This window comes from Rosa rugosa, chromosome 1 (assembly GCF_958449725.1).
Source record: "Rosa rugosa chromosome 1, drRosRugo1.1, whole genome shotgun sequence".
Lineage (NCBI taxonomy): Eukaryota > Viridiplantae > Streptophyta > Magnoliopsida > Rosales > Rosaceae > Rosa > Rosa rugosa.
In genome coordinates, this window is record NC_084820.1 from 37,671,145 (window position 1) to 37,743,233 (window position 72,089).

The 72,089-nt window shown below is 37.1% G+C and overlaps 2 protein-coding genes and 4 long non-coding RNA genes across 8 annotated transcripts; 5 read left to right on the plus strand and 1 right to left on the minus strand.

The window, feature by feature from the left end:
• Positions 1-10,433: 10,433 nt before the first annotated feature.
• LOC133736544 (uncharacterized) lies at positions 10,434-14,116 on the plus strand. Its single transcript, XR_009859610.1, has 9 exons — positions 10,434-10,448; positions 10,976-11,131; positions 11,405-11,497; positions 11,648-11,814; positions 11,923-12,018; positions 12,135-12,217; positions 12,448-12,521; positions 13,280-13,347; positions 13,871-14,116. It is a non-coding gene; the product is annotated as an uncharacterized LOC133736544 (long non-coding RNA).
• Positions 14,117-14,275: 159 nt separating this feature from the next.
• LOC133725155 (uncharacterized) lies at positions 14,276-14,789 on the plus strand. The gene is made up of 3 exons (XR_009854284.1): positions 14,276-14,399; positions 14,511-14,595; positions 14,687-14,789. It is a non-coding gene; the product is annotated as an uncharacterized LOC133725155 (long non-coding RNA).
• A 166-nt stretch (positions 14,790-14,955) lies between these two features.
• Positions 14,956-15,861, plus strand: LOC133739873 (uncharacterized). Its single transcript, XR_009860870.1, has 3 exons — positions 14,956-15,022; positions 15,101-15,189; positions 15,592-15,861. It is a non-coding gene; the product is annotated as an uncharacterized LOC133739873 (long non-coding RNA).
• Positions 15,862-24,361: 8,500 nt separating this feature from the next.
• LOC133724814 (putative E3 ubiquitin-protein ligase RING1a) lies at positions 24,362-32,518 on the plus strand. Of its 3 annotated transcripts, XR_009854036.1 has the most exons (11): positions 24,362-24,748; positions 24,844-24,886; positions 25,350-25,408; positions 28,747-28,828; positions 29,243-29,363; positions 29,917-29,958; positions 30,198-30,734; positions 30,881-30,988; positions 31,357-31,587; positions 31,998-32,143; positions 32,249-32,518. XR_009854036.1 is itself a non-coding variant. In XM_062151660.1 (10 exons), the coding sequence occupies exons 1-10, from the start codon at positions 24,514-24,516 to the stop codon at positions 32,276-32,278; spliced, it is 1,488 nt and encodes a 495-aa protein (XP_062007644.1). In that variant the 5' UTR covers positions 24,362-24,513; the 3' UTR covers positions 32,279-32,518. The 3 variants fall into 3 exon arrangements, 2 of the variants coding, with proteins under 2 accessions (XP_062007644.1, XP_062007645.1); XM_062151660.1 differs by lacking the exon at positions 31,998-32,143; XM_062151661.1 differs by lacking the exons at positions 31,998-32,143; positions 32,249-32,518 and having other exon boundaries at positions 31,320-31,542.
• A 275-nt stretch (positions 32,519-32,793) lies between these two features.
• On the minus strand, positions 32,794-38,008 carry LOC133736551 (protein TPX2). Its single transcript, XM_062164098.1, has 20 exons — positions 37,714-38,008; positions 36,904-36,986; positions 36,685-36,816; positions 36,559-36,605; positions 36,205-36,456; positions 36,022-36,118; positions 35,799-35,903; positions 35,609-35,716; positions 35,342-35,494; positions 35,185-35,247; positions 35,009-35,089; positions 34,763-34,921; positions 34,530-34,667; positions 34,364-34,441; positions 34,087-34,206; positions 33,835-34,001; positions 33,639-33,747; positions 33,487-33,546; positions 33,301-33,395; positions 32,794-33,219 (listed from the first exon to the last, which is right to left on the minus strand). Exons 1-20 carry the CDS (start codon positions 37,883-37,885, stop codon positions 33,102-33,104), a joined length of 2,337 nt encoding a protein of 778 aa, XP_062020082.1. The 5' UTR covers positions 37,886-38,008; the 3' UTR covers positions 32,794-33,101.
• A 9,410-nt stretch (positions 38,009-47,418) lies between these two features.
• On the plus strand, positions 47,419-67,417 carry LOC133722889 (uncharacterized). Its single transcript, XR_009852905.1, has 3 exons — positions 47,419-47,552; positions 47,664-47,772; positions 67,341-67,417. It is a non-coding gene; the product is annotated as an uncharacterized LOC133722889 (long non-coding RNA).
• The last annotated feature ends 4,672 nt before the right edge of the window (positions 67,418-72,089 follow it).

A 72,089-nucleotide genomic window follows, 5' to 3' on the forward strand; every position in this document is an offset into this window, starting at 1 on the left:
AAAGAAATCCTATTTTGATAGATTGTTATTTATAGTTTTTCAATTTTCAAATGATGAGAGAATGTGTTAAAATAATTGTTTTTCCAATTGTTGAAGGTCTTGTAGTGATAAGTGACTTTGCACAACTATTCATAATTGATTTTCTTGTGTGCTAACTTCGATGATGGTGATAGTTTATGGTGATGCTAATCATTTTTTGTGATGATTTTGCCTTCCCTAATTAATCATGTTCGGTCTTACTTCAAGTACCCTCCTAAAGTGACCAAGACTATTGACAAAGACATGAGGAAGTTTTTCTTGGGTAAAAATTCAAGCACCCTTGTTGTGGTTTGGAACAAGGTATGTCTGCTGAAGGCCATGGGAGGTCTGGGAATAAGACCCGTCTCCTTTTTTAGGGCTAAATATTGGTTATTATCTTGAACTTTAGTGGTAAAATCATTTCAGTCTCTGCTTTTCTAATTTCATCAAAAACATCCCTACATTTTCAATTTTGATCCAATAGGTCCAATCATTTAGACATTTAGTCTTTCGTTAAGTGAGTCTGTTAACTTATTGGTGTGGACATGGTAATGAGGTGGCATACCTAGTCAGCTTAGTAGTGGGTCCCATTATTAAAAATTTATCAAATAAAAAAATTTCTAAAAAATTACTAAGCTATATATAACTCAAACTCACAACTTCTTAAATATAAATCGCACAACAAACCACCACACTATCCTCATAATGTTATATTATTCTCAGTTCTATTTATTTATACTATAATCCTTAGAGTTTCAAACAAAAATATTTATTTATGATATTTATTAATCTTACTTTTTATATAAATACTATATCCCATGAAAAAACTCAAATACTTGGAAAATTTCATCATTAAGTTTTTTATTTTGTTTTAAAAAAGAACACAGTTTTCCTCTCTAGCAAAACCCTAAGCCTAGGGTAATGTGCAAAGTGGCAACCGTTAGATCCGATCGCGTCCAGTGTCGGCCATGGCTTGGTGAGATTGTCCTGGTTCTCGGTTTATAGAAAGCCCTGTGCAGTGTCGGAGGGGTTGTGTGAGGAACGACAGGCGATGGTCGTGTTGGTGGAATCGAGGCGTTACTGAGAGGCTTTGATCAGATTTACTCTAGTTTGGGCTTCTCGGTCGTACCAGAATACAACGGCTTGGGAGGGCAAACTTCCGACGCAGTACTGCAAGGGAGGCGCGGTTTGAATCGTCGGCCTCTGGTGGATTGATTCTGCTGCAGCGTCAGGCTCGATCGGTGTCGCTGGTGGTTGAGGAAGTGACGTAGTTGGTCAAGTCGAGGCAAGGCGGCAGGTCCGGCGTTTTATTGCACGACGACAAAGGAGCAGCAGTGTAGAAAGGTTCCTCCTCTATTTGCTTGGGTTTAGGCCTGGGTCTTTGGGCCTGGGCTCAATCTTGGGCTGATAAGGCAGGGGAGCTTTCCTGCTAGACAAGACTTGTTTTGGATTTGGGCCTACAGGCTTGGGCTCAGGTCAAGGCAATCTGGGCCCTAATATATTAGAGTATTGAGCCTATGTGAGGTTGGATAAACTTCTATGAGTCTTCTATGACGTTTCTAGTATCTTACTTGTACCACAATTGTGTGATTGGCAAATGAGGGCTAGTTGAATGATTTCTTTTCCGAAGGAGGCGATGTTTTTTCATTCTTGTATAGGCTCGCTCAAATGTGAGCGTCCCAGAGATTTTAATGATTTGCTCTAGCTTAGATAGTGAAGGAATGGATGAATTTCAAAAACTTTTTAATTAGTGCGGAATTAGTTTAACAATTAAACTACTAACTAAACATAAAATCCATTCCTTTAACCCATGATCTTGGCTTATTGTGATATGTATATAAACATATATAGCATGCATAGTAAGGAAGAACAAAGAGGGAGTTTATGTTCTACTCACCCTTGGAGCGTGATTTTAATCCGATCCAAGTGAACCACAAAAGTTCCTCTCCTTGATCTCTCCTTGTGTGTGTTTCCTCCACCTTGAATTAAGAACTCCTTGTACTCCTTCTTGTGCTTGTAATCTCCTCCTTGATGTAACAAGTAAAGCCACAAAAATATATGGCCTCTAAGGATCTTCATCAAGTGAATCAAGAGATGAAGAAAGATGAAAGAAAAGAAGAAATTATGCAAGTGTTCTTCTTTCCTTTAATTTCTGAAAAATGGACCAAGAGAGAACACTCTTTCTCTCTCTCTAATCTGAAAATAATGGTGTAGAGATGCTACCATTATTATGTCTATGCTTTCACTTTTATATATATAATAGGAAATAACTCCAATTACTAAAAGAAAATATTGACTTTCATAAAGCCAATATTTTGGCTGGTCCATACATGTTATTGGGCACTAAAAATGTGTCTTGTGCTTTCATTTAAATCTCATTTAGTGAAGCCCAAGTCCGCACCAAAATCCGACAATCGTTTAGGCCCAATAGGTTCGGGTTTTACCCGAAAATTCTAATTATGTCCAAATAATAAATCTAATTAATTATTTGCTCATAACCAACTCTTGTTTAATCTTCTTCATATACAATCTCAAGGATCCACTTATATGGTGTGCGATCTCTTAGGTTCTAATTAACAAGGCAGTGAAGTTTATAGAAACCATTCTATTTTGTTTAAGAATCAAAAACTCCATTTTTGATTCTCCCTTGTTATTAGGATAATAAATGTTTATTAATCCTCGGGGACTTCACAAGTCATGAGTGACGTCTTGCAACATATCATGACTACCTTAGTTAATGTAGAATGACAAAGAACCTATTCAATTGGAATTACAATACAATACGGTCCTTCTCTAACACGATGTTCTAAATCACATCATCGGGGTATGGAATTGATATGTCAATCCCCTAATGTGATTTTCATTCTTATGTGATTCTTAGAATGTGATTAAAAAACTCCTTTTTAAATCTCATTCAATGCTTTGGCCAAAGACTCATTGAATCACATCTTTGAACATACACCTTATTTACTTAAGGATAGAGATTCCTTGTTGTACACTCACATGTCTCCATGACCGAATTGATTATACCAATGAATGCATCTATTATATCCATTAAGGGACACAATATTATTGCATCATCAAGAGATAATCCATTCACTCATAAGACAACTATGGTGTCTCAGGTCAAAGGACTAATTTGTATTATTGCAATTTAGAGTTCAAGTTTGACATGTAAGTAAGATTCCATACAAGAACTCTAATGATCGCGTTCAGTGTACTCTTTAAGTTAAGAGCACCCACATAATTGTATTAGTGTCTCTACACAAATGACAAGAGACATATCATCCTCCATATTGAGCATACATAGTATGTGCTAGTCTTTCCGGATTATCAATGTCCAAGTGATAATCCTATGACTAGGAACCTTTTAGGATAAGAGTGTGAAAGAGTAAAGGTCTCACACATCTAACTCTTTAGATTACTTTCTCTTTAACTCATATTCCTTGGACCTTGTTCAATCAAATATTAAATATAAGCAATGAACAATAAACTTGCCCTTTTGATTAATAATAATTACAATAATAATTATATCAAAATGATTGTTTTAGGACACAATTCCTTCAGATAGTTGAGTTCGGATTTTCTTGCCCAGTTTTGCTTATGTAAGTTATGGTAGACTAGGCTTTTGGCTATTGATCTAATAAATTCAACTTCTATTTCAAAAAAAAAAATATTTTGTTTTGTTTCCAAGTACTTTTGATGAAGATGAATGAATACTTGGGTTTTAATTGAGCTGAAATCAAACTCAAGTAAATGAATATTTTCTATTGCTAAAACAATAAATATTTTAATTGAGCCGAATTTATAAGGGATGCCATTTGAAACAATTGTAATCGTTAATTGATTCAATGAAATTTATTTTTTTTTAAAAAAATATTTTATTTCTCATAAAATAAAAAATAATTAATACATTTTTGTTTGAAATTTCAAGAGATATAGTTTGACCAAGAGAAAATTCAAGGCATATGGTATAAATATAAAAATTGAGGATAATCGAGAACAACATAAGCTTAGCGTGGTGGTTACTTGTGCAACTTGTATGCAAGAGGTCATGGATTCGAGCAATGGTTAGGTCATTTGTCAGACAACTGTATTTTGATAGATTTCTAATATTGAGACCCATTCATTCAATCATAAAGTAACACGTCATAAAAAAAGAGTCCACAACCTAGTCCACATAGGAGGCCAAAAAATTGACCCAGAAACTGACCCATGCAAGTTGGTTGCCAGCCCTTTTTTGTTGCTTAGTGAAATTGATTCCCACAACCAGCCATGCACGTGGAACATAGTTGTTGGCTTGTTTCTCAATTTGAAACCAACAGTCCAGATTTAATGACCGTTGGTTTCAATTAATGCTTAGATCCAACGATTTTGCAATTAATATATATGTGTGTGTGTGTGCAGGGCTTTTCTAGTAAAGATCCCTTTTTATGGTCATTTTAAGGGATCGCTTATTAGACAAACTTTTCAATCACGTATCCACATCTTCAACATTAAGTTTTTAGGTCCACATGAGTAGATCATCTCTGCAAATTTTCAGTCAAATTCATAATCGTTAAGGCATTCATAACTGCGATTTACAATTATAAATACGGTTCAGGTTGGACAGGTTCAGTTCGTCCATTGATTTAATTTAGTTCCATATCTTAATGATCATCAATTTGGTTGAAAATTTGCAGAAGTGATCAATACATTAGGACCTAAAAATGAACGGTCGAGATCCGAAAATGCGAACAAAAAGTGAGTCCCACAAGAGATCCCTTAAAATGACCAAAAAAAGGGTTCCCTTAGTGGAAGGGCGGATCTCTTAGTGGAAGGGCTCTCTATATATAAAACGGTAACAAAAAGAATTGTAAAAAATTCTAAAAATTTCTCTATAAATACCTACCATTTATTTTACCTCTCACCCCCAAAAAATTATCTTTCATATTTATACAAAGTTTTTCTTCCTCCTCCTCCTATATATAGAATTTGTCTTCCAAAATTTCTTTTATTCCAATATGGCCGCACAAGGCATAGAAGGCATATATCAAAGTGTTGAATCCGGGATGAGATGGATGAATGAGGAAGACATTCAATTGTGTAAGTCTTGGAAATATGTCAGCCAAAATCCGATTTTGGGTAAACATCGAAGGAAAAACGATCTATGGGAGGGTGTGAAGCAACACTATGCTGCAAATTAGAGTGGAAGTGTTCGATCAACTTCTGCTTTTTTAGGGAGATGGAAAAATTTGAAGATAGAACTCTATGAGTGACATTGTGTATTAAGGCAAGCTCGTAGTTGATACAAGAGCGGTTTGAATACGGTTGATGAGGCATGAATTTGTTGATAAATAATTTAGTTTCTTGATACATTATAATTAAAATTATTACTTGATAAATAATTAAGTAATTTTAATGTCGTTTATATTTGTACTAATTAATTTTTATTGTAATTAAAATTATTACTTTGTCAATTATAATGCTATTTATATTTGTACTAATTGATTTTTATATTCTTTCTTAAATAACATAGCGTGAAGAAGCACATAAATTGTGACATGTCGGGATAAAGAAAAAATTGAGTATTGGTTATAGCGGCAAAGGTCATGAGAGATGCGGTTAAAGACACTGTGACTCATCCTATAGCGTGTTTAAAATTCCTATTCCTTGAGCCCTGGACGTTAAACAAAGTAATCTTCCATCATGTTTTTGCCTCTTTCTTCACTAAATCTCTCCTCGTTTGGTGCACGACCTATTCTAGAAACCTGCTGTTGAGTTTGGTTAACAGATTCAATAACTGCTGCGATCACAATGGCCTTAGTCGCCATCATCTCTTATCATCTTCATCTCGAGACTATCAAATCTTAGCCCACAACCTCATCATTGAAATGAGGAAAGGAGAGGAAATGTGTAATTCTAGAGATATGAAAAAGAAGAAGATTTGCCAAGATCAAATTGTGTGTGAATGGAGTGCACAAATTTTCTCTATTTATTGACATTTTTCACACCAAACATGATCTATTGATAAGAACACGTGTCAACACTTGGTTCTTCATAATCTTATCCAAAATCTTAGATAAGATTACATTGACAATAACCGTTAGATTGAGTATGCAAATGATCTAGTTCGTTCAAAGTTGTCAGTGGTTGCTTGACTATTTTCAAAAAAAAATATCAGTGATTGCTTCACGCGTTTAAAAAAAAATTGTTAGTAAATATCGGTGATTCATAATTTGTCCACCTAAAAAAAATAAATTCTTTTTTTTTTTCACCTAAAATAATTAATGTTTTTGTTGTTAGGTTATCTATAATGTTCATCACTAGCATCTATTTACATCAAAATATATTTCAATTTTACAATAAATAAATTTATAAAAAATTTAATGAACAGTAACTGACCGGTCAAAAACAGAACCGTCCAGTGGCAGTGAACAATGTCTTAACCCAGTGACCCTGATCCAACGGGTGAACTTGCTCTTAACCTCGTTTTCTAATAATGTTATTATGGCTAAACTTGGCTGGAACATTTTAACAAATAAAGAAAATTGGTGGGGTGACATTGTTAAAAGAAAATACTTGAGGAAACGCTTTTAAACTTAGAAAGAAATTCAATCGTTCGTTGGCTTGGAAATGCATCTTAGATGCTAGAGATCTAATCATTAAAGGAACACATTGGATTATTGGTAATGGTAAAGATATCAACTTATGTACTTTTAATTGAATCTTTGCTTTTCTTTGATCAATCTGGTGGATTTAAATGAATATGTTGCTAACTATATTGGTAATGGACATTGGAATGTTTATAAATTTTCTTCTTATCTTCCTAATGATGTGGTGATGACTATTACGAGTATTCCTATCCATTGTTTTGATGTTGGTGATGACTTTGTTTGGAGGCCAGCGCCTAATGGAAAATTTTCCATTTAATTTGCAACCTGGCTTCAATGTGACTCTTCTATTCACCCTCAGACCAAAATTCTTAATAAAATTTGGCATTTGAATATCCCTCCAAAAGCCGAAAAAGGGTAAGGGATAGATTGAAAACTAGGGCTAGGCTAGCTCTTTATATCAACAATATTGACTCTTCTTGTGCCCTGTGTGGTTCAGGTGTGAAGGATTTTAACGGCCTCTCCTATGGCTGTCCAATTACTACTAATATTTGGAGCCTTACTAGTAATATTCTTCATCTTGCTAGTGCTCCAAATTTCAAGGATTGGCTTCATGCACTTTTTCTAAAAGAGGACTTATCAGCCATTAAAGACTGCATTCTTATTTGCTGGCAGATTTGGAAGACTCGAAACAACATTGTCTTCAACTCTGCTCATCTCGACCCTCCTTATGTGATTCATGTTGTTGTCTCCATTGGTGCTAGCTATAGAGAGCATAATCCTTCTCCTGTTATAGCACCACTCTGCTCCTGCTGATGTGATCAAGTAGTCCCCTCCCCCTATCCATTATATGAAGCTCAACTTTGATGGTTAGTTTTTTCTAAGAATCAATCTTCGTCATCCGAGACTCTAATGGTCAACCTGTTCTTGCTGGAGCTTGTAACCTCGGGATTTCCAATGTTTCCCTTGATGAGTGTTCGGCTCTAAAAGACTGTATCCAATCAGCTTTTCGGTTCAACTACAAGAACATTTTAATTGAAGGTGACTCCAAGCTCATTGTTAACTGTATCAATAATGCCTGTGAAATCCCTTAATTAGAAACTGAGGTCCCTTATTCATGATATCAAGCTAATGGCTTCCCCATTCGAAGAAGTTTCCTTTTCTCACATCTTTCGAGAAGTTAATTTCTTAGAAGACTTTATCACCTCTATCAGCCATAGCCTCTCCTCTCTTATTGTTTGGCTCAAGCGTATGCCGGTTGCTGCGATCCCTGCTTGGGACCAAGATTTTCTCAACTTTGGTTGCCCAGTGGGCTTTTCATTATAATTTCCTTTTCTCTAAAAAAAAAAAAAAATTGACATGATACAATAATATGAGGTTAGCATGGTGGTTTCTTGTTCAACTCCTAATCATGAGGTCATGAGTTTGAGCAATGGTTGGGAAACTTTTTCTTTGGTAAATTTCAAATAGTGAAATCTACTCAGTCAATTAGATAGTGACACGTAAGCAAGTGAATAGATTCATTGGACAGAAGACTAACAGATTGGACTTATTGGATCAAAAGTGAAAGCTCGAGGGTGTTTTTGATAAAATTAGAAGAGCATCAAGGACTGAAGTGATTTTACCATAGAGTTCAAGGTAGTGATTAGTATTTTTTCCTAATTTAATACACTCCCATTGAAAGAAGGGAATCAACTTCGAAAGATGTTTTCTCCTACGTTTACTAACACAAAAGGGAATTGAAATGAAATTAGGTCTCACCTTAAAATCAGGAACTCATTCCTTAAGAGCATGTTCAGCGGTTTGGTGGTGACCGGCCTCCACCTAGGATTGGTGATGTGGTGATCATGAATTCCTAAAAACAAGCTTCCATCGGTCCAACCTTGACCAGCCAAACCAAGGATTTTCGTGACCCAGGCCAAGAAAAATGTCAAGCCCGTGACAAATTCCTTGACCTAGCGTTGCCGGTTGCCAGCTCGGCCCAGAACCGATAGTGGGTGACGTCAGCGACTGCTGTGGAGAGAGAGACGCGACGTCGAACCCAAAACAAACCCAGAAACTCCAATCCTAAGAACTTAATCAAATTCGAAAACTAATTACACAAACGGGTAGAGCATGACGAGAGGATGATTTTTCATACCACATGCAGCCCAATCGGTGGTTGGAGTCGTCTGAATTCTCTAAACCCGCCGAAGAACCTTAGAGTTTCCAGCGTTCGATTCTTCCTCCACGGGCACGATTGGTCAAGCCATGACCAGTGGTGTGTCGGCAACTTCCAGACGAACAAGTTGATGCCGGTGTGCCGTCGTACAGTGGCCAGATGGCGATTTAATATGGTCGGATCCTCAAATCGGGTCGTCGGGTCTCTTTTTCGGTTCGAGAGAGATCGAACCTTCTGAGATGGTCTGATTCGTCCGATTCTTCCAAGGCTATATATAGCCTAAAATTCAGAATTAATCGACGGTTAGAATGAAGCAGTACAAGTTTTCTTTTCTTTTTCCATAATGTTTCAATAGGTCCTAAACTTTTGAAATTTATAAAAATTAGCTCGGGTATCCGAAAAATTCTCCACAAATTTTCACGAACTCATCATGTCATGTACTTTATTATTATTAAATAAAGGATTTCACTTTATGAAAAATAATCTCGAGCACCTTTATTAATTACTGAGATCGTAAATTAATTTCTCAACTACCTCAACTTTATCCATTCTACATCAATTCACTATGCCAAAAAGGCCTTCAGACGACACGCATCAGACGACATAAGTTTTGTTTTATGTCGTCTGAGTTTTTCAGACGACATAATTTTCTTTTCTGTCGTCTGAATATACACTAAAACCATACTGGTTTAATTTGGAAAAATGGTGAGCATTCAGACAACACATTTGTGTAGTTGTAGAAGGTGGTGATTTCCTATCTCAAATTTGGAGGGATATCCAAATTGTTGATTGAGCATTTTCCCTCTCAAATAGCCACACCCTAAATGACTAGAAAATATTGTGACATTCAGACAACATTTAAATGTTGTCTAAATGTTGGGGTTGTTTTAAAATTTCCCAAGTTATTTTGACTTGTGCTATTTGACATATATCCCTCGCAATTAAATCACTTTCAATTCGATCTGTCCTTCTCAGCTCGACCTAGAAGTTAACCCGCAAAAGCCCAAACACCAGCCTCGCTCTCTCCTTCTCAGTTAGCTCTGTCATATTTCGATTCTCACTCTCTCCTTCATCTTCTCACTTTCTCGATTCATCAACCTTAGTCTCTACTTCGTCTTTCACGTCCAGATTAATGGAGCTCTGCAGCGACCAGTAGATCTATTTTCGATTTAGATATCGGTAAGCAATTTAGGGTTTCAATCGTTTTTTAGTTTTGGGTTTCAACTGGGTTCAATCGATTTTAGTGTTTGATTTCGATTCAGTTTTTTCTGTTTCTATTTGGGGATGGGGCGATTGAATATCATTTTTCCTTTTATCCTTGATTCGGTGTTCCGATTACTGAAAACCCAGACCTCTCTCTCTCTCTCACTCATTCTCTCTCTCTCTCTCTCTCTCTCTCTCTCTCTCTCTCTCTCTCTCTCTCTCTCTCTCTCTCTCTCTCTCTCTCTCTCTCTCTCTCTCTCTCTCTCTCTCTCTGTGTCACCCTCCTTGACAGTAGACGGCGGCGGAACGGTGAAGGTTCATTGACTCTTGTCTTGGTGCCAGTTTGCTTTGGAATTTTGTTGAAACAGACGAAAAGAAAAGAAGAAGAGGAGGAAGAGGAAGAAGAAGAAGAAGGAGACGGGAAGAAATTGATGCTCGATTCCAACAGAAATTGAGTAAACTGATCATCCTAGGTATTCTATGATGGGTTTGAATTTGTTTGATTTCTTTTTTTGTCGGTCTCTCTGCTTTTCCATTATAATACATAATCATTTTGGTTTTTCCTGTTCAAGAACCTCTGGGAACATGAAGACGACTTGGTGTGATATCCCGTACCCGATTTTGAAGCCTATTTGATTTTCTATCTATGAGTTAGACCTTTTTATATACTTAATTCTTATTCTTTTCTTCCCACAGTTAGTTCCGTTATATATATATATATATAGTTATTAGATAATGGTTTTAGTTTATCACTTTTGTTCTATTGCTCATTATATATGTTTTCCCTCTATTTCAAGAAGATTTTGATTATCTGTGTTATCTGCGCCTGGGCTTGTTTCGAAAGAGACGTGTTTGATTGTTTTTTTTTTTTTTTTTTTTTCAGTTCTATATTTTGGGCTTCTATTAGCTGTGTCAATTTTTGCTTTTGATTGGGTTTTTTGTTACTGAATTTCATATATTTTTGTATGAAGGTTTGAATAAAAACCTTAATGTTTAACAGTGTCTTACTAAAAGTGAAGAGTCCAAGCTAAGCAAGGATGACTTTAGCATGTGCTCTGCAACCAAAATGTAGAAGAGGTCCATGACTCCTATGTGCGGCTGCGAGCTGCTGTAATTAGATCCCACAACCAATGTCTCCCCATCCCTTATTTTACTGGTATGTATTTTTCACAATGACATATGTTTTTGACTCACGCACTGATCTTTAGCATACTGTATTAAAGTTAGTCTTTTTTGATTCATGAAACATGCACTACAAGCTGTGGCAGCTCTAGAAACTTCATTTGCAAACTGAATTTTTAATTTCAATATTTGCTTCTGAACATTGAAGTTTAAATTTTTTTTTTCCGTATCACTGTTCTAATGAAAATTGGCTACTTTAGATTTAATTGATCGACATTAGAAACTATAAGTAAATGTAAATTTTCAGAAATTCATGATTTCCATTATAATCCATCATCACCTCGGATTCTGAAGAACGAGAAACAAACCAGCTCAACAAGTTGTGTTACTTTCATGAAGGGTGCGCTTTCTTGTCCATTGAATTTGCATATTTATGACTTCTCTCTTACTACTGTTACAATCACCAAATTTTTTCATTAAAAATTTGCTTCAATTTTTGAATAAGTTTATGCTATGCCTTTTGCTAATTGAATCATGTATACTCATGTAGAAATTCAGAAATTGGGTGAGATTGCAAAAGAACCTATGTCACAAGATGATAATCGAGCAAACTCTATTAACCCCTGGATTCAGCAGACAGAATTCAACTAAATCATATCATTTATGACATATCAAACAAAGTATGTTGATGCATTCCCTTAGTCACCAAATTTCTTGGTAAATATTAACACTTACTCTACATTCTTTTTTATTTTCCTGAATAAATCCTTTTTCAATGTATTTAGTACAATTATATAACATAACTCATATATATTACATAAGTAGTCAAACAGTGAACGAAAAAAGCATGGATTGAAGACTGATTACTATTTGGTGATATTGAACTTTTCTCTCAAGGAACAAGCTGTTCCTCTGTAAAAGGTCTGATTCTCAATTTCTAATCTCTATTTATCTCAATTAGTGTTGTGTCTCAGTTGAAAAGTATGACTACTTCACAGTGACGAAGATATTGAATTTGTTTGATCATTGTTTTGCAGAGATCAATAGAAACCTGCAAAATGAATACAAGAGTCAGGACAAAATTGCAGCCATGAAAGTTCCAACCAAGATAAATGAAAAAGTAATCATTTTTCCAAGTTTTTTAATACTTAGTTTTTGGAAAATGGTTTCACACTTCTGGAGAAGCCTAAATTATTTTGATCACTACTAATGGAGGTTCTTACTTTTTATAACTATTGATAAACTTGATAATATTAGCTGTTAGACATCCTGTTATCATTTTGATACCTTTCATGCTCTCTTTAATAGAAGCGCCAATACTATATCTTAGACATGCTCTTACTTTTGCAGGTAGTTAAGAACTTGGACTTGGTGAGGATAAGATTAATTGTAATATCATAAAGAGTTAAAGAATTTGTTGCTTGGTAATTTTTCTGCATTTATCATATTTTCCAATTTACAATCTGTTTAGCTGCTAATCAATTTCAATAACTTATCAATTTTTATTTTGTTTCATTTACGTATGAACATTGTTTAGCGTATTGGTGTTTGTTTCATTACAATTTCTGTTATTATAGTATATCAAGTGGTTTGTCACACTTGATAGTGAAGATAATATATTAAGTAGAGGACAATTTAAAGTTGAATCTGTGGCATTGGGTAATGGTAATGAAAATATCTCAAATTCTGACGGTCAAATTATCAGTGGTTATCTCAAATTGTATATCAAATTGTGGCATGGGACATAATATATACAAGAATTATCTCAAATTATCTGTAATATATAGTTTGACTAATTGAATATATTATGTCCATTAGGAATCAGTGGTTTTGCTTTTTCTCTGAAGAGTAATACAATGAGTGTATTTTTTCAGGTTGCATTTGCTATTCTAGAATTCACTCTTAGTTTCCTCAAATTGAAATTTACATAAACTAATAGAATCAAAATGTAGAGGCATGCAGCTGTAACAAATTCTAAAGCCTATTCTGGAATTTGATCCTCAATTTCCATTCATAAAAATCTCAAGACTATTCTTTTACTTTCGATGTTATTTGTCTGATTAATTTAGTTACTTACCTGCATTTCGTCTGCTTAACCAAATTCAGTTTTAACAACTAACATGCTATAGTAGATATTATCTTTTGTCACTAAGTTTCTTCGTTTCAATGTTGTGTTTTACAGTGTTTCATATTACTGCTAAAGAGGAGAATACTTTCAGTAATGATGCAACAGCTAAAGATATTAAACAGGTAAATATTTCTCATCAAATTTTCAGAAAAACTATTTCCACAGTTCAGATGCTGCCAATAATAACACACATCTGTCAGATTTTGACTCTCTTAACCTTTATTTACATATTCCATATCATACTAGTCATTTATTCCATCAATAAAACCTTGATGTCTTTCTGCTACACATAAGATAGCACTGCTCATACATCTGTTTTCTACTAATTGTATTGGTATAGGAGTAACTGTGAAACTGAGATGCAAGTAAATGTTCAAATTTCCATCACTTAAAGGTTGGAAATGAAACTGAGATGCAAGTAAATGTTCAAATTTCCAAACACTTGGAGATGCTCACTTTCAAACACAAATTACATATATGTAATTGTTCACTTTAAATTTTACAATCTGTCATTTGAACAACTAATATATTACTAAATATAATAATTGGTCTAAACATTTAAATTAGAAGAGTAATTTATGCATTTTGTAAATGTTTCAATGTGTATAGCTGCTAATGACCTAAAACCATTACACTAATGACCAGACATAATGAGGAAATTCAGATTTTACTTCAGCAAGCAACCTGCAGTGCATGGAGTAACTGTGATACTTACATCTGGCAACCAAGATGTCCGACATCAATCCCCTAAGGTAGATATATTCAAGAAGGAAATCTCAATCTGCTTTTTCATCAGCTAGATATATTCAAGCCAAGTTTAATTTGAACTTATTCATTACCGTCGAGAAATTTGGTTAACGTGTACTAGATCTCAATGGGTAGTTGGTAATCCTCAGAGAATATTACTGTAAAGGCAGGTACAACACAACAAGGTTGAGATTTAATTGGTCAAACCATCCCTCTGGGTTTTGTTCTCCCTTGTGGATGTTGTCCTGTGACTTCTACATTCTTACATGTTATTGCCCTTGTGATTCTTTGGGTTTATGGCATCTCTATATCTTTCAACAGATGATTGGTCTGACAAAGTCAACCTTTGGCACGGCTTTTGTTCAATGTCTGGACATCAACACTCGGATGAAATATATACCAGCATGGGAGTTTGTCCATAGCATGAGTAAGCCGTGATACATGCCTGATTTATCAAGAAGGCATAAATTTCCTTTCTGGTCTTTCCCTTTATAAATTTAGAATTTAAATAACTTCTTGAGTTTGGGACATTTTGCAGCCTACTATGGGAAACCCTGACTGGAAGGGAGCATCTGCTTTTTTAGGGAAGACTTGAGAACCTCAAAGGTTCTGGATTAAGACAAGTAAGTCATTACATACATTTATTTATTTTGTGCTTGCAGATTAAGCTTATCTGTTTTTCCTTATTTTTTTGTCTGAATTTTGTTTCTCTAGGCAGTGGAAGAATCTTTGAAAAGTGTCAATCTGTTTCATGGTGGGGTTGCAGACAAAAGAGCTGGAAAGTATAGTGGAGGTATGAAGAGAAGGCTTAGCGTCGCAATTTCACTGATAGGTGATCCTAAAGTATATGGTGATCACTTTTTAGCTGCTCTAGCTGTGTGACAATTTTCCAATTTTCCTGGACGTGTAAATTTCTTGATATCCTATTTACTGCATTCATTTGCAAACTCTATGTAGATTGTTTATATGGATGAGCCTAGCATTGGACTCGATCCAGCTTCAAGACATAATCTATACGGGCAAAACAAGATTGTGCGATCATCCTAACAAGTACTCTCTCTCTCTCTCTCTCTCGTTTTGCCTTTATTAGAAGTGCTTATGTTGTTTACGTGGACTCCACTTGTGCAGATAGCCACAGACAGCGGATAATAAGTTGGATTGATGGCACAAGACAGCTATCAGCTACATTTGACTTCACAACCAAGGGAGTTCTTCAGGTATCATCCATTTTCAATCGGTCTGAGATGTTTGACTACCAGCTGACTGCTACACCCACATATGCACACATAAAATCTCTCTCTTGAGTGAACATCTACATTTGTTCTTGTTTTGACCATTGGATATGAGTCCTGGCCATTATAACCATTAGTATCCAGTAATTTATGCCAAGTTTCCAAACATTTTTGTTATGAATTTGTTTATTTCTATATAAGAAACTAAAATAGGCAACTATTACATGAAATTATCTTCTCATCTAAGCACATGAGTACCCCAAGTATGCGTGGTCATGTTATATTAGTTCATTTCTACAAGACTGGCATCTTAATTGAGATTTCCTTTTAACATGTTATGTTTGTTTCTCCCCTATTTTGGTGATAATCATGCATGCTTCTGTGTAGGAAGCTGTCAAGGGACAATTATGGAGATTATGTGATCCCCAAGGGAAGCCACCAGGTGTAATATAGTAGTACAGCTAGCTAGTTCCTATATTTAACTTGTTTCTAGTAGAAATTCTTCCTTCATTAAGAATGTGGACTTGTTTGCAGATTCAAATTAGTAGATATGGGCCATTTTGAACTGATGCTCATGATTAGGTTTGTGTACATGAGACAATGATGGATTAGTGGAAATTGCAATGAATGCTTTTGGATGTGGATTTTATGGTTTCATGAACGGGTAATTTTAATTTCCAGATGCATGCATACCAATTGTAACAGGAGACTAGTAATATGTGTTATTTCAAATTGCAAGTTACAACAAAGGCACACCAAAACGTGTGGTTGCAGCTGCACAAAAACAACACAAAAACCAATAAGAAGTCTATTGTCTTTTTGACAATGGGACAACAGAAAATTGTAGTCTGAAAGGCAAAACAACAACATAAGTTAGTTGAAAGTATTGGCTAAAGTGTATAACAACAACAAATAAGTGTGATTGGACGTGATTACAGACAATATAAAACATGTACTATTAGTAGTCCTTTTTATATTAAGACCACAAATATTTGTCGTCTAAATAATCTCAAACGACAGTAAATTGTCGTCGTAATGAGACTGACATAACAGAAAGAATATGATATCTATTGTCTAAACCATTTCCCAACATCACATATGTATAATTTCAAAATCTTTCACACAACACTTAAATGTCATACAAACCTATCCTAGAACGACACTTCATTGTCCTCTGATGCTCTTTACGACCACATATAATTATCGTTTAAAGTAAATTAGCACAACTTTTAATTGTTGTTGTATGAGAGAGTTCCCAAAATGCAAAACTCATCAGACGACCGAACACTTCTGTCTTCTGATGCCCCCAAGAGACGACACCGTACTAGACGACACATTTTTGTTCGTTCAGACGACAGAACAGTTCTGTCGTCTGAAGGCCTTTTTGGCATAGTGATTATCCATAAATGTCCATTATTACCATCTATTTACATCAAATATATTTCTGTTGTAGAGAAACTGAAATTGAGAGGAATTTGCTGTGTATTCTCATTGATAATAGGGGCCTCTTTATATAGAGGATTGCAATACATAGAATCTCAATCGTACAAGGAAAGTAATCGTACATTGAATAGGAATCTAGATCCTTCTAATTTAACCCTATTACCACTAGGTCAAGTAACCTAGAGTTTGGGCCAAACACAAATAGAGATATCCTTAAACACTCCCCCTTGTGTTGTCCAAACGCGGTGCTTCTCTCGTTGCCTCGTAAAAAACCTTGCCGAGTAACAAAAACCCAGTGGGACAAAAATAACCTCGGTCGAAGGGGAAAAAGAACACAACACACCCTTCACGTTTCGAGGTGAACATGTAGACATCTCCCCCTGATGTCTGCGCCTCCCCCTGATGACTACGATCATGGGAGTTCAGATAATTTCCGCAAGCCAATTCTTGCCACATGTTTCTCGAACGTGGATTTGAGCAATGACTTAGTAAACAAGTCTGCCTCATTGTCCTCAGATCGAACCTGGTTCACTTTGATCTTGAGGAGCTTCTGTTGTTGCTGATTGTAGAAGAATTTGGGCGATATATGCTTGGTGTTGTCGCCTTTGATGTAGCCTTGCTTTATTTGTTCAATGCAAGCAGCATTATCCTCATAAATGCTCGTTGGCTCATCTGTGGTAGACTTCAAACCACAATTGCTTCGAATATGCGTAACTATGGATCGAAGCCATATACATTCACGAACTGCTTCGTGAAGAGCAATGATCTCTGCATGATTCGAAGAGGTAGCGACTAAGGTCTGCTTTGTAGACCTCCAAGATATCGCGGTCTTTCCCATGGTGAAAACATAACCAGTTTGGGAGCGACCTTTGTGTGGGTCAGAGATGTACCCAGCATCAGCAAAACCTTCCAAAACACTTATATCGTTTTGGGGTGGGGAGAGGGAACGCAGTCCACCATGTGTGGCGTCCCTGGCACTTGATGGGTCCGAATCCATCTTCTCTCTGTAGGGATAGAACAAGCCCATATCGATCGTACCACTTAGGTATCGAAAGATATCTTTAACACCAGTCCAATGGCGTCGTGTAGGCACAGAGCTATATCTAGCTAGCAAGTTCACAGCGAATGAGATATCCGGTCTTGTGCATTGTGCTAAGTACAATAATGCGCCTATTGCACTTAGGTAGGGCACTTCTGCCTCTAGCACTTCTTCATCGTCATCTTTTGGACGAAATTGATCCTTCTTTGGATCAAGACTACGGACGACCATTGGGGTGCTTGAAGGCTTAATCTTATCAGTGTTGAAACACCTAAGCATCTTTTGGGTATAAGCTGATTGATGAATCAGGATACCATCTCTACGGTGCTCAAGTTCTAAACCGAGGCAAAACCGTGTTTTCCCAAGATCTTTCATCTCAAACTCGGATTTCAAGTGTTCAGCGGTTTCCCTTAACTCTTTAAGGGTGCCAATTATGTTCATGTCATCGACATAAACCGCCACTATTGCAAATCCGGAACTTGTCCTCTTTATGAACACACATGGGCATAGTTCATTGTTGACATATCCCTTTCCAATCAAGTAGTCACTTAGACTGTTATACCACATCCGTCCGGATTGTTTCAATCCATATAGTGAGCGTTTCAATCTAATTGCAAACGCGCTCCGTGGTTTAGAGCCACTTGATTTGGGTAATTGAATTCCGTCTGGAATCTTCATGTATATCTCTGTATCTAGATCCCCATATAGATATGCAGTAACCACATCCATAAGCTGCATGTTCAGTTTTTCGGAAACTACCAAACTGACAAGGTAGTGGAACGTTATGACGTCCATTACGGGAGAATAGGTCTCCTCGTAGTCGATTCCAGGGCGTTGTGAGAAACCTTGCGCCACAAGGCGAGCTTTGTACCTTACAATCTCGTTTTTCTCATTACGCTTTCTAACGAATACCCATTTGTGACCAACTGGTTTGGTGTTGGGCGGTATTGGCACAACTGGTCCGAATACCTTTCTTTTCGCTAGAGAATCAAGTTCTGCCTGGATCGCATCTTTCCACTTTGGCCAATCAGCTCTACGTTGGCATTCATCAACGGAGCGTGGTTCGATGTCATCGGTCTCAATAATCTCACGCGCCACTGAATACGCGAATACATCATCAATGATGATGGAGTTTCTTTCCCACGTCGCATGTACACTAGTGTAATTAACAGAGATCTCTACGTTCTCAGGGATAGGTTCTGACATTGAGGCGTCCCCCAATGATGTCTCTTGGACATAACCATAACCATGGGACGGATTTTGAGTATCGATGATCAAAGGATTTGTTTGTGCCTCGTTCGCTCTCTTTCTAGGGCGAGTATCCTTCGAACCAATCGATCTACCGCGCTTTCTTGCGGGACCTGCGGCCATAGATGCCACATCATTGCCATGTTGGGCAATGGCGCCATCTCCTAGTGTCACAGGAGAGGCGTGATGTCCAGTATTTGGGACATCGATCCTTGCAGGCACGTTTGCAGCAGGTATGTGTGATCTCGTCACTTTGGCAACATCAGAAAACGCATCAGGCAGAGTGTCTGCTACGTTCTGGAGCTCGATTATTCTTCGCACTTCAAGTTCGGACTGTGCGGTACGGGGATCGAGATGAGCCATAGTGGGGACAGACCACGACAATTCTTGTCGTTCCTGTTGACCATATGTGTTCTTATCTCCCCCTAACGATGGGAAGACTGTCTCATCAAAGTGACAATCCGCAAATCTAGCGGTAAAGAGATCGCCTGTCAAGGGTTCGAGGTAGCGGACGATCGTTGGAGATTCATATCCAACATAAATGCCCATTCGTCGTTGTGGACCCATCTTAGTACGCTGTGGCGGCGTAATAGGCACATAAATGGCACACCCAAAGATGCGTAAGTGCGAGATATCAGGCTCGTACCCAGTCACTAGCTGTAACATAGAGTAAGATTGGGTGGCAGTGGGTCGTAGACGAATTAGCGTCGCTGCATGCAATATTGCATATCCCCAAGCAGAAACAGGGAGATTGGTGCGCATAACCAATGTCCGTGCTATCATCTGTAGTCGTTTGATAGCGGCTTCTGCGAGACCATTTTGGGTATGAACATGGGGAACTGGATGCTCTACATCAATCCCCAGTGACATGCAATAGTCATCGAATGTTTTCGATGTAAACTCCCCAGCATTATCAAGTCGAATTGACTTAATAGGATGGTCAGGGTAGTGAGCCCGTAGACGGATAATCTGGGAGAGGAGTTTAACATAAGCAGCATTTCGAGTGGACAGTAGCGCGACATGTGACCAGCGTGTCGACGCATCAACCAATACCATAAAGTATTTAAAAGGTCCGCATGGTGGTTGAATTGGTCCACAGATATCCCCTTGGATTCTCTGTAAGAACGGAATGAGTATTTTGGGATCCTTTGCGTAGGACGGTCTCGGTCCTAATTTCCCGAAGGAACAGGCTTTACAGAAAGTGCGAGGGGCCTTAGAAGCAACCAATGAGGATTTTGGTTGGGCCTGAGCGTCTGTAGCGCTATTAGAAGCAAAGTGTGTGACTACATCTCCCATTATGGCGTTGGAGCCATGGAAATTGGTGTGTGTGGCGTCATGGCCACTAGGAGAAACAACCATGGCGTCATGCTCATGGTTGGCGCCATTAATGGCGTCACCACATGGGACTTGGGCGGCCCTATGGCGCCCCAAGACGGCTGCAGCTCCAGATGCTGCAATTGTTGCGGTCTTGCTAAGTCCTGGAATCAATTTTCGATTCTTGCTTCTTCTCACTCTGAAGAATGGATGTCCGTGTGAAGTCTTTAGTATACGGAGCATCATATCACGACCAGGATGTCCTAGTCGGTCATGCCAAAGCCAATATGTGTCTGAATCCAAGAGTTCTTCTCTTATGACATTATTGGATTCAATAGGTCGAATTGTAGTGACATAAAGTCCACTAGATTGACACATAAGCTTCTCTAAGATGCGCTTTCTTCCGCAATCATTAGAGGTAATGCAAAGGAATTCTATTCCGTTCTCACTATGCGTTTCCGCATGGAATCCGTTGGCTCTAATATCTTTAAAGCTCAATAAGGTTCGATTTGCCTTAGGAGCGTAGAGAGCTTCAGTAACTTTAATCAAGGTGCCATTAGGCAAAAGGAATTGGGCCATTCCATGTCCTTGAACTAAACCTGATGGCCCAGCCATCGTAGTCACAGATGAATATGTAGGCAACATCTCCAAGAATAATTGCCTATGTCGTAGAATGGTGTGCGTAGTCGCACTATCCGCAAGACATTGAAGTTCATCCATTCCTTGAAAAGAAAAGCTCGTAATTAAAAAGGAGTCATAAAGAAAAGAGCTCAACTTTTATTAATAAGCCAAACGGAATTACATCATCGTTTCTTTAACCAAAGGAAATCTAATCCAATAAACTAGTTAATGCAAAACAATGGTAGTCGTCTAACTCCTTTCGGTAATTCCAATGTAAATGTGACCAGGTGAGTAGAGAGATGTCGGTGGAGCGGGGCTCACTTAAGTACCACTGATCTCAAAACCTTCCTAGACATCACACTCACATTGAGTACGCCTACTTTGATGAAAGACTAATAGCATTGGCATCTACTACAAAAATAATATGGCAATAGCCTACATCTCTTGGAAATAAAAAGACTTAATCAAAATCGCCAGTTTCTGGGTCTTGATCCTTGTAGTCTTCCACCCTTAGATCGAGATCTCCATCTTGATCTTCTTGTTCCATGTAATTTGCCTCCCTTGCTTCACGATACATCTTGTATGCGTTTGCAACGTTCTGGGATGCAGTACACTTCTTTGCCCAATGTCCACTTTATCCACATCTGAGACAAGCATATCATTATGGTCAGGTTCCCTTGATCGAGGCGCACTGGGAGCATTTTGTAGACGGTTATTGCCTTTGGTGGCGTTACCACCATAACCAGAGGCTTGGCCTCTCTCTCTTTTCACACGTTTACCTCCACGGTTCCGTGCACGCCTATCTTGGCGATTTCCTTCCTCTTTAGGGCGAGAATATGGACCAGAACGTCCAGAATTATCCCTACTCTTAGGGTTTCGCTCCTTGCGTCCTCCCTTGGAGGCGCGACTATAATTAGACTCCGGATTTGACTTGGTTCCCACGGGTCTAGAGTTATAGTTCTTCACAAGTATGTTGTCGTGCTTTTCAGCTACGTTCAAGGCACCAATTAGCTCATGAAATCTTGTGATGCGTCTAGCATTGACATTAATCCGATAGTTTTTGGCTATCATCAATGCAGAGACGGGGAAGGTGGAGAGAGTCTTCTCGATCAACATCGTATCAGTGATGTTCTGTCCACAGAATTCCATCATAGACTTGATACGAAGTGCTTCTGAATTGTAGTCAAGTACAGACTTGAAATCACAGAAGCGGAGGCTATGCCATCTCACTTCTAAGTCTGGAAGCAGGGAATCACGGACGTTGCCAAAACGCTGCTCGAGTTCTACCCATAGTCTTCTTGGGTCTTCCTCATTGAGGTACTCATTTTGGAGCGCGTCATTCATGTGCCTTGTCATGAGAATGATGGCTTTGGCTTCATTCGCCTCTCTCGTAGCTCTATTTGCTTCAAAAGCAATAGCTTGTTGAGGAGTACGCACGTCCTGACTTGGCTCTTGGATCGTACTCAGGATCCCATCAGCCTTAAGATGCTGGCGCACATCACGGACCCACTTGTGGTATCCTGCGCCTGTTGTCTCTAGTGGAGCGAAGCTCAACTTGTTCAGGTTACTCATCCTGAAAAACAACAAGAAAATAGGGTTAGTTTCGGAGCGAAAAAAAGCTACCACGAAAAACTATAAAATTTCTGAGCGTAGTCGCTTCCAAGAAATTAGGGATTTTCTGATCGTAGTCGCTTCCAAGAAAATCCGATTCCAAGAGGGGTTTTTGGATTAGATCGAAACGACTATGTATGTGGTCGATCGTTTTCTTCTCAACAAACTCTAAGTTTGGAGGACTCTACAAGCTCCAAGCTTGGAGTGAGCACGAACCCCCACAGTTCGGCTATTGGTCTCCCCTATGAAGAAGAAAGGGGGGAAGAAGAAGGGATGCTGGAAGTCCCCGAGAAAAAGAAGAAGAAATTGAAAAACTTCAAAAACGGGAACTTATAGAAAAGTGTACCTTGAAAAGATGCCGGAATTCTTGACCGGAAAAGATGTTGGTTGGGTTGTGCAGTGATACTGTAGGGTCGCTGCGAGGATGTCGCGAGGATGCTAAGGAGATGCCGCGAGGACTGTTGCGGGGCCGTTGCGGGGATGTCGCGAGGACAGTTGCGGGGATGCTGCGAGGACGCTGTGGAGATGCCGCGGGGCCGCTGGTGAGTCGCGGTCGCGAGCGCGCGCGAAGGTAGAAGGCAAGCAGGGCTTGCGGGCGCTACAGGGGCAGCGAGGCTAACCTGGTAGGGTTAGCGTTGAGTTGCGACGCGGGGGCTGTGGGGGCAGTAGTAGCGCGCAGGCAAGGCAAATTTGGTGGAGCTTGATCAATTTCTGGGGTTTTGGTTTCTAAAGCTAGGGTTAGGGCTCGTGCTGATAACGTGTTGTAGAGAAACTGAAATTGAGAGGAATTTGCTGTGTATTCTCATTGATAATAGGGGCCTCTTTATATAGAAGATTACAATACATAGAATCTCAATCGTACAAGGAAAGTAATCGTACATTGAATAAGAATCTAAATCCTTCTAATTTAACCCTATTACCACTAGGTCAAGTAACCTAGAGTTTGGGCCAAACACAAATAGAGATATCCTTAAACAATTTCTTTATTTTACAATAAACAAATTATTAAATAATTCAATATATGAACAGTAACTGACTGGTCAAGAAACAGAACTGGTGGAAACGCATGTCTAGTGGCAGTGAACATTGTCTTGACCCAGTGACCCAGTGACCTTGACCTTTTCCCCCAACGGGTGAACTTGCTCTAACACCCTGAAGTTCAAAACCCAAGGGAGGAGGGGGTTGAGTTTGGGAATCAATTCCTTCGAAATCAACTCCGATTTATGAGTAACTCAATTACCTGGAAATGTGTCATAAGAATTCATAGGAGGAACATCAAAGTTAAAAATTAAGGTAAAACTCTTTCGCCAAATATATACAATTATGAAAGATATGAAAAATATATCACAAAAAATTCCCAAAATTTGGGTCATTCGACATTTTGGTTTCTAATATTATAAAATTATCACATTGATACCTTAAAATTAATCTCCGACATACATTTAGTACTGTCTGTTAATAACACTGTTGACTCTTCATTTTTGTCAAGGGCATGTCCATCTTTCCCTCTCTTAGGTTAGTTAATTAGTAATTACCCTAATTACTTCTCGTTTTGCATATACTAATACTATTTATACTTGATTCTTTTCTAATTTTTAGTTACTGATCAGTGACTAATTATGTGACCGGGGGCGAGACAAAGTACTATTTTTCTTAATTTTTTTTTTTTTTTAAACTCCTTAGCAAATTTTTTCCCAAACAGTAAAAAAAAAAAAAGGAAAGGAAAAAGAAAAAGATGATAGCGAGATGGGAAGAGTCAGAGAGGGCCGTCCAAGGAGGGAACATGTGCCTGCCTTTTCTCCATTCTCTCTCTTTACTGCTATGTGAGTATCGTCTACTAAAACCATTTATTTAATACCAAAATATTAATTTTCATTATCATTTAAAAAGGAAAGAAAAGAAAAAAGCGAGTAGACGACTAATATAATAGAGCCAGCGAAAGCCTCCCGAGCATCTTCTTCTTCTTCTTCTTCTCTCGTCCAATCTTGTATCGTGTTACAGAGGGAAAGTGTGATACATCCATCGATCTCTCAATGCCTGCGCAGAAGCGTTCTTTGCCGGACAACCTCACCGACGATGACGACGACAGCCCCACACCTCACCACCGCCACCGCCCCAAGCAATCTCGACCCCAAGATGAACTCCTACAGCAACAACAAGGAGACGTAGTAGTAGAACAACGAGAACAAGAGGAGGAGGAGGAGGAAGATGAAGAAGAAAACGACGACGTCGAAGAAGATGAGGAATACGATCGAGATGAAGTTGACGGTTACGTATCATCTCTCTCATTTCTTCTTCATCCTCGTCCTCCTTCCCTACTTAGATTGATTGATTTGACAACTTACTTAGCTTTCATTTTGCAGATTATGACGGAAGCCCATCCTCTACCTCTCAACAAAACCCCGAGTACTCTCTCTCTCTCTCTCTCTCTCTCTCTCTCTCTAGTTTCGCACCGCGCCTACATTTTGCATATAGTTGTTGCTTAAGCCTCTTTTGCTGCTTCATTGTTTTCGGAGGCTACTGAGCTAGTTGTAGAATTTCGGATTTCGCCACCATTTTCGAGCAGCTTCTCAGAGCTCGAGAATGCCTTGAATGCTGATCGGATTTCAACTTCCTGATCTTATGCTTCTAGTGCTTTTTTTGAATCATTGCATTAGAATTTTGACTGGTTTCTGATTTTTCGGTTCTCCTGCACGGTTCCGGTGTTATTAGTTTTCTTGTAGACTGTTATTGATGGCGTGGTTGTGTATGAGTTGGTGGTATTGGACAACATTAGGTCCTCGAACTAGTTTATCTAAATTAAAATTTTTATGGATGATGATAGTGCAAAGTAATAATTGATCCTGCCAACTTCGTGTTTCCCTTTCAGATTTGTACTTGTACAACTGGTAGATATTCGTAAAGATGTACACTGCCCAATATGTCTTGGTAAGTTCTGCTTCTGAACCTTTTAAATGAAAACATACCATGCTTTAAAGATAGAGAGATTTAGCATATATGTGTCGTCTGGTCGCAACTCATAAGATGGACCTTTGTGATAGGTCTTTATTTTTCTTTTGCTTTTCAGAAATCATAACTGATAGAGTAGAAAATAAGAAGTCTAATTCAGTAATTCTGCATATCTACTGTTTACCTAATAATTCATATGATATTGGTTACTGCTGTACATATGGGTGTTACTTGAACTGGATATTGTAAGCCAAATCTTTTCCAGAGCAGGAATAATCTGGATCTGATCACAACGTTTGAAAAACTCTCAAGTCAAATACAAGTGTATTGTATCCTAAAACAAACTTAGAATTTGAGAAAAAGATAATATTGATATGTTCTATACATGAACAAAGGGAAGGTGGGACATCAGTTCAAGTACTGGGAAAAGCTGTTTTCTATGTTTAGTAAACAATATGCTGTTAGCAGAATGGGGCAGGATATGTGCCTCCTTGAACTGCGCTCCTTTTTCTGGGTTTATATACCTGCTATAATCAGTAATGGTTCTCTTTGAGAAGGAATCATTTCTAGTTTTCGTTGTAATTCTTGATTCCTGATTATGGGCTCAAATAACAAAAGAGACACTCAAGGGTGTATTTAGCTGCACACACAGCTTGAAACTTTGAAAGAATTCCAAATGATTTACGTAAGACAGGGTTATAGGTGGATACTTGTGCTGATTTCAATGCTTTTTGGACACTACCTTCCATATACCATCTTCACTATCAACATGCTGGATTTTAAATACTCCAACTGTCATAATATAAAGATGTTAAGATTTGTAACAAAAGTGGATAGAATGTTTGGTGATTTGACAGTTCTCTATTGACAAACAGAAATACAAAAATCCATAGGGTAGAGTAAAACTGTCTATCTAGCTACTCTATGAGGGATTGTGAAGTTTTGAAGAGTAGTGAGTTGTGGATCTGTGATAGGTTGTGATCTGACCTGCTTTTTACATATCTCTCGTTTTTTTGGATGGGATGCTGCAAGCAAAGATAATATAGCCTAATTGACTGCAAGTCAACTATGACCCTGTTTAGATCAGATAAAGTCACTACTGTTTTTAATTTCTTCTAGTGGTTTTCCCGGTCACCGAGGATGATAGCCCACACAATGTGGGGCCCCTCAATCTTATTTGCATCATATGTAAGGCAAAGCGCTTTCTTTTAAGAATGCATCTGGTTCCATCTTTCTTTCGTTAGTTAACCCACCTTTCTGTACAAGGGATTGTAGTAATTCTGGGAAAAAGTCTTTATTAATTATTAGATTACCCAAAATCTAAGAGTGCTTGGGTGTGATGGATACTCCTTATCAGCAAATACTGGTTTCAAGTACATTCGTCTTTGCAGTACATTAGGGAAGTGAGGACTTGTTAATCTTCAGACTGTGATGAACATCGAGTGCAGAAGGGAATAAGAGCTAGTTGTCATGTGTAATTGTCATAAAACATGTCATTTAACTTTATTTATGTTATTGTTATAGTTTTACCTTCAAGAGTAATTTTTCAAGTCATGTGCTTATTTCTGAAGAAATTATACTTTTCATTTTTACTTTTTAACTACCATTTTCAAAATGAAATTGAAATCAAGGGCAAGTTCTTTGGCACTGTTGTCTAAAAGATCACTCACGGTTTGGAAGCATTTCACGTTTTTCATTAGACTAAAATCTCTTTGTTGAATTTGAAAACTTTGATGAAGTAGAACTTTGATACTATTTCTGTTTTCTGTAGTTTTATTGTATGATTTATTTATTTGTTTATTTTAATTTTTAAGTTTGCTAGAGATTTCTGTGGATGCATCGTCACCTGTTTAAGATTTCTGTCCTTGTGTTAATAGAAGTTTGTTTCTCATAAAAATGTATTTATTGAACTTCAAATACTGCCCATATTAGATATACAAACCCACTTTCGAAGGATAATGTTTAAGCATGAAGCAAAGTCAATCGGGAGAAGCCAAATTCAATTTGAGTTCTAGGGTGGTTATTGCTTGCATGGTGGAGGACCTAGTCCCCACGACTCTCATCCCTCCCTTCCCCTCAGTTGAAAAAAAAAAAAAAAAACTTTATTGTTTGATCAAAAGACTAGATACTTTAGGTTTGAAGGACCTAAAGTCAGAAATAGAAATGTGTGGAAGTTCAAGCAGTAATAAACTGCAAGTTTGCAATACTCAACTGAAGGTTCAGTTCTTCACGTTTTGTGTAGATGATAAAGTAAAGTTTCTTTTTGTTTTTAAGTGGTCTCTTTGATTTTGGTAACTTTGAAGTGTGGTTGCTGAAACAAAATTAGAAGCTCCTTAGAACTATACTTATAAAATATAAAAAGAAAAGAACTCTATTTCCTTGCCAAATGGTAGCATGTTCCGTGGGTCCATTGAGAGTATCTAGCAGAAATCTCCTTAAGTACTTCCTGGCCAGCGAGAATATAAACAGAGCCAAAGATCACCTCAGCTTGGTTCATATTTTCAGATATAGCCTTCCTTTTTTCTTTTTTTTTTGAAGCAAAGGACGACAAATTTTATTGATGAATTAACTTGTACAAGAAGTAGAAAATAGTCCATCAAGTTCTGGAGGGGCATGCTCACTCCATGAAGCTTGTGCACCAGACAACAAAGCATACTTGGCCACCTTCTGTGCTAGTTTATTCGATTCCCTATAAACATGAGAAAAGAATGATCCTGCTAGAGAAGATAATAAAGAAGAAATATCATCAATAATTCTGCCAAATTCTGAAGTATCCTCACCTTCAGTGCATATAGCTTGCACAGATATAGCCTTCCTGGTTTCTATTGCCAGCAGAAATGTGGGTTTTAGGTTTGCCTTTTATTAAATCACAAATTATATAGTGCCATCTTCTTCTTTAGGACATATAAACATTTATTGAACTCAGAACATAAAAATTAGGTGATCTTTTAGTATATTGAAAGTTTAAGAAGATGAGCAGTATTGTATTGATTGGATCCTTTTCTAAAATTGACACTGTTTAGTTTTAAATACAAATTGAATTGTATTGACCTTCCAAGACTCTAAATTTGTCGCTTTAGAAACTACATGTTTTCTGTAGAGGTTCTCATCAAACACCACGAGCCATTTGATGTGATATTGCTAGTGGTACTAGTAGTAGTACTGTTATTATGGTCTGGTGATATATTTGAAAACCAAACTTGATTCTGCTTCTGCTTTTATTCGTCGTTGCATATTCATTTACCTTTTATCTCGATTCATAATGAGTTATGAATTCTGATAAGCCAGACGTTGATCAATTTCTTTTGCATGGACAGGGATTATTAAGAAGACACGGACTGTAATGGAATGCCTACACAGGTTTTGCAGGGAATGCATCGACAAGTCAATGCGAATGGGGTATTGAAAACTGTTACACTAACTTTTTCTGATTTTTTGTAATAGTGCTTTTCTTGAGTTTTTGATCAGACAACTGAGGTGCTAACTGGACCACATTTTCATGTGGCTGTTGATGTGGCTTTATAACATTGGTCTAACATCTGTGGTCTCTTCAGCATGGTTCAGTTTACACCAATGTTTATATGCCACATCCACTGCCACATCATGTGGTTTTCAATGAGGTATAAAAAAATGTGGACTGTTGCATTATTTCATTTCTGCTCATCTTGATGGTTAATTTTGTTTATCGGATTGTTTAGTACTAAACACTGTCCATCTTTCTCCATGCCGGAGAAAAAATAAGATATGATTTATTATACATATTTTGAGAACCAATCAGGATTTTTATTTGTCTAGCTTCCTACATAATTTCAGGAACAATGAGTGCCCTGCTTGCCGCACACACTGTGCCAGTCGACGGTCTTTGAGAGATGATCCAAATTATGATGCCCTAATTGCAACATTATATCCAGATATTGAGAAATATGAGAAGGAGGTATAAGTTGATTAGCTTTTGTATACTTTTTTATTTTTTTTATTTTTATTTTTTATAAGAAAAGAAAGCTTGTGTAACATTTTGACATAAGTTCCAGGTTTATAAGTATACTAAAGCCCTGATTATCAAAGGATAAATACTTCAAATTAGTTTCATAGAATTAATTATTAATAAAATAGATTTTCTATAGAAAGACTGAGTAAGAAGACTGTCAGAGTTTCTTAAACTATACATATTTAAATGAAGCATAACAGATGGGATTTTTTTATTAGATGATTCATAGATATATGCTTTTATTAACTTAAAGTATAAATAATTTGAATTCAACGCGAAAATTACTTTCAATCAAGAAGATGGAAACAATGTAAAAAGGAAAAGTGATAGAAAGAGAGAGCTTAAATCATGAAAGAGATGGCAAGAGTGCTGAAAGAGATAATGGTAAACGGAACAATAAATTCCTCAAAACGTCACTTTTCTTAGAAAGTAATCTGGCCAGAAAAAAAAAAAATTTATTTTTTTGCAGACCAGCTATTTATTCATTGTATGGTTTCAGGAATTGGCTTTCCATGAAGAGGAGAGGACTCGAAATGAGCAGGTTAGGTTCATAATTGAGGATCTATTAGTTAAGATTTGGATGGTGGTGTCTTCTTACCTCAGAATTCCAATATATACAAAAGATCTGAATATGGAACCTGACATGACCCCCAACCCAAGGAAGAAAGCAATGGAGCAAGTGCAACAGATCCTATTATATATCTATATGTTTTTCCCCGAATAGGTATTGCATACTGACAGGTTTATTCCTGGTGTTCTGTTTTGTTGCTTCAAATACAGATACAAGCATCAATTGCCCAAATATTCCAACGACAATCAGAAGCTTTAATCAAGAGACGCTCACTTGGCAAAGATACCCAAGATGCATATAATATGAGATCCCTGCGCAATAATCGGAGTGGTTTCCGAAGGAGAAGAAACTCTCAAGCCACTGAACTCCAAGGGTTTGAAGACAATGAGGATGAAAATGACACTAGTAACATGGGCACAAAATCGCCTTCAGCTGAAGAGAGACATACTGAAGTGAGGCCAAGACGGCTAAGAAGACGGACAGGATTTCGATCATCTCAGCCTTCATCATCTGTGACCAATTCAAATGGAGGATGCACTGAAAATGATGTAGAAGTGAGCCGAGAGAACAGGGGAATTTCACAGGGTCTTGTGTGGAGCTCTGAAATGCTTGCTTGGGGCCGGGGTGGTGCTCGGAGTCACACCCGGCATGGCATTGCAAGCTGTTGCAGCAATAAGAGTTCTCGAAGCACTCGCTTATCAAAGTTGGTCGATTACCTTCGGAACCTCAAGGAAAACAATGATGAGGTATAGGGACATGCTGTTCAGCAGATGGAACAAGATATACTAACTACTTTGGCTTTTACTGAGCACCACTTTGACCTGATTAGAATTACAATGTTTTCTTTTTGTGGTTGCATCTCCTCTTTGATGAAGTCTTTCTCTCTCTGCAGTTAGATGTTCATCTCATGCTTATTTCTTTGGATAAAAGATGCACACCAAACTTGCAGCAGCCTCACCTTTGCTGTAGGCCGAGTTTGTCAGTCAAACACCTTTGTGAAGTAAGATTTTTTTCTTGATGTTACTAATGTAAGAGTAAAATTTGTTTTGAAACTTGCTTTGACTATGGATAAAGTTAAAATTTCGTCATGTGACTTTTGGACTCACTATGTATGCACAGATCTGTGCCATATGGATCTGAGCAGGACTCTTTGACTGTGAAACTCACTACTCATCCCCTGTACCTCATCCTTTACAAAATTAGTCGTGTGCATAATATTGATAGAGAGCTAGCTTAGATTTCCTGGTAGTTTAGTTTCTTTCTGGATGATGTTTTTCTCTTGGTATTAAACTTCTTTGCTTGTTTAATTTTATCATGTATATTTTGTACAGTATGTTGCTCGTCAAACACCTTTGCAATTTTTTACAGTATGTTGCTCGTCAAACACCTTTGCAAGCCGAAGAAGTTGAGTTGTTCTCAGTTAAAGGACACCACAATTCCAATGACGAGAAATTGACTGATCACCCATCAGCGTTAATGAATGATCTGGATTCAGTTCCCCTTTTGGTTGATCCATGCAGATATGATTTGCAAATTCTGCAAGCAGAAGAAACTTTGGCAGGGATTAAGGCCAATTGCACTTCTAGTAGGGACCGCTTGGTGAGTATACATAGAAAAGGTCTAGTGCATGGGTCTATATGTTTGTTTATCTTTACTTTTTTGTATGCTAAAGACTTTCAGTTAGAGCTTTATAGAAAATTCAATCGACCAAATAAAAAATTTTATGGTTGGAGTTTTGTCTCTGATTTGATAGAGGGAATGTTGTGGCATAACATTGTGCTGAGACTGGCAAAACATTATGGTTGGAGTTTTGTCTCTGATTTGATAGAGGGAATGTTGTGGCATAACATTATGCTGATTTGAATGTTTTGAGCTTAAAGTGTGAGAACATAATTTATGCTGAGACTGGCAAAAACTTTGTCTAAAAGACAGAATGTCTATGGTAGCCATGTCCATATGGCAGTATTTGTAGCCATACTGAATTAGTTTCTGCATGGATGTGTGCACAGATCCTTGTGCCATAATGAACTAGTTTCCACAAGAAGAATGCAAGCTTGTTCACCTTCCTTTTGGGTTTCTGCATCCTATATGTCACTGTTTCTGCTGTAAATGCTGTAAATGATTTAAATGCTTTTGGGTTTCTGCATCCTTTTGAGTGAGTTTCTCGTCCAAATAGTTTGCCATGTTGTGTTGCAAAATTGGAAAATCGTGATACAACAGTAGTCAAATATACTGAGTTGGTATCTTCTGCTGTTTTCAGATTCTAGCATACAGGCGGAAGGAGATCTAGATAGGAAATTGATTTGGATGAGAAGATTGGGTTAACTGTTGATAGAGTTGTTGTAAATGTAGTCAAAGATAGATCACGGGATGCATTGATCCCATTTGAGACATTTTTCTTGTTGTATAAGAGACATAAAACATCTGTTTCTATTATTTGTTGTAATTTGAGGCATAAGGCTTTTTCCTTGTATAAGAGACATTTTTCTTGTTCCTTCTTACAGCAGCATAACACTTTTTTCCTTGTTAATCTTATTTTCTTACAGCAGAATAGTTTGGCTTTTCTATAGAATATTTTTTCCATTCACTCATTTTCTTTTATTTTTATTTTTATATTAACTAATCAACTTATATAAATAAAAACAAAGATCTCATGTCAATATCTACTACGAGAGAAATCTTTTTTATTAGTCTGCATTCACAAGAACATAAAGGGCCACTGACCAGAAATTTAGTTTCTTTTCTTGAACCCAGTGTTAACAGTTCCATTTAAGCCAGTACTGGTGTCTATGGGTGGCATGGTGAGCCCATAAAGCTTCCATATAAAACTTCACTTTCAGAGTGACGTCAAAAAAAAAACATTGAGGATGTTAACTCTTTGGCACAGCCAAATTCCAATACACAAAAGAATATTCTGTTATTCCGTTCTAAGTGAAAGAACTATTCAAAGAATTACATTCAGGTTCATTACAACTGAAACTTTACAGTAATTTTGTTCAGTTGGCAGTGATGAAGACGGGTACAACTATGAACTTGTAGGCCCTTGTACAGGGTTCAAAGGTTCTTGAACAACTAAACTGCCTTGAAAGAATTTGTCAACTCCAGCAATCATCTCATCTCATCTGGGCAGCAGCGCTGGAAGTGGCGGATTTGATCATCATCCTTCGCCTTTCTTGCCGCTGTAGAACTCGCAGATTTGGTGACTTTGCTTTTGTTGTTTCCCTTGGACACCTATATTACCATATGATGGCACCAATCGATTAATATGCAGCAATGAAAATATAATATACATCATCCTTGCATTTTCCTTACTTCTGGGGGCAGAATGGATGCTCAAAATTAGGCACTGGCCTTGCATGGGGTACCAGCGTCCTTCTCAGTTGTTTCAATGCTTTCTCTTCCTCTAACTGCAAACATTAGGGGTCAGTTTGAACTATTTTCAGCTTGTATATGTAAGCAAGTAACAAACTAAACAAAATTTTGAAAAAGCATGCATACCATCCTTGCTGCTTCACTCTCTTCTCTATATCTCTTATATATTATCTCTTTCTCCTTAACCTGCAAAATTTAACTTGTTTAGTAATGGAAAAAGAAAACCATGCTTTTGACAAAAAAGTAATGGATAATGATATTCCCATAGTGTCACCTACCTTGTGATCAAATTCTGCTCTGTGCACTGCCCGATTATTAACATTCAGATTGAATTCTTGAACTTCTGTTAGAGGCTTGCGAACTCTCTCGGGAACTGGAATTGGGTCCCTGCATTATAATGGAAGGAATATGAGAGTTGTTCACCTCTTTTTAACTAGGAAAACATAAATACATAAACTAAACCAGTTTGCTCACTCTTTCAAGATTGGTTGTGCCTTGAAAACCCTCATCTGAGCTTCTTCCATCTCTATCCTCTGTCTTTCTTCCATTTCCCTTTGCATTTCCTCCTCATGCCTCGCTAAGCTCTCTAGTTGGAAAGGTTCCGGTTTTGTGCATTCCTTGGGCTCTGGCTTTGGTGGGATCTGCATTTAACAAAAGAATCATAGTACCATCTCCATTGCAATTGTTAGTCTTTAAAATGAGACAGAAATAAATAAAGATATGTACCACAGGGTAATCAGTGGTATAAGGATATGGATTAGCTTTGGGAACCCTAGCTCTTTCTTCTTCCAATTGTTTCTGCATAACTTCAGTAAAAAATTTCTTTTCTTTCCCAGCTCCTCTTTCCTGAGGACAGAAAGGTAAACAAAGATGCTATGAATAAATTTTGTCCTGAATTCCAAACTTCTTTTGTACTGAGGACACAAAGGTAAATAAAGATGCTATGAATCAATTGTGTCCTGAATTCCAAACTTCTTTTGTAGTAAAGAAGGGATTTTCATACCTCTGTATGGAGATGGAATGGATTTGGCATTGTGTTTCTTGGAATTGGATTCTGGTGGGGCTCTGAGTTCAAAGACAACTGGAAAGACAAAAAAGTTAGATACGAAACCGGGAGTCTTTTCTGTCTTTAGAGATTCAGAATGATCAAGAAAATTCATTTTCACTACCTTATCAAATAGATCATGAATGGCTGAAGGTGGTGGTGGTGGTATTCTTTCATTTGTTGCAAAGTGAAATTCCTGAGGTTTAGTCACATGTTTCTTGGCATTACAGAACATCCCGAGATCTCCTTTACTTTCAAATATCTACACAAGATGTTACAGGAAAACAAAACAATCAGACATTCTCCTTACCTTAAGCATCATTTTAAAAAGCAACTGAAAGGTTAGGTTGAAGATACCTTCTTATTCAGAGGCTTCGCTTTGAATTTTGGGATCTTTTCAAGTTCTTCCTGCTCAATTTCCAATGAAGTTTTCACCCTGGGTGGACGGGCCCTCAATAATGTATGTAACGTTGGAGTTTTAGGTTCAGTAAGATGATGGGGCTTCAATTGTTTGTTCTGTCATAAAATATAAGGAGAATACCATTAGTATGCGACCTTAAACTCGTTTAGTAATTAGTAACAATATCAAGAAAACATGATTACCTGTCGTGATACATCAGTTGAAGCTACTGAGGATGTTTCTGCATTTTGATGGGCCCTTGCCATAGTCTCTAAATGGAATTCCTGCATCAGAGCAATATGACAGAACAGAACTATTAACATTTTAAACAATCTTGAAATTGTGCTTCCTGTCATCATACAATTCACTGTAGCTTTACCTGAAACTCAGGTGGCTGTGGTGTACTTCTTGGCATTGCAGGTAATGATGGCGCTTCAAGAATCTGTAACGGCAAACACAGTCCAGTGAATCAACAGATATAGATGGTTACTGAAAGTTTCAGGCCATAACTTAATACTAAAATATTACGCAAGTACCTTTTTGTTTACAGGTCGAGCCTTAAACTTTGGAATTTTGGCCATCATCTCTTCTTCAAGCTCGGCAGTACTCTTTACTCTTACTGAGCGGACACGCTGGGATGTTTCAAATTCAGGCTCCTTTGGCCTCGTTAAGGTGAGTTTGGGCTTCATCTGGATAATAGAAACAACATCAAACTCTATAGCAAGTAAATGAAACCTGACAAACTAAATAAATAAATAAAGTGTAAAGAAGAGAAAGAAATAAGCAAGGTGAAGTTCCTTTACATGTGAACGAGAACTGTGTGGCAGTGACAAGTCTCTGGTACTTGATTGGAACCTGTTCATCATTTCTGCCATTGAAACAAAGGGTGCTGCTTGTTCCCGAACATACATCTGTAATTGGGAGAGTATCAACTACTCAATTCTGATATGGCATAACAACATGGATTGCAAAAGAGGGATGAAATGCACAAACCTTTCTGTCCTCTTTTTGAGTTTTAACAGCAGTTGAAGAATGCATGCCACTGGTATAACCCAATTTTGACTTGTGGGGCAATGTTTGGGGTTTGGGATTAAGAATCTGTAGTCAGGGGACACAAGTAAAACCAGTTAAGGGAATGTCTAGAAATAATGTTCACTAAAAAACAACAAAGAGTCTAGAAGTTACAGTCAACACAAATTACAGAAATAATAGTAACCTGTCTAGATCTCCCTCCATCCAACTTCTGCCGCTTAATTGCCTGATTCTCCTGAGCTAACATGGGTGTGCCAGTTATATTTTTCACATTTTCTTCTCTGCATTTCAGTTCAGTGTACAATCAGGACATAGGAGCCGTGTAACCCAATTCAAAACATGCCAGAACAAAGTGAAGTAAACCAACCTTTTCATAGTATACGGTTTGACATTCTTAGTTTGTGAAGAGTGCAAGTGACTTTTTCCCCTTAGCCCTGATGGGTTTCTAACCATACTTGATATCTTTTTAGCTGTCTGGTGCTTTTTGGAATCACTCAGAAGATCTCCCTTCTTGGAATAATTCATGGGTGGTTTTGGAGTACAAGCTACGGAATTACTATTCTCCTTCTCATTTGTCATATCAGTTCTCTTATTCAAAGATACTGCAGTGGCCAAAACACTGCAGAGAAGAAACAAAATGAGAAACCGTGGAGCTGAAAGTTCACCATTCTATCCACTAAAAGAAGACCCAACACAGAGCTTTTAGTAAGAGGAAACTAACCTTCCATCATCTATAGTACATTTTTCCTCTACTTTATCAGCAGAAATCTGAAAGGAATACATTATGATTAGGGGCCAAAAGGCAATCAGGAAAATGGGATTTTCAGAAGAGCAAAGTCAAATTTACCATATTGGCTTGTCTTGCACTGTTTTCTTGTTTAGCCTCCCTGGGAATTGTTTCTTCCTTCAATTCAGGACTGATCTTCGACTCAGTCTTGGTTTCCGTAGAATCATCATCAGCTGAGGATGATTCAAGGTTCTGCAAAAGGTGAATCATCTGAAACTATTAGCCAGAAGTTTCAAGTTTCAAGGTGAGTAAAGAGAAAAATGTACAAGATCACACCACCTTCTGCATATTTTCTGCTTCAGTAAAGTCGCACATGCTCTCTACTGTAAAGGATCTACCAGTCTTGATTCTAGGCATGAAGGCTGCACAAACACAATGTGGCCAAAAATAATCAAAACCTTGTCATTGTCCTTATGGACCAAAGAAAACAAGAAAGCATCACTCCTCATTCAACATAAGATGCCAGTAATCCTCTCTTTCCTTGAATTTGTTTTAAAATTTCTGTTATCTCTTATCCACAATTTCTTTCTTTAAATCCCCAGGAAACTTATCCTATTAAACTTGTCTTGGTATTAAATGGATAATTTCTCTTCTGAACAAAATCAACAGAAAACCCCCAAATTCTTATGCATACTTACACATCCACCTACCTTACTCTCACTTGTTCATATCAAGTAGTCAAATTTCGTGAAAGATTGAAACTGTAACAATGAACTCTTGCTTTCAACAATTCCTAAACGCTTGATTGAATGAGTTCAAGATTCAGTCAAAAGAAACCACAAAATTAAATTTCCAGAACCTAATAAGCACAACCTAACTAATTTTCTGCTCTCAAACAAAGACACCGATACAGAGCAAGCATCCACATACCAATCGCGGTTGTAAATTTCAAGAAACAGTGCGAATCAGAGAAAACTAGATCGCAGACAAAGCAATTGAAACCCTAACAACTCCAATAGAGGTAATCGAACTAAAAGAAGAAAACCTAAATCCCTAAATTGGAAAGAAAATGGAATCCAGTACATAAACAGATCTGAGAAAAAGCGATAGAGAGAAGAGAAGAGGAGGTATAGGGATAGGGAATCATACGGGAAGGGGCGTAGGCTGTGGCGGAGTCGAACCAGAGCTCGGCGTTGATCTTTTCATCGTCGGTCTCGTCCTTGATGAAATCGAAGAAGCGCGGGGCCGAGAACTCATAAATCTCGTCGATCATCATCGTCGTCGTCGTCGTCGTGTTAGGTTCCTCCGTCGCCGGCGGCATTTGGTGTCTCAGAAATCCTTCCGGTCTTAATGAGAGAGAGAGGGGACTGGAATTAGAGAGAGAGAAAGAGAGAAAAGCAGAGAGTGAGAGAAGAGCGAGAAGAGAATTGGGGGATTAATGAGAGAGAGAGCGGAGAGAGGAGTATAACGTTTCGGGGAGGAGGTTCTCTAACGGTCTAATATTTTTGAAATGGGGCCAACGGCCTACAACGTGACCGCTCCCAATGAGTTGTTCTCTAACGGCTATATTTTTCTTGCCTTTTTCAACACCCTACGACGCCGTTTTTCGATCTTTTCTTTTTATTACTATTTAATTTACTATCCGACCAAATCTTTTATTTATTTATTTTTATGAAGAAAAAAAATTATAATCAAAATCTCTTAGACAAAGGTCACGATTTAATCCGAATTTTAACAAAGTGTTGATTGTGTTCAACATGCGTTAAAATATAGACAATTATTGTGTTTTTAACAAAAGAAACCGGGTTGGAGAAGCAACAGCGGTGGTGGTCCGATGCGGACTGTGGTGCGACAGGGAGGGCGTGACGTCGGTGGTGGCTGGTTTAGGCATGGGCTGGGCCTTGCTAACGGGCTGTGGTCTCTATACTTCTTGGACTGATGTGTGGGTTTGGTATCATCTCTTGGGCCTGACCTTTGCTGTTTATTTATTTAAAGTTTTTCTTTACTTTTGTTGTTTAGTTCTATTGCGCATTTTGCGGGTAATAAGTCCTTACATATGTGGTGTATGGCTAGTCGGGCTTTATGCCTGTGTGTGCACTCAAAGTGCCTTGTCTGCTCTAGGTAGGCGGCGAGTTCCTTGCTTCGTCAAATGGTCGTTGCCGCCTAGTGGCAGGGTGAAGCTAAGTGTCGTCGGATTTATCATCTGGCGGCAACATAGTAGGAAAGCTGTGCTAAAGCTGGCAATTATGCTACGTTGTAATCGTGTTACATATCGAGTTATCTTTCCGTTATGTCACTGCTATTTCAAAGCAAATAGAGCAGCCAATAGAGCGCTCTTTGCTAGTTGGTGCTTGTTAGAATACAGGTATTGTGTAGAGTTTCCTGATATTAATTCAGGACATACTCTAGTTGCTTATTGTAATAAGGGGTTTAGGCTCAATGTCCCCCCCCTTGTATTCAACAGTTTCATTAATCAAGGCTTGAGGGCAGCTGCACCAGCCCTTCTTTCAAAAAAAAAAAAAACAAAAGAAAATTTTACAAACAATACCCCAAATAAAGTTCATTCATTACTTTGGTACATCACATTGAAAAATTATGCGAAGTGAAATTCACACTCCCCATTTTACAATTCACACTCCATATTTCTTTTTTTAGTAACTTAGTTTTGTCTTTTTATAAGAATTTCAATCAAAAATGGAAAGAAGGGATGTAGATTGTAAAATAGAGACTGTGGATTTCACTCCCCAAAACTATCTCATTGGTAACTCAACATTTAAATCCAACACAATTTTCATACCCTCTGTTTTTATAATGGCGTCAAGTCTATTGCCATGTTTAGGGCAATTTTGTCTTTTCATTTCTTAGTTTATTTTATTTTATTTTATTTTTTATACCCCTATTCCTCTTCTTCCCCTCCTAATCCAAAATATTTCAACCGAGTACCCATCCAAAAGAGTTTGACACGGAAATGATCAACCTTTTGGGCTTGGCCAACTTGCAATCCATGGAGCCCATTTTGGTGTCCATCTAGAAATCTAGAATGGATTCTTCAAATTACCAAATGCTTCCCATTCAGGTGCTCTCCTATCTCTCACTCTCTCATTCGTGCCATACCTCTCTCATTCTCTCATTCGTGCCATACCAAAAACACAGAAAGCAAAATAGCAATTCAAACCAAAGAAATAGAAAATTAGCTAGCCAAGTAACCACGTTCCAGAATTTACACCTATTAAATGACAACAGAATGAAAGACGAAAATATCTCAAGGAAAATAAAGATTTGACGCCGTCATAGACGACATGTGCTAAAAGTAGTTTGAATTTTAATGTTAGAGTACCAATATGATAGTTTTTTAAATTGATATACCAAAATGATGAATAGTTTTTTAATTGATCGAGGTACCATTTGTAAAATATTCTCTTTTAACTATTTTGGGTTGGGGTTTTGTCATCCGGTTATATTTGTGTTTATGATGATTGATAATATAAAAGACGAAAATTTGAGAGAGAGAGAGAGAAAGAGTCCTACAATATAGTCACCACAGGTATAGATATATTAGTCCCACGAAAAGCAGCAGGCTGCAGGCTGTGAGGTTCCGACGAATTTACTACTAATTTCACTTAACAGTCATTCACGAAGCATGATACTTTAATATTTAGAAATGACTAATTTTCAGTGCTGAATTTTCTCTCGAGTGCATATATCGTGACAGTAACTCTCGGTTCTTACCTCCACACAAGTAACGAGAGTATATAATACATATGTATAGCTGGTAGCCAGCTTCATATCATTCGATCATGGCTGCTCTTCCTTTTTGTTATGTCTGTGTAACAAGTCTTCTTGTGCTTGTTCCTGTGCTGCTGCTTTGTTCATCATTAGGGAAGGCTCAGACGACGGAGTACTGCATGAATGTGTTCGAGGAATTTAGCTCTTGCCTGAGTTTTGTCGGGGAGTTATCTCCTGAACCGACGGCGGCTTGCTGTGATTCCCTGACAAGTTTGAATTCGTTAGCACAACAAGAGGAGAGTGGTCCGAGGATGATATGTGAATGCATTGAGAGCTCGTCTTATTGGACCAGAATCCCTTTCAGTGCCTCCCGAATTCAGGAGCTCCCTACATCATGCCAACTCCATCTTAGTTTCCCCATTTCTAATAGCATGGATTGCTCCAAGTAAAGATACTCTCTCTCTCTCTCTCTCTCTCTCTCTCTGTGTTACATGATCAGAAATTGACTAATGTTCATATATTTCTGCAGGCTTAATTGACAAGATCATAAGGTTAAAAAAAATGTAAAGATGATAAGCTACTTGGGGGAAAAAGAAAAACAAACATGTAATGACATGCAAGATCCCTGGCCCTATAATATATGTTGTATCTATACATTACTTACTATTAAGCAAACATATCATGTACTCGGCAAATTCTCACTCTATTGAAGCAGTCTTACAATTAATACTAGTGTTTTAACCATATAATTGTGGTACAAACATAATGTCCCGATCTAGTTATAAAGTACACATATATAGCAGAAAACTGGCTTATGTTGTAGGAGGAAAAACAAATAAAACCGCCGTAATACTCCGAGACAGTTACTATTTGTTAGCAAGCTTAATAGACGAATAATGATCTCAACTTGTAGTCACCATGTAAGACTAATCTTGGATGCAAAATGAATGAGCCAAACATGCACAACCCTGGTCTCCACCAGACTTTTGCCAAAAGCTCAAGTGGAATGGCTGGGCTACGTTACCTGACAACAACAACAAAATATCCATCTGTTACAAAATCGATCATTTCGATAAATCTTGTAACAAAATGGAATTAATTGCTTAGGAAGATGTTAGATATGTTAAGCAACTGATCCACACTCTGCATAACTCAAAAATACATTTTGCCATTGACTTGCTAGGATCAATGAATCTTGACAAAAAAAACAAATTAATTTGCATCATTACTTATAATTGACAACAAATCCCATGCATTAATTCTACTTAAGATTTTCCGGAGTGTCATTTAAATTTCATATACTTGATTGATGATTGTTTAGAGATCACTTTTCATAAACTTCAAGGGCCTCATGACATGTGTATCTTCAACCTGGAAAACAGAAGAATATATAGAAGGAATTACTGCAATTGGTTGCTCTGATCACAAGCACATTATGCGCGCCACCAGCAATTTGGCTTTTGCCCTCTATGGTGTGAAAACTTGCAAAGGATGTCGAGTGAAAATAAAATGACTAAGACTATTATTGTTTAGATATCTTCAACTTGAATAATGGGACACAAGATTCTTCGGGTGAAAACATAATGACAAACACTTCAGACAAGAACCCTCAGCTCATGAGAACGAAACTTTCAGGTGTTGTTTAAGGTCATCATCATCATTTTCCAAACTAAACTGAAAAGATCCCAAACCAAATTGATCTGCGTAGCGATTATAATAAATCTCAAGTAGTCACAGTTTTGTCATGCTAACAAAAGCTTCAGTATTTAGGTCTGGGACAAGTCTAGGACTATGCGTAGCCTTCAACTGCTTCTGAAGCCTGGATCGATGACCAACAATGGAAGTATGTGAGTTTTAGTGCAAATGTCTAGCTAGGACCTTTCTTTTGAGTAAATACACGATCAACATCTTCATAACCCCACACCCTACTGAATCTCCCTATTTGCTGACCCATTTCTTGTAGTAAATCATGCATCTCGAGTGTGCAGTCAGGACATGATGAGATGGTTATGAAAGCTCTATCAACTAGAACTCTTAGCCCACCATTCGGAAATAAGCCACAATTGTCCACAAGTTTTGTTACATAGTCTCTGCCTCTTCCTATATGGAAACATGCAACATCTAGAAAATGTTCTTCTGTGAATCATCCAGTCCATCAAACGTTAAATTCCTGTGTGTGGGACTCATCTTCCCACTCATGCACACTTTAATTTGTTATCAAGAAAAGCTCCCAAAACTTTAAGTGCTAAAGGGCAAAGGCAGACCATGATCGAGCATATATATATATATATATTTTATGACATGCCTTGACAGATCATCATACTCTCGAGTGGGTTCAGGGTTTGTTTGTTCTGAAAGCATACTGCCTAAAGAGTTCAACAGCTTTATCACGAGTAAGTGACTGAGGCTTGTATATCAAACTTCTACCTAGTAAGTGTTTGTCTTTGGTTGTGATAATGATTCTACTTCCACCACCAAATGAAGGTTTCTTTCCAATTAATGTTTCAATTTGGTCTAGATTGTCCACATCATTAAGCACAAGAACTTTTTTCTTACCTAGCCTTTCCATGTAGGGAGGACCGGATGGATGAGGTGAGTCGATCTGGGTTGGTTTCACCGTCGGGTATCGCCGGAATTATAAAATAATCCTCAAATTATAAATTTAATACCCGACCAACTTTCAAATTTTTGTTGGTTTCAATACCTCAAATTTGCTATTCTTAACAACTTCATACCTTGCTGTTAAAAACTACGTTAACTGCTGATGTGGCAGTAGAGGCTCCTCCACAATAGAGGGGCAAATCTGTTATTTTTGTATATAATATTGCCATCAAAAATCAAATATTTATCATTTATACTCGATACGAAATTAAAAGTTCATGATTCCGTTTCTAGTAAGATATTATTTTGAAATATTTTTTAGGGGCCGTGACCACTTACCCAATTTTAGTCTAACAATTGCCCACTTGCTCCACTAAGAGTTTTTTAACCCCATTTACCCAATCTAATATTTGATGACAGTTTTGCCCTTAACTCAATTAATTAATTACATGTGCATCTCTTTGTCTCTCCCCACTCTTCCCGATCTGCTATTTCTCTCTCATCCCCCATTCTCCGTCCTCTCTCTCTCTCCCCCCGATCTGCTCTTTCTCTCTCATCCCCCATTCTCTCTCTCTCTCTCTCTCTCTCTCTCTCTCTCTCTCTCTCTCTCTCTCTCTCTCTCTCTCTCTCTCTCTCTCTCTAACCCATGGCTTCTCTGAAAAGAGCCCATGCATTACAGATCTACGGCCAACGCCGCACCAACCACAGCCCATCTCCCCCTCTGCCGGTCCCAGCGCTCCACAACACTACCACCCACGCACCCAGAGCGAAGAGATGCCGGGCTCCAAACCAGAAACCAAAGCGCCGCCGTCAACCGACCCCTCAAGCCAAAGATCTCGTCCCGCCCTCCACCAATGGCGCCTCGTTCCTGTCCAGATCCCCTCCGATCCCTTCCCACTGCCATGCCTCTGCTGCAACGGCAGCCACCGCCGTTCACCAATGAGTTCGACGAAAATCTCCTCCCGACCCTTGTCTCCGATCTAGTGCCCAGAGCACTTTTTTTTTTTTGGTATACTGTGAGCTCCGAGAATGGGGAAGAAAAAAAAAAGTGAACTTGTACAATTGAACATATAAATTGATCAATTGTGTCTGTAGTGTATTCATTTTGGTTTTGGGAGTTTATGCAATTCACTTGAGGGCAATAATATGATTATCGGAGGGTAATAATATGATTATTGGGAGGCAGTAATATGATTATTGGAGGGCAATAATATGATTATTGGAGGGTAATAATATGATTATTGGGGGCTATAATATGATTATTAGGAGGCAATAATATGATTATTGAGAGGCAATAAAAAGAGTATTGGGAGGCAATAATATGATTATTGGGGGCAATAATATGGTTACTGGGTATTATTGGGGGGCAATAAATTCAGCCGCCGGAATCCGATCATCGGTCACCGGTCGCCGGAGTCCGCGGCCGGCCACTGGTCACCGGAGCACAGCAAGGTGGAGGATGACTTTTCTCTCTAAGTGAGAAAGAAGGAGAGGGCAAAAAAGTCCCAAAAATAAATAAAAAGAATAAAAAAAAATTTAATTGGGTATTAGGGAAATAATCTCTTAGAGTGTTTTGGGTAAATGGGGTTAAAAAACTGTTGGTGGAGCAAGTGGGCAATTTTTAAGCTGAAATTGGGTAAATGATCATTTCCCCTTAATTTTTATATATTTTTTTCCAAGGAGAAGCGTCATTATTTTTTTTTTGAAAAATAAGTTCATTGAATCAGTTAACAATTACAATCGTTTCAAATGGTATCCCTTCTCAATTTGGGAGCTACGACAAATCCTAGAGTTAAGCTAGAACAACTTGGAAGATGTACTACACCAACAAATTGTCCTTGTACAATATAACACTGCTCTGAAACACTTATAGAAAAACTAGCAAAAACTGATGGTAGATTTTAGTCTCCTCAAGGTAATTACCAACAATAAAACTATTTTCACGACCTTGAGATTTGTAAATCAAACTATCAGAATCTGCATTTCGGGAATGCAAAAAATCGGCAGACCAATCCACTCTAGACTCGTCCCTGCCTTCAACATATTGCTCGCCAAGGCACACAATTGTGGTATTCACAGTGTGATTACACTGAGACCCTTCAAGAATATAGAGGGGATCACTCTACCAGAAATTAAGAACTGCACACCCAGACGAGTAACAACTGTATGAGTTTTGCCAGGTTTAATTAAACAAAAAGGATATAATAGGAAAACTTGCTTGTTGTACTTAGAGAAGGCTTTCTCACCTAAATGATAGTTTTAAGGGACTGTGAGGGACAAACACATCTCAACCACATATATTAAATTAAAAAACTGAAATTATAATAACTTAAAACTATGCATTTTTTTTCAGTCGTCAGTAGGCCTGTCATTTAAACCCGTAACCCGCAAACCCGCCCGATACCCGCACGCTAAAAGCCCGCACGAACCCGCCCGTTTATTTATCCGTGCTAAGAAAAGCCCGCACGCCAAAAACCTGGAAATTAACGGGTCTTGCGTGCTAAACCCGTTGGAACCCGTTAACTCAAAACCTTTCCCAAAACCCATTTCGACTCTTTCCATCTTTTGGCAACCACAAAAAACACGAGTAGAGCAGCCTTCACCCTTTTCTTTTCCATCACCCAAAACTCAATTCTCTCTCTCTCTTCTCTCTGTGTTTCGCTTCCTCTCTCCAAAGGTCTTCACTTTCTTACAGTTTTGGGATTTTGCTGCGTTTTGCGCAAGTTCTCAAGGTATGGGGATTTCTTAAATGATTTGATTTCTACTGCTTCGGAGAATTGGGGTTTCTGGTTTAGTTTGATTTCAATGTGGTCTGAGTTTACCAGCTTTAGATGAATTTAGGCTACTTGAACAAGTCGTGTTAAATACTATATGCTGTTATTTGATAGCTCATTTGTATTCTTATACATAAATTTTCGGTAGAGGAGAATTGTAAATTCTAAAATGAGAACCTCCCTCCTGCTACGAGTTAGATGATGCTTAAGTTCAATTCTGAAATTAGCTTGTATTCCTTGCAATTCCCTCCAACTTCTACAAATGTGCTTGTTCTGCAAAGTTGCATGGGGTGTCTCTGGTTAAGCTTTTTAAGTTTTTGTTTGTTGTTCTTGTTAGAGCAGCCTAATGGCTTTTGTCAGCTTTTTTCTTTGGGACGTGTGCTATCCCTTGCTCTCTGCCCATTCCATTATGTTTGGTATGTTTGTTTGTAATTGTTGATTGTTACCGGTCTGGCTTTGAAAAAAAGTTTTTTTTTTTTTTTTTAAAAAAGTGCTCACGGGTTTGAAAAGGAAAAAAAAAAAAAAAAATTTGTTCACGGGTCTTAACGGGTTCCAACGGGTAACCCGCAAACCCGTCGGGTTTAGCCCGTGAAACCCGTTAAGCTAACGGGTTCTTACCGTGTCGGTCCGTTAAAAACCCGCACGGTACCCGCACGTTGCCCGGCCTAATGGTGTCTATGATACCTCACTCCACCGAGAGGTAGACATTGTCCTACGTCTGTTAGTCCTGGGTATAAAACGCGCTTCGTCTCTCTTTGTTCTTGGTTGAGGTCTGTATTTTGTTGATAGAGTGAAAGAGAGGGAGAGAATTGCAGAGAATAGGTTCTGCATGTCCTCATCATGTTTGTTTTCCTTCGATTTAGGGTTTGTTTGTTGGTTGCATGTGATTGATTTGAGCTTTCGGTGATGCAGGAGTTTACGGTTGTGAAATTAGGTTTGTCAGCTGGTTATCAAAAGTTCTTTAAGGTGAGTCATCTGTTGCTGTTTTTTTTTTTCTCAGTTTGGAGATAGTTTCGATGGTGTTATGAATTGGGTTTTTGGGTTTTCTGTGTTTGCATGTTTTTGGGATCTGTTTTGGGATGAATGGTGTTGATGGTGTCATGGGTATGTGTGGAAAACACGTTAAGAGTACAGAGAAGGAGTTTTGGATTGAATTCAAGGGTATGAACAAATACTGGGGGTAGTACGTACAATTGAAGCTGATGAGTTAAGTGACGGTTATGGATGAAACAGTCGCAGGAGAGCAAGTGGGTATTGGGGAAAGCATGATTTTGTTCTTCTTGGCTGATTGAGTTTTAGTAAAGGGTCTCTACGGTGAGGATTGAAGTCTGAAGAGCAAAGAGAGAGCTTGGGATTTAAAAAAAGGTGTCAAGGACCAAGGTTACATGTAAATTTGGGGGAATTTTATACCTGTGTTTGGGAGGATTAGCAAGGTAAATTGTGTGAATTTTATCATAACATAAATCTTAATGCGAAAACAAAAAAACCAATGATTGTTCAGTTTTGTTCTGGTTTAATTGATTGATTGGAATTTAATTGATTATTCCGTCTTTGTTTTTTAAGCTCAAATTGTTTTGACTCAGTTGTTCATAAGTTGTATCTATGTTTGTTAATTGTTTATATGCAGAAGAAACTATTTTTTTTTTTTTGGCTTTATTTAGGTTTAAGGTTTATTGTATCAAAATATGTACTTACTGACGCGTATGCTTGCACTTGCAATTGTTTTATAAGCACAGAGGATTACATGTTCATGGTCTTGGCTGGGTAGATCTATAATTATACGTCATCAAAGAAGAGAAAGTGACCCCTTGATATATGCTGGTCCAATTTAAAGTTATGAGGTTGTCTTTTTGAAGCGGTTTTCTTCTGCCATACCTTTGATCACTGGTGAGTTTTGTTCAGGTGTGTTTTTGAGCTATTTGATGCACTGATCTGTGTATTTAGTGCGGTTATGATGTGGATTTTGATATATTTGTAACATGATGTTTAATCTAGCAGGTTATTTTTGTTTATGAGAGGATAAGTGCTTATCATTCACCAATTGCAAGAGTGGGTTTTTATTTTCATTTGATGATTTTCGGCAACATTACTTGCAACCGATTTGCGGGTAATTTATTAGCCAAATAGTCACCCTCAAGTATAAGGGGTACAAGTAATAGTATAGGGATTTAAGAAAGGTTGTCGAACCCACGAGGATTGAATTCCTTTCACTAGTTAGGGTGTTAACCTAAGGAGAGCTAGAATATGCAAATGTACAATCACAAACCTAAATTCACAAGAAATCTAGGCTCATGGTGAGTATGTGCATTGTGGTGGTAGTGAGATTGTTTGTTGGATAGAGTGGTGAACCAAATTAAATTAAATGCTCAAATGTAAACTAAACTACTCTAAACTAAACTAGTAATATAATGGATGAAGTTAGGGGTTGGATTGTCTACCACTAACCTCCCTTGCAAGTATTGAAGTTCAAATACAAGTGATGCTATTCTAATTTCTCAATTACCCTCTTTGCATCCGGATAAGACTACAAAGGCTTAAACTCCTTTAATGTTATCAATTCCAACCGAATAAGTCTAGAATTAACTACCTAAGAACAATTCATATTACCGGGTAAGTCTCAATTCATTGTTCCTAGATGCATAAAGCTTTGAGTTTAGATAATCATGCAAGCAAACCAATCCTAGATCTAGGTGATTTTAACTCACAACCTCCATATGCACATAGACACTACTAGCAAAACACTTATTACCCACAGATTTAAATCTGTGTGAGATAAGGCTTTCTCACACGGATTTCAGTATGTAAAAGGCTTTACCTACGGCGCAAGCACGGATTATTTTTCGGTTGCCTTCAGAGGGGGCGCTAATGCTCTACTCACGGTTTTTAGAGTCCGTGTGAAATTTTGTGCGGGTCCCACTTGTCTTCCATCATACATAGTAAAATTTTATGTAATCTGTGTGAGATGAAAATAATATTTTAATGCATCAGTCAGTGTGTAATACCTTCAACTCACACAAATGTCTGTGTGAAAAGAGTGATGATATTCAAAAAAAAAAAAATTGATGCTAAATTATTATTATTCCATTAATCAGAATTCAAAAAGTAATACAGAATGAATTCACAATTGATATGGGTACCCAGAACTAACTAGAAAAGAAAAAAATCATTTAAAGTGACTTCAAGTTACATCATAAACTAACTTTATACAAAAAGATTACATTGGCAACAAGATGAAGTTCTAAACCCTTGATCACCTCCAGTTCTACCCTTCCATAGTTGTCGTTGACAGTCCCAATCTGTTGGATTTATCCCATACTACTAATGAAGAAAACAGTCACAGTACTTGTAAATAATTTAAGTGATGTACCTAATTCATATGACAACTACTAGGGTTGGCCATTATGCCAGCATAACTACCATTAAACTACACTTCAAGAGCAGACATGAACCACAATAAAGTCATATCTACTAAAGATATGTTCTTACCATCCAGCCAAGTACCAATTAGCAATGCCAGCCCCAATTGCCCATTGATTACAACTCAGTGTTTAGCCAATTTTTCCATCTGCATATAGTGAATCTACACTTCACCAACAAGTCAAAAATAGAAATTGATTGATCAATCAAATTCATACAAAAGACAGAAAGAAAGAAAGCAATTAGATAATCTGAGGTTCAAAACCGTTTAGAATCAAAACCAACCTTTTTAGAAGCAAAACCTACACATTTATAGGTTCAAAAACAGAAATAAAAAAGACAAATAGAACCCAGAATTTCTTTGTGAAACTTTCTTCAATCTCAGCTTTGTGAAACAAAACCCACAACCCAGAATTTCTTAAAATAACCAAACTCACTGAAACAACCCAAACAACCCACAACCCAAATATTATTCTATGTTGCACTACTCAATTGATCTTGCTACGAAAAGAACTAAGCATTAACAACCAATTTTAATTTCTAGAAACAATACAATTAAACTTCAGCTTAATTATTCTACAAAAAATTCATTTCAATTATTGCGTATCGTTTCTGTAAACAATTCAAGTCAATTCAATCATAGCTAATTATTCAACAAACAATCAATTCAATTATAGGATGAGTTTTCAGCCCGGTAGTTTCCTCAAGCATTTCGTAACCAAACAGTTTCAGAAATTGTTCATATCATCAGATGTCACAAACCCAAGACAATAAAGAAGAAGTTCGCTCACTCTGTGCGTTCGCCGAGGTTGAGGAAGTTATGGTGGTGGTCCTGGACCAATTGGTTTTCCTCTTGCAGGAATCTGAAAATCAAGTAAGGTAAAAAGGTTATCCAAGCAATCTGATTGCAATCTTCAAATTACCAACCTTACAAATACCCATCAATCAAAGAAGTAAGAGCAAACAAATTCGGCGACACATCAAACCCATACACACAAACACTTCTCTCCTCACCTTAACTTTACAAAACCCATTAAACAATGTATTGAAAGTAACAAAATCAGGTCTACATCCTCCTACCCTTATGATGCTCATCTCTAAACAAGCCACATCAATATCACAAAGTTTCCAGTACCCATTAATTTCGAGAGGAATTAATTGGAGATTGAGACATAAAGAATGAGAGAGAGAAAATGAAATAGGATCGATCTGTCCATGGATCCCTGAGCTCGGGTAGAGGTCGAGGACGGGGTGAGCTCTGCTATTGATGATCCCAACAGCTTCAAATTGCTTTTGTCGATCTCTTGTTTTTTCAATTAAACCGTAATTGCATCTGTTGAGAATGGAGATATGGGGTTGGGGGAAGGCTAAGCTTCTCTGAGGGAGGAAGAAGGTGATTAGAGGAAGGAGGTTGGATGACAGAAAGAAGGCGATAATAATGATGGAGAAAATGGAGTTTAGGTCAGGTTACAAATGGTTTAATGGGTAAAATTGCAACAGCCGTGTGAAAAGCATATGTAATTTTTACAGATGTCTGTATGTATTTATCTCAATAAACCTATAAATCGTCATTTGAAAGTTTACACGGAATTCTATATGCATGTCGTTTTCTCACACGGACATCCGTATCTTCATTTCACACAGATATTTGTGTGAAATGCTCATTTCACACAGATATCTGTGTCAAATTATTTTAGCGACGAAAAACCGTCTCTCTACAATTCATATAGCACAAAAAAACATTGATTTTTTAATAAACTTATATTTAATACATACAGAAATATGTGTGAACTAGGCTTCACACGGACAACCGTGTGTGTAGATGATAAAATATTTTATTTTTCACACGGAAGTCTGTATGTAATGTTTTTTCACACAGACTTCTGTGGTTATTGTTATTCCATAAACTCTTGTGGGCCCAATTTTACTTATTTCACACGGTTTTCTGTACATATTGCTAATGCACACTGATGTCCGTGGCTTTATAAAATCTGTGTGAGATGCCTGTTTTGCTAGTAGTGAGAGGATGTTATCATGCTATCAATGCTCAAGGTTAACTACTCCCTAAACATTTTTTCATGAGATGACAAACACAACACATTCAAAGTAGTTAAATTTGAATGAATGCATTCACTTCTTGAATTAGCATATGAAGATGAAAATCACAAACAACATCAAATGTAAATTAAAACATCAATTCATACAAGTTTGGCTAGGGCTTTCAACCCTAGCCCCAACAAAGTAACTACTCACTCATAGTCATACAAATTGGCATCAAATCTATAAAGTAAATCAAGGTAAATTAAAGAGTTAAGGGAAGAAAGAACTAGTTGAAGCTTGACAAATCAATGGGTAGCTTCTCCTTCATTTTTCTCCTTCAATGCTCCTTGAATCCTCCTTGATGGTGGAATGGATGGATAATGAACTTCTTGATGGTGATGATGAATGGAATGGTGATGAAGATATGATGCTCCTTTGGCTAACTTTGAGTGGTAGTGATGGAGTAGTAGTGGTGGTGATGAAGTTTATGGTGGTGGAAGATGGTAGTTGTGGTGGTGATGATGGAGGAGATGGAGTAGATTGGGTATTGTGGGTTTGGATTTTGGGAGGTGTATATGGAGGTTTTGTAAAGGAGATGAAGAGAGAAAAGAAGATGTAATGGTATGGAATAGGTGATGCTTTATATAGAGAAGAAAAAGAGGGAAGTAATGATGAATAAAAACAAAGCATGAAGGTGGAGTATGGGAGTGTTGATGATCTATTAAAGAGATTGGAGTAGAAAAATATATCCAAGGAAAAAGAGAAAAGCATCTAGCTTTCTTTATGTGGGTGGGAAACATGAACATAATGAATGTTGAGCTGGTTTTAGGTCACTTTCTGCCCCTTAATTCCTTCAATTAATTCTCCACTAAGACTTCAGAATGGGCCTCTGACTTCTTCATATCAAATGTTCCTCCATGAGTGTAGATAATCCTGGTAAAATTTTAGAGTTAAATTCATTGTGGTTTGGCCGTAAATGCTTCTGAAATACGTACAGGTCAGGTTTTCCAGTTTTCGTCTTTCAGAAAATTGGACTGACTGTTTGAAGGCTTTCCACTCAAAACTAGCTCTGGTATTCTCCATAACAAATGATTATTGGGATGTCTAAGATGAAACTGGAAAGTTTCAACTCATTCGGAGTTCGTTTGGTCAGGCGGCTACCCCTCCTTTCTTGTCTAGCTCACTTTCTCTTCTCCATTATTTTCTATTATGATAAGAAAAATAAATATATATAAATAAACACAAAGATTAAGTAAAGTACAAGATTAGGAAAATAGTGAAATTGGATTAGTCAATATCAAATTGGACTTTAGAACAAGTAATTTTCATGTGATAGGAGCATTTTAATGTAATATTTTAGTAGTTAATTCCTCACATTTTGCTTAGTTAATTCCTTAACCGAATCGATTTTTAACTGAATTTCTATTTTTAGGTACATTGGAGTAGATGAAGAATAAATGAGTGTTAGGTCCATAATTACCTAAAAATGATGGAGAAAAATGGAAATGCACTAAAAATATCAACTTTACACATTTTCCTACTCCGACTAGGAGAAAGTGAGCTAGACAAGAAAGGAGGGGTATCAGCCTGACCAAAAGAACTCTGAATGAGTTGAAACTTTCTAGTTTCTTTCTAGACATCCCAAGGATCATTTCTTCTTTACACATTTTCCTACTCCGACTAGGAGAAAGTGAGCTAGACAAGAAAGGAGGGGTATCCGCCTGACCAAAAGAACTCTGAATGAGTTAAAACTTTCTAGTATCATTATAGACATCCCAAGGATCATTTCTTCTGAAGAGTTCCAGAGCTAGTTTTGAGTGGAAAGCCTTCAAACAGTCAGTCCAATGTTCTGAAAGACGAAAACTGGAAAACCTGACCTGTACGTATTTCACAAGTATTTACCGGCCAACCACAGTGAATTTAACTATGAAATTTTACCCGGATGATCTACACTCATAGAGGAACATTTGATATGAAGAAATCAGAGGCCCATTCTGAAGTCTTGGTGGAGAATTAATTGAAGGAATAAAGGGGCAGAAAGTGACTCAAAGCCACTCCAAAACTTAAGTGCTTAAGTGCTTAACCCACCATAATCCTAATACGTGCTCCATAAACCCATTAAGTGCTCCATCATGATCCCATTAAGTGCTCCATCATGATTTGTTTAAGGCCAACCACTATGGCTTGGTAGCCTATACATAGAGGCTACAAAGAAGTAACAAGACATTCCTTCATCCATTTCATCTTCTTTGTCTCTCCATTTCCTCTCCATTTTCCTTTCCATTCTCTAGTCTTCTTTGTTCTGCATTTTCAAGCCAGGAGAAAGAGAAGCCATGCAATACATCAATTTTCTAGCCGCCATCCACCCTTGTGTCGTCCCTAGAAGATTGCTTGCTTTCAAGGATCTTCAAGTTCTTCGTCTCAAAGCTTTATCATTCATCTTTCAAGGTGTATTATATCCTTTCTCTTGTTTTCTTTGTTTGATTTTGTAAGACTATGAATTCTAGTTAATAAATAATGTTAAGGGCAAAGTTTAAAGCCTGTCTCTATGTTTGAATAAAAGTTGCGATTTCTTTATGGTCGTTTTCTATGTTGCTTATGTGAGATGATCAATTGATTTTGTTTTATGGAAAACTTTTATATGTTTTTGTTCTTTGGTGCGCAACTTAGAATGATTGCATATAATTGGAGCTAGTAATTAGGTTCATGCTTTGTGACCCTAATTCGAATAAGTAGTGAAGACTTTGGACAAAAGTCGAAATCAATTGGTTTGTGTTATTGAATAGACATGCTTTGTGTACTAGGATTAATACAATTATTGACCAAACTTTCACTTGCTCTTAATGATTTGAAACTTGAGTTTGCATGGTTGCTTTGATTGTGTGAAACCTGTTTTCGAAATATATTGGTTAGGTGCTTTGCTTGATCAATTGTGTAAAGGAAGTAAAATAAGGGACATTGGTTGCTTTGATCTTTGTTTCTTGGTTGATATATTCTCGTATCATAGATAACCAACTATTAGAATTGTAACCGGATTTCTTGCATATGGATGTAGTTTTGATCTTTGTTCCTTGCGTTCCACCCTTGTAAATGTGTTTTTATATTCTCTTTATTTTATTTAATTTTAATTCCGATTCTATAATCCTAAAACCCCCTTATTTGTGTTTACTTGTATATATTTTTATTCTTTATATTTTTTTTGTAAATAATACTTTATTATTTTAATTCTTTATTTATTTACACAATTACAGGTGTACCCTCAATCCCCGGTTTGAACGATCTCTACTTATTCTATACTGACGATGACATTTTACAGGGTTAAATTGCGCGCTTACTTTAAAGCGTGTCATCATGTTTTAGGGCACAATATGTATATGAATTATGATCCAACAAATACCCCCAAACTTGAACTTTGCTTGTCCTCAAGCAAACTAACCCAAATCCGACACTACAACAACTACCTAATCCTTCCAACAATTTCCTCAAAGAACACAATATAGATAGGGCATGGAAATCAAGTTAAGTCTTAAAGCTTCATGGATCATGGATCAAATGCTTGCGTTTTGAAATGTGTAGCATGTCTTTAATTTGTCATTTCAACGTACCGAAATTGAGAATGCATGTCAAACCATGTTAACCATAAACTCACAAGATATTCACTCTATTTTTCACACAAATGTGATAGGAGCATTTTAATGCTACGTTTTAACTGTTATTTCCCTACATTTCCTGCGATATTTCCTTAATAAAACTCTGTTTAGGAAAGTTTCCATTCTTTGATTGGGAAAGTTCCTAATTGTAGAAAGTTTCCGTTTTGTAGTTTCTATTTTCCATTTTTAGAAAGTTTCCATTTTAGTTTAGGAAAGTTTCCATTTCTTATTTTAGAAAGCTTCTATTTTCAGGTCTTTGGAATAAATAAGCTGAATTGAGTTCATAAATGGAAAGAGAAGCTTCATGAAGATGACATGGCAAGGAAATGACGTGGAAAATCAGAAAATATAATGCCAAGAGGAAATCAAGGAAGAGTTTTTAAAAAGGAAAATATATTTTCCTTGGGGATTAAATTTGCCGTGTAATACTTAAGAAGAAAAACAAGGTGACAACATGGGAATTAAAGATGATTGATTGAGGATTTCAAGGAGAGATTTTCTTGGGAGACTTTTATGGGAAGGAAATATTGTTGGAGGAATAATTTGGTGTGATTGCCAACGTGAAAATTAGAAATAATCAAGGAGATGACGCCAAGAGAGATTCAAGGGAGAAATAAAAGGAAAGAGAAAAAGGTGGAGACCAAGAAAAGCTGAAAACGTGTCTAGGTGCATCCCTAAATTCCCTAAAGGAATATGAGCCGAAATTCATGAAGAAAATCAGAATAATTTCAAGGAAATTTGGCAATTAAATATTAGGGAGGTATTTTAGAGAATTTTGATTGGTTGGAACACATCACACGGATTACTTGGCATTCTATGATTGGTTGGACTACATCACAAAGCTTACTTGGCGAATTCTCATTGGTGGAAGCTATGTGGAAATTTCTGATTGCTTTGTGAACCCTAGCAGTGCTCCTATATATACCCACCTCTTTGACGTTGAAAAAGGTTCCATATCCCTTAGAAAAATTCAGAAAAATTATATTGTTGCCGTGAGCTTCTCCCATTTTCTCTCCATCCTCTAAAGCAAGCCACGGAGTTCAAGCAAGGCCGAAGGGAGAAGAAGGAGCCGTGACTATTCCTCCACCATCCACCATTGAAGACTTGCTTTCAAGCTTCAAGGATCACAACGAAAATCATTCATCCTCATCTTCCATCCACGGTGTAATTCGACCTCTACTTTGTAACCTTTGTTTGAATTTCGTTGGTTTGTTTTAGTTGACATATATGTTTGAATGAATATTAATTTCTGGAATTTTATATGATTGAATGAAATTTTCAGATTCATATTATTGTTCTTCGAGAGTTGCTTATGTGGGTTTGTTTAATTAAATTTGCGTTATAGATAACTTTTGTATTTTAATCTTATGTGGTTGCAAACACTTAGGGTTTCGATATAATTGGTGCTAGGTTTAAGAACATGAAATCGACTTTTCGTTTTGTGTAAACTTGAATCAAAGTAGTAAAGGTTTTGTACAAAGATCGAATTTAATTAAAGAGAATTGCAATTAGGTGGACTTTTCCATACTAAGTTGTACACTTGAGTGGATAGCCTTTCTCTATGTGTAATGCGTTAAACATGACATGATTGACTAGCTTTCTAGGGTTTGATTGCATGTTTGATAGGATTAATCTAGGTGCTTTCGCTTAGGTTAATTAGCATTGAAAAGTAAAAAATGGGAATTCATTTGCTTTCGAATGTTTCACATGATCAACTCCTTTCTCATGACTTAGATGAACAATATTAGGGTTTGAATCAATTTTAATCATAAGTTTCCGTTTTGATCTTTGTTCTCTCATTCCATTTATGTTTTTATGTTTTTGTGTTTTATTTGTTTTCTTTACTTAGTTTATTTTTCGAAAATCAAAATCAAAAAATCCCTCCTAAATTCGTAAATAATGTTTATACTTGTGAATATCTTTGTGAATATTATACTTTGTTTTAATTTTAATTGTTTAATTGTTTGACAATGACAGGTGTACCCTCAATCCCCGGAATAGAACGATCCCTATTTGCTTATACTACTAATGATATTTTTAGGGTTAAATTATGCGCTTGCTTTTAGCGTGTCAATTTTTGGCGCCGTTGCCGGGGATTGAAAAATCACTTGTTAATTTTGTGAATATTTGTTTTGTATATTGTGATCGTAAAAAAAAAAAAAAAAAAAAAAAAATTACTTGTTAATTGTTTGTAATTTTCGAAGCTTAATGAGTTAATTACTTAGGTTGTTTTTTATATTGTTGAACACGAGTTTAATTGTGAGTTGTAAATTAAAGAGGAATAGGTGAAGTCGTGTTTATTAATATTGGCCTAAACCCCTTATTGGTACCTAATTCAGGTCCCTAAAGGTTGAGGGCGGCCTTTATTAACATTCATTGAACTGTCTAACACACTTAGGACCTTTTACATCCTAGTAAGAATATCCTATGTGAGATGGTGTCTAGGAAGGGGACAACGTTCATAACGGGTTCTGGATCCAGAAGTGCTTACAAATGGGCGTAAACCTCAATGAGGGAGTAGCCTATGCCAAAATGGATCCTACCTCTTGTGTTCGCCCTCCCCTACCTGGCCATCTCAGTAAGGTTGCCCAACGGATGTAGGAGGGACTTTGTGTCTAGGCGACTATACTTGGGCCGCACGTCCACTTGATTTACCGCTTGGAATTAGATTTGATATCAATAATATTTATGACAAAAGAAAATGTAACAAAATGTTGTGATACACTAAGGTAAAAAAAAAAAAAAAAAAAAACATTTGTGTAAATATTTTTCATGTTTTTTTTTTTTTTTTTTTTTACTCACTTGTGTACCTAACTTGTGTCTTGTGTACAATGTACTTGTTAATTATTTGTAGTTTGTAATTCTTAGTTACTTGTTTATATACTTTGTATTTCTTTGTTAATTTTAGTCACTAACTTTATTTAATGGAGGTACCGTCTGGCTGAAAGACGTTAAATTCAAGCGCTGCTTGGGAGGCAACCCAATTCAGAAGTAGTTGTGAAGGAGTCTACCTACACAGATTTGCTTTCTCTTTCCCTATTTCTTTTTATTTTTCAATTTTTCTCTTTTGTTTTTGTTTTCGTAAATTTCATCCCTATATGCTTATTTGTTTCATTGCATGCTTATAATTGATTACATTGAGGACAATGCAATATTTAAGTGTGGGGGAAGGGATTTACACTTTTTTCTTGAGTCATATATTGAAAAATACAAAAAAATCGAAAAATGTCAAAAATTAAAAAATTTCGTTGCTTTTGTTTTTGTTTTTGAGTCATAGGATGCCCTTTCAACTGTCTAGGATGATTCTATATCTCTGAAATTATGGCTAAAAGAGGATCACAATGTTGAGATGATTTTAACATGGTATTCTTTGGTTAATTGAGATATATGAAAAGCATGTGCATGTGTAGTGGATATGGATTTCGTGACCTTGGTACAGAATATGAGCATGTTAGGATGAGTTGTGATTCATAAAGCCCATGTGAGATAATTGAGCCCATGTCCCTTTTTCTTGGAGTGAAATGAAAAATATATTCTTAATTTCTTGGCGATGTTTTGATGATCTCATTATTTTTCATCTTGATTGATTGCTTGCCATAGATTAAGTTTAATGGACTAGAGAATGCTAGAATTCGCTCTTGTGCTTGTTGAGACGTGGTATCAATACATGGCCTTGATTCTGGAAGGGATAGAGGTTCTCTAGGAATTACCACCATTGCCAAATAAACTTGTGTCCCCATTTGTGCCCGTCGTGGGACCCCCCCTAGATAACCCCCTTTGAGCCTACATTAAGCCTTTTCGTTCATCACCCTTAAAATCCTTAACCATGAAGCTTAGTATAGTTACAACCTTACCCTTTGTTCTAAGAACTTAGTGGAGCTATCTTTTGAGACATACTACATGGGTTTGGTGCTAAGGATAAAGATTGAGAAGAGGTGAAAGTTCAAGTGTGGGGGTAGACTTGTCCATAAAGAAAAAAATATGTGAAAGCCGTGAAAAATGAAAAGAAAAAAAAAAATTGTACGGCTAGAAAAGAAAAGAAAGAAATATTTATGGATTTTAGTCCCCCATACTTAGTGATTTTGGAGGTTGTTTTGAATTGAAGGCCTACTACAGAAAAATTTGGCCTTTGTCCATTTCACTAGAGTTCAAGGGAATTTTACATTGAAGATTGGGCCCAACATGAAGACATTTGGCCCTTTTATGTTACCTCTATGGGAAGTGACGTTTTTGCAATGCATTGGTGGAATTCTTGAGGTCTCTATATTTATATGAGCTCTACTAGGTTTTTAGGACACTTTGATAAATCCTTACCTTTCGTTTCTTTAAACCTTGAGCCTTAGCCATTACAACCTTTGAGAGGACCTTCTTGATCCTTAAGATGGGACAGCCTTTGATGTGGAGATGAGTTACAAGAGTTGAACCTATGGCAGTCCATTCGTGCAAGCAGTTGATATCCTTCATGAGATCTTTTGAAAAAATTATATTCACAAAGTGCTTTTCGTTTCTTAAAATGTGAGCTATTTGATTGCCTTAAAATATGTTCTTTCACATATACTTGAGTGAATAAGCTTTTAAGCATTGCCATGATCTGAGAGAAGAAAGAGTGGATATACCTTGTAAGGATATGAATCATACTTGTCTGAAGCATGCTAAGCCCAACCCATCACCATTGTTACAACCAAGTCCTACTTGTGTATGTGTGGATCATATGCTTTAATTAACTCTCGAATGCTTAAACATTGATTCTTGATTGAGTGCTAATCTTGGTGTTGTGAAAGTAAGAGATTGCTGAGACAAAAAGTTGAAGGGCAATAAAGTCATTGTTTGTGTAGAGTCTTTAAATTTTCGTTGAGTCTTAGTTGAGTATTTGTGTGATTTCGCTAAGGGACTAGCAAAAGCTAAGTGTGGGAGAATTTGATAGGAGCATTTTAATGCTACGTTTTAACTGTTATTTCCCTACATTTCCTGCGATATTTCCTTAATAAAACTCTGTTTAGGAAAGTTTCCATTCTTTGATTGAGAAAGTTCCTAATTGTAGAAAGTTTCCGTTTTGTAGTTTCTATTTTCCATTTTTAGAAAGTTTCCATTTTAGTTTAGGAAAGTTTCCATTTCTTATTTTAGAAAGCTTCTATTTTCAGGTCTTTGGAATAAATAAGCTGAATTGAGTTCATAAATGGAAAGAGAAGCTTCATGAAGATGACATGGCAAGGAAATGACGTGGAAAATCAGAAAATATAATGCCAAGAGGAAATCAAGGAAGAGTTTTTAAAAAGGAAAATATATTTTCCTTGGGGATTAAATTTGCCGTGTAATACTTAAGAAGAAAAACAAGGTGACAACATGGGAATTAAAGATGATTGATTGAGGATTTCAAGGAGAGATTTTCTTGGGAGACTTTTATGGGAAGGAAATATTGTTGGAGGAATAATTTGGTGTGATTGCCAACGTGAAAATTAGAAATAATCAAGGAGATGACGCCAAGAGAGATTCAAGGGAGAAATAAAAGAAAAGAGAAAAAGGTGGAGACCAAGAAAAGCTGAAAACGTGTCTAGGTGCATCCCTAAATTCCCTAAAGGAATATGAGCCGAAATTCATGAAGAAAATCAGAATAATTTCAAGGAAATTCGGCAATTAAATATTAGGGAGGTATTTTAGAGAATTTTGATTGGTTGGAACACATCACACGGATTACTTGGCATTCTATAATTGGTTGGACTACATCACAAAGCTTACTTGGCGAATTCTCATTGGTGGAAGCTATGTGGAAATTTCTGATTGCTTTGTGAACCCTAGCAGTGCTCCTATATATACCCACCTCTTTGACGTTGAAAAAGGTTCCATATCCCTTAGAAAAATTCAGAAAAATTATATTGTTGCCGTGAGCTTCTCCCATTTTCTCTCCATCCTCTAAAGCAAGCCACGGAGTTCAAGCAAGGCCGAAGGGAGAAGAAGGAGCCGTGACTATTCCTCCACCATCCACCATTGAAGACTTGCTTTCAAGCTTCAAGGATCACAACGAAAATCATTCATCCTCATCTTCCATCCACGGTGTAATTCGACCTCTACTTTGTAACCTTTGTTTGAATTTCGTTGGTTTGTTTTAGTTGACATATATGTTTGAATGAATATTAATTTCTGGAATTTTATATGATTGAATGAAATTTTCAGATTCATATTATTGTTCTTCGAGAGTTGCTTATGTGGGTTTGTTTAATTAAATTTGCGTTATAGATAACTTTTGTATTTTAATCTTATGTGGTTGCAAACACTTAGGGTTTCGATATAATTGGTGCTAGGTTTAAGAACATGAAATCGACTTTTCGTTTTGTGTAAACTTGAATCAAAGTAGTAAAGGTTTTGTACAAAGATCGAATTTAATTAAAGAGAATTGCAATTAGGTGGACTTTTCCATACTAAGTTGTACACTTGAGTGGATAGCCTTTCTCTATGTGTAATGCGTTAAACAAGACATGATTGACTAGCTTTCTAGGGTTTGATTGCATGTTTGATAGGATTAATCTAGGTGCTTTCGCTTAGGTTAATTAGCATTGAAAAGTAAAAAATGGGAATTCATTTGCTTTCGAATGTTTCACATGATCAACTCCTTTCTCATGACTTAGATGAACAATATTAGGGTTTGAATCAATTTTAATCATAAGTTTCGGTTTTGATCTTTGTTCTCTCATTCCATTTATGTTTTTATGTTTTTGTGTTTTATTTGTTTTCTTTACTTAGTTTATTTTTCGAAAATCAAAATCAAAAAATCCCTCCTAAATTCGTAAATAATGTTTATACTTGTAAATATCTTTGTGAATATTATACTTTGTTTTAATTTTAATTGTTTAATTGTTTGACAATGACAGGTGTACCCTCAATCCCCGGAATAGAACGATCCCTATTTGCTTATACTACTAATGATATTTTTAGGGTTAAATTATGCGCTTGCTTTTAGCGTGTCAAAATGTTTAGGGGTTAACTATGCTTGCTCTTCAATCTTATCTCTACTTATCAACAAAATCACATCTTGGATGAGGAAGGGCTTTTATTGGATGTAATGAGGCTTAGGGTGAGGGGTTAAAGAAATGAAATGGAATGGAATAACAATTTTCAAGCAACTTAATAAGCAACAATCCTTTTGAAATTAAAAACTTAAGAACTAAAGATGCTCAAACTTTTCACTTTCTTAAACCACTCCCCCAAACTTAAACAAAAACTAATTATTGAATTGAAATGACATTCTTTTGAGATTTTTTTTTGTTTCTCTTTTTTTTTTTGATACTACCTTTTTTTTTCTTTTTCTTTCACTAATATAAAGTAAAATTGCAAAACAAAGAATACCCCCACACTTATTCTTTTCCGAGTACCCCCAAACTTGTTTCTTTTAGCATCATAACATAAACAATCTTGTATTGCTCATTAAGAAAACTTGAAAGGGTATAGCAAATGTTTAAGTTAAAGGGACAGACATTTGTAGTGTCAAGAATTGAAAGACTAATTACACAAAGGCTCAAAATGGCAATCTAAGGATATTCAATCTTTTGGGACATACTCATTTAGCCATGGTGGATTCCTAGTTGCCTAAATCATTTTCAAGATGTAAAATTGAGACAAAGAGTTTCGCAAGATATGAAGCAAGTTCTAGAGATGCAAAGCAAATGAGATGTTCACTCATGAAGAAATTAGTGCTTAGAACTATGCATGTACTTCAATTAAGCTCAAATACTCACAACATGGCATGTAATAGCTCCCACAAGTCTCACTATGCTTCTCTAGCTCAATATATTGATATGACAAATATAGATATAAATGAAATCAAACACTTGATCCATAATGGTTTATTTTGAAAAATAAAGCTCATAAGACCCAATCATGCTTTCTAGCCCATATTTATATTAAGCTCATCATTGGTGTTGGAAGGAACCTAAAAGAAACACAAAACGTACTAGAAAAGAAAAGTCTATTTTTTTTTTTTGAATATAAAACACTAACACACATTCCCCCCACACTTAAATCTAACATTGTCCTCAATGTTAAAATGATGCTCCTAAAAGTTTCTCAATGAAACATTCAAGCATGGATGGAGTAAAACTACACAACTTAACATAATTACTAAAACAAAATAAGTAAGCACAAACTAAATGCAAGAGTTTAGAAAAGCTCTCCCTTGAAGACCATAATACTCTCTACAAGTCACCAACAAACAAGGTATCAAAGCCTTGCAATCCAAGCTCATGAACTTTGGTGTTGCTTCAAAAATGACATCTTTCCTTCTTCATCATCATCTCTTATTCAAAAACTTTTTATTCATGCTTGGCTACCTCCAAGTAGGGCTTTGTTTTTTAGGACTTCTAGCCGGTCCTTAGAAGTTACCACCACTTGTTAGGGAGGATACTTCTTATGCAAGACCACCGTATTATTTGGAGCCAAAGGACTTCTTGATTTGTCATAGAGGCAAGAACAAAAGCAACCCATGAATTCTCCAATGTTTGACCAAAGGAGTGGCTTTCTTCTAGTCTTCCTCTTCTTTGCAATGGATCTTCCAAGTATCCTTCTTGACTCCTCCTTCAAAGTTGATGTGGACTTGATACTTGGAGAAGGAGTAGGTGGTAGAGGTATGTGAGAGTGAGGCGGAAGGTTGTGAACAAGTGTACGACTTCCTTTCCAATTCTTCACTTCATCATAGAAGCATTGAGCACTAAATGGTGGATTGAAAGGTAAAAGTATCTTGATCTCAATACTTTTTTCATTGTGAACATGAGTGCTCAATGTTCTATCTTGCTCCTTGGGAAATTCTTGATGGTGCTCCTTGGATGGTGGAGGAAGGAAAATCCTTGATTCTTCAACTTATTCTTCATGACAAGGCATGGAATGACTTTCTTTATCTTGGAGAGTCTTGACCTCATTGGTGGAGGGATCGTGGTGCATGACTTCAATTGTTGCATATTTCTCCTCAAAGTGCTCATCATCTTCTTCAAGATTATCTTTAACAACAAGCCCCCTTGCTTTCCAAAATTGCACAAAACCATCAATGTTTTGCTTCATTTCTTCTTTGCTCATTTGACGGCTCCCATAACTAAGTGGTTCTTCTTGTATATCTACATCATCATCTTGAACTTGAATAGAGAACTCTTGCTCATGATGCTCAATATACAATTCTTCGTTTGAGGTTGACTCCACTTGATCAAGGAAAATTTGTGGCTCTTGCAAGGTGGTAGATGATTGCTCTAATGCATAATGAAGTTTGAGTTGATAAATCACTTCCTCCATTCTTACATTTGAAGCTTTCATCTTGACAATGGCTTCTTGAAGTAGAAATCTTAGAGACTCATCTTTTTCTTCTTCTTGAGGATTTGCTTGGGATGCCATAGTCTCTTGATGCATGCTCATTTCGTACTCATACTCTTGCATGAACTCCAAATACTCAAATCTCAAGACACAATCAAGAGGTGAGTGTTGTGGAGATCCACACAAAGCACAAATATGGTTGAAAGACATGCATGTGACTTTGGGTGTAAGGCTCCCATTGTTGATAAAGTTTACCATTATAGCTTTGTTGCTCAAACTCTCTTGGATCATTCCATCCTTGGCTCCATCCATCCATAGCTGGAAGAAATTATATACGTTCTTATAGGTTCCCAAAGGATTAGTAACTAGAAATAAAATAAAATGCAAGGTATATACAAAAATTGAAAATTGCGACAAATTTTTTTTTTTTAACTTCTAATTTTTTTAATTTTTTTTTCACTAAGTAAAGAGAAGAGGAATCCGATCTTTGGGTGTTGCCTATCGCACAACAGTTCGGTAATTCCTTTCAATGCGACCAGGTAAGGAGGGAAAAGATTTTGGTGGAGCAATGCTCGCTTTTCAACCTTTCGGTTACCTTTCTCTTATTCGATCCTTGCCTAGACATCGCATTAATTAGGTAAGCCTACTTATGTTGAGTGAGTAAGCTCGACGTTACAAAGATAAATTTCCTAATTGAATTTACTCTAATAAATATTTTTATTTATATATTTATTATTATTATTACTTTTTTTTTTTTACAAATTTCTACCAACTTCTAATCCAAAAGAAATAAATCTAAGTACCAAATATTTAATTTTGTAACTAGAAAGTGAAATTGCAATAAGTAATAAGCATATAGTAAATAGGCAAGATTAATTTTTTTATAATTTTCAACAAGCTCACAATTTATCCTTTTCTTATCACAATTTACTAATTTACTTACCCAAAATACTTACCACAATTTCAAAAATAAGGTGACTACCACAAAAACTAACAAAACAAAGAAAAGATAAAAACACAAGTTGAAACACAAAACAAAAGTAAAATTTCTAGCTTCCCCAAAGGCAAACCGAGCTAGGAATCGGATTTTACTCCAATCCCCGGCAACGGCGCCAAAAACTTGTTAGCCAAATAGCCACCCTCAAGTATAAGGGGTACAAGTAATAGTATAGGGATTTAAGAAAGGTTGTCGAACCCACGAGGATTGGATTCCTTTCACTAGCTAGGGTGTTAACCTAAGGAGAGCTAGAATATGCAAATGTACAATCACAAACCTAAATTCACAAGAAATCTAGGCTCATGGTGAGTATGTGCATTGTGGTGGTAGTGAGATTGTTTGTTGGATAGAGTGGTGAACCAAATTAAATTAAATGCTCAAATGTAAACTAAACTACTCTAAACTAAACTAGTAATATAATGGATGAAGTTAGGGGTTGGATTGTCTACCACTAACCTCCCTTGCAAGTATTGAAGTTCAAATACAAGTGATGCTATTCTAATTTCCCAATTACCCTCTTTGCATCCGGATAAGACTACAAAAGCTTAAACTCCTTTAATGTTATCAATTCCAACCGGATAAGTCTAGAATTAACTACCTAAGAACAATTCATATTACTGGTTAAGTCTCAATTCATTGTTCCTAGATGCATAAAGCTTTGAGTTTAGATAATCATGCAAGCAAACCAATCCTAGATCTAGGTGATTTTAACTCACAACCTCCATATGCACATAGAGGATGCTATCAATGCTCAAGGTTAACTACTCCCTAAACATTTTTTTATGAGATGACAAACACAACACATTCAAAGTAGTTAAATTTGAATGAATGCATTCACTTCTTGAATATTAGCATATGAAGATGAAAATCACAAATAACATCAAATGTAAATTAAAATATCAATTCATACAAGTTTGGCTAGGGCTTTCAACCCTGCCCCAACAAAGTAACTACTCACTCATAGTCATACAAATTGGCATCAAATCTATAAAGTAAATCAAGGTAAATTAAAGAGTTAAGGGAAGAAAGAACTAGTTGAAGCTTGACAAATCAATGGGTAGCTTCTCCTTCATTTTTCTCCTTCAATGCTCCTTGAATCCTCCTTGATGGTGGAATGGATGGATAATGAACTTCTTGATAGTGATGATGAATGGAATGGTGATGAAGATATGATGCTCCTTTGGCTAACTTTGAGTGGTAGTGATGGAGTAGTAGCGGTGGTGATGAAGTTTATGGTGGTGGAAGATGGTAGTTGTGGTGGTGATGATGGAGGAGATGGAGTAGATTGGGTATTGTGGGTTTGGATTTTGGGAGGTGGATATGGAGGTTTTGTGAAGGAGATGAAGAGAGAAAAGAAGATGGTAATGGTATGGAATAGGTGATGCCTTATATAGAGAAGAAAAAGAGGGAAGTAATGATGAATAAAAACAAAGCATGAAGGTGGAGTATGGGAGTGTTGATGATCTATTAAAGAGATTGGAGTAGAAAAATATATCCAAGGAAAAAGAGAAAAGCATCTAGCTTTCTTTATGTGGGTGGGAAACATGAACATAATGAATGTTGAGCTGGTTTTAGGTCACTTTCTGCCCCTTAATTCCTTCAATTAATTCTCCACTAATACTTCAAAATGGGCCTCTGAATTCTGCATATCAAATGGTCCTCCATGAGTGTAGATCATCCTGGTAAAATCTTAGAGTTAAATTCATTGTGGTTTGGCCGTAAATGCTTCTGAAATACGTACAGGTCAAGTTTTCCAGTTTTAGTCTTTCAGAAAATTGGACTGACTGTTTGAAGGCTTTCCACTCAAAACTAGCTCTGGTATTCTTCATAACAAATGATCCTTGGGATGTCTAGGATGAAACTGGAAAGTTTCAACTCATTCGGTGTTCGTTTGGTCAGGCGGCTACCCCTCCTTTCTTGTCTAGCTCACTTTCTCTTCTCCATTATTTCCTAACATGATAAGAAAAATAAATATATATAAATAAACACAAAGATTAGTACAAGATTAGGAAAATAATGAAATTGGATTAGTCAACATCAAATTGGACTTTAGAACAAGTAATTTTCATGTTTTAGGGCACAAATATGTATATGAATTATGATCCAACATAATTCCATTTCTGATGTTGCATGTCATGATTGTGTCTGTGTTTCTTTCATTTACGGTTTCTTTGTTGGGTGGTTTTTGGATTTACATGTGCTGTTGTGTTCAATTTCTGTCTAGATTTTCAAGTTATGTAGATATTTGGGTTTCTTGATTAAATTCGTCCATGATGGTTGTAGGTGTTCTTCAAAGGTTGATGAGGCCATGAGCAATAAGTGACATGCCTTCTTCGTGGTAATAGGCGCGAAACACCGAGGCAATTTTTTTGCCTTTTCCTCTGTTTTTAGTTGATTCGTTTTTCACTTTAGATTAATTGTTTAAAGCTTCAATTTTTGTTTTGATTTGTTTGTAGTATTCTTTGCCTCCTCAAGTGGGAAGGAGTTGGGAAAGTGGAAATCCCCATGAGGCTGTAGACTTCTGGGGTTTGACCAAAACCTAGGTGAGCAAAACTTTCCAAAGTTTGATTCTTTATCTCTCAGATTTTCATTTGGTTGTGGAAACAGTTTGTTGGGTTTTGATTCAATTGGTCTGTTTTGGGTTTGATTGCTGTGTGTGAGTGGATTGATTGTCACAATACTTCAGGATCTGAATTGGGTGTTTTGGTAAGAGAAAGTTTGAAAATTGGGTTTATAGAAAGGGAAAGATTACATTTTTATGCCATATAATTGAGAGCTTAGACCTTCATTGAGGGTCTGAATTTGTTTTGATTTGCTATTTCTTTTGTCTTACTTTTTGTTTTGTGGAATTTCTGAAGTGCAAGGTGTAGCGGATTAGATTAGTTTATAGGTGTCTTCAGATTAAGCTACTTTGGTACAAGGACTAGGAGTACCCTGAGAATAAGTTAATGTGTTGGAACCATTATAGATTAATGTGTTGAAACAAGGTCTACGTTGAGAATTTGTTTTCAAAGATAGTGATATGTGTGTGTGTCTGTGTGTCTGTGTGTTGTACTTTTGTTGGAAATTAAAGGTTATAATTTAGAGATAAGTTAGCTAGGTATGTATATATATACAGCAAAGATCAGAGGCGGACGTCCATGAGTAGGTTAAATGCGGACGAAATACGTGTCAGCTAGCTAATGAACTTAGTTTTCATGCGGGTCCCACCAACATCATCTTCTCTGTTTCTCACGCAGTCCAATTAGTCAGTGTTGACTCCCAAGGAGGAGATTACTCGCTCCTGATCTTGATCTCCTCCGTCTCTCCGATCTCTAACTCCAGAAACAAATTGATTAAAAAGCGTAAACCTTGAAATGGGCAGGGCCACTGTGGGATGAGCAAACGGGGAATTCCCCCGCCCCCGCCCCCGCGCCCAAATTCCCCCGCGCCCCCGTTCCCCGTCTGGGGATATTTTCAGATGGGGGATTCCCCGCCCCGCCCCCGCGGGTAATGGGTTCCCCACTCTCGCCCCCGCCCCCGCCCCCGCATTGGTCTTTTTTTTTTCTTTTTTCTTTTTTTTTCTATTTTCTATCTTTTTAGTTTTTTTTTTCCTTTCCTTTTTTGACAAAAAAATAATTTTTTTATTCTTTTTATTTTCATCATTGTTTTGGTCGATTGAGTATTTCAAATACCTCTAAATCCCGCTGCGTCTTTTTTTTTTTTTGGCAAAAATCCTGCTGCGTCTTCTCTAACAGCCAAAATCACAAATGATCGTTCAATGCAATTCTGTCAAGCACCTAATCACATACGGTCTCAACTTAGCATACAATTCACAAATCACAATTATAAGACAATCCAACGGTCTGATCCTCAAGGATCGCCTAGAGGATCATCTTTACCAATTTATACGATGATCCAACGGTCGGATCCTCACGGATCGCCCTTAGTATCATCCTCTCAAAACTATACGAAGATCCAACGGTTGGATCGTCCCGGATCGCCCTTAGAATCATCCTCACAAAATTATACAACAATCCAACGGTCGGATCCTCCCGAATCGCTTTGAAGGTGTATTCTAGGTGGGAAAGAGAAATACCACGTATAAGTTTTCTGTTTTTTTTTTTAGAATAAGAAAATTATAAAAATGCCCCATATGTTGGTTGAAATATAATAGTTCTCAATTAAAAAAAAAAAAAAAAAAAAAAGAGAAACGGGGAACCCGCATGGGTAATGGGAAACCCCGCCCCCGCCCCCGCTTGACAAATGCTGGGAAAACCCGCGGGTACCCCGCCCCCCCACCCCCGTTTGCTCATCCCTATACACCACCGTTCTCACAATCCCCTCCCCTTCGAACCCATTGTCGCCGACACCGAGTGGCGCCGCGAGGACCGCGCGCAAATGGGAGAATTTGCACTTGGATCGAGACACACCGCCGAGTTCCAACATGAGTGGAAGGATTTCATGGAGACGTTCAACGTCACCAAATAGCCGTTGGTCTTGTTGGTCCCCAATATTGATGTCGACCCCGTCGATGGCTTTATTAGCGAGCACGAGTTGACTCAGTGGATCTTGGTAGGGAAACAACCAGATCAGCCCAACGCAAGCATATCATATCAAATCCTAACCACAGAAGCAAGAGATTGCCCCAAACCAAATTTCAGAACCATACATAACATCTTCAGTCAAAACCAACAGACCACCACGCAAGAACTTGCCAGGTAAAAAGGGAACCAAAGAAAATTGAAAAAAAAAAAAAAAACAGAGAGACTGAGATGAGCAGCAGCTATAACACCGTCGTGCCCATGTTGGACTACCGATATGATGCCGAAATCAGAGTTCCGATTAATCAGCGAATTTTCATTTAAACTTAAACTGAAGGTTGAAGAAGATGTGCATCTGAGATATGAAGAATCTGAAATTTCATGAGTGGGGGAATGATCGAGTGAAGGGAGAGAGATGAAAGAAAGAGCAGCAAAGGAAATCAAGAGATAGAAAAAGAATGGTTGAAGAACAGAGGAGGGTTGGGATATCTGAAATTTAATAATCAGGGAGATTTGGAAGATGAGATTGGGGCAAAGAAGGAAAAAAAACATAACAAAGGAAATCCTCTTCAGATGGACTGGGTGAGAGAGAGAGGGAGAGAGAAGATGATGTATGTGGGACCCGCGTCAAAATTGAGTTTGTTGGCTAGCTGACACGTCATTCATCCGCAACTTAACTATATCAAGGACGTCCTCTTTGGAACCTTGCTGTATATATATATATATATATATATATATATATATATATATATATATATATATATATATATATATATATATATGTATGCCTTGAGAATTAAGATGCATATTTTAACCCTTTTTTTTTTATTGGTTTATATCAGTTGAGCTGAAAAAGGACCAGTAATTACTCAAAACTTAATTGGGGTGTGATCGATCAGGTGAAAACTGGTTGTAAAACTTTGGGTTTAGTTATAAGATATGTGGTGTTGGCAATAGCAACCTTTTTAGAACAGTAATTAGCTTTACATATTTAAGTAGAATTATGGAGAAATCAGGTAGAATTGGGTGGGGCATATATGGCATTCAGATCAATCCTCTTGATCAAACGTATAATTATGCAGTTGCCTGCCACAAAGCTGGAATACTGGACTGTTCAAAAGCAAAAGCATGTGAATTTGATTCAGTAAATCTGTGCATGATCCAATTATATTATGGTCAATTTGTCCAATTAACTCTACAGCTATCATTATGATTGAGTCTGCCAAAAATTGCATGTGATCAGATTATTGCTATCACCATATAGTTATACACATTACTCATGACTAGCTTAACAATAATCATCGAACCAGTACTACTTGAAGCTCAAATTCATATGCCATATGATTCCTGTGTATACATTCACTACACACACACATATATATGCTGCATCATACATATATCTCATATATAAATAATTGTAAGTAACTCTACGTGAACATTAGAACCTATGTTTTTCATATTAATTATCATGGAAAACATGTTTATCATAGTATCATAGAGTGGTTTGGGTTGATGAGGATATTAAAGATGGCTCCTTCATCCTAACAGAGATACCAAAGCCTCGATCTTTGAAAATTATATATATTTGCATCAACATATTAGATGCTATTACCCATCTAAATTCTGTTTTTTCTTTTTAGCCTAATAAGATCAAAAGAATCACTGTTAATTCATATCTAAATATTTGGGGCAGCATGTATTATACAGCTTTGCTTAATTATCATGGAAAACCATTTAACTTTCTACCCAACATATTAACTTTCTGTACTGATTTGCTTCTGTATTTTCAGTTTAAATGAATTCTAGAGTTTGTCAGTCCTTGCTATTTAATGTAGATAGGCTACATACATTTCAACTCCATTTTTCCACTCATAAATTCTTTCACACCTTTTATAACTTCTTGCTTTCACAGTGATACAGAGACAGGCATTGAATTAGCGGCCTCAACACCAGACACTCTGAACAAAGAAAAAATATATAGATTGAAGTGTCATGTCGCTTTTCATGTAAATACAAATGGAGAAAACACCTTTTTGAAAAACCTCCACAACTACTTAGCACCTTTTTGGCTAGGCTAACAAAATCTACATCCAAGTAATCTGCAAGCTAATAAAGAACATCTTTACTGAGGAATAGACTGAAATCTCAACCCAAGGCCTATAAGCCATATTCAACCCCAGCAGTTAATAAACTTTCAACAACAAACACAAAGAAGAAAACAAAGCAAACCAAAATTTCAAAATTGAAGCAGCTAAGAAGTTAGAACCCAAGACACTATCCATACATTGGTCAAACTAAGAATATTGTAATCTCTACTAAGAATATTGTAATACATTGGCCAAATCCCTAGCAAATGTAGACAATATCATGTTACTACAACGAAAACAAAAAACTGAAAGAAAAATCACTAAGCTCAGAGTAAAAAAAAAAAAAAACAATAAACCAACAGATCAGATCAAATACCTTCCACCACTTTTTTTTCAACCAAGCAACAGTGTAAGACCCTGGA

Coding starts and splice junctions, on each gene's coding strand:
- LOC133724814 (XM_062151660.1), top strand. CDS start 24,514: ATGCCTGCGCAGAAGCGTTCTTTGCCGGACAACCTCACCGACGATGAC. Junction 25,409..28,746: donor ACACTGCCCAATATGTCTTG/GTAAGTTCTGCT, acceptor TTGCATGGACAG/GGATTATTAAGAAGACACGG. Junction 30,735..30,880: donor TCAAGGAAAACAATGATGAG/GTATAGGGACAT, acceptor CTCTCTCTGCAG/TTAGATGTTCATCTCATGCT.
- LOC133736551 (XM_062164098.1), bottom strand. CDS start 37,885: ATGCCGCCGGCGACGGAGGAACCTAACACGACGACGACGACGACGATG. Junction 35,248..35,341: donor CTCGACCTGTAAACAAAAAG/GTACTTGCGTAA, acceptor TTGCCGTTACAG/ATTCTTGAAGCGCCATCATT. Junction 33,748..33,834: donor GCACAACCAATCTTGAAAGA/GTGAGCAAACTG, acceptor ATTATAATGCAG/GGACCCAATTCCAGTTCCCG.